Source organism: Peromyscus maniculatus, chromosome 14 (genome assembly GCF_049852395.1).
Source record: "Peromyscus maniculatus bairdii isolate BWxNUB_F1_BW_parent chromosome 14, HU_Pman_BW_mat_3.1, whole genome shotgun sequence".
Lineage (NCBI taxonomy): Eukaryota > Metazoa > Chordata > Mammalia > Rodentia > Cricetidae > Peromyscus > Peromyscus maniculatus.
Genome location: NC_134865.1, coordinates 14,302,845 through 14,374,933, shown reverse-complemented (window position 1 = coordinate 14,374,933; position 72,089 = coordinate 14,302,845). Strand labels below are relative to the sequence as shown.

The 72,089-nt window shown below is 41.6% G+C and overlaps 1 protein-coding gene across 7 annotated transcripts; it reads left to right on the top strand.

Moving 5' to 3' along the window:
- Positions 1-37,333: 37,333 nt before the first annotated feature.
- On the top strand, positions 37,334-61,760 carry LOC107402249 (uncharacterized). Of its 7 annotated transcripts, XR_013044280.1 has the most exons (11): positions 38,499-40,954; positions 42,249-42,323; positions 42,674-42,786; positions 44,405-44,754; positions 44,858-44,931; positions 47,952-48,074; positions 49,068-52,265; positions 54,480-54,607; positions 55,582-55,644; positions 60,720-60,785; positions 61,315-61,760. XR_013044280.1 is itself a non-coding variant. In XM_076550634.1 (7 exons), exons 1-4 carry the CDS (start codon positions 40,836-40,838, stop codon positions 44,427-44,429), a joined length of 321 nt encoding a protein of 106 aa, XP_076406749.1. In that variant the 5' UTR covers positions 38,499-40,835; the 3' UTR covers positions 44,430-44,754; positions 44,858-44,931; positions 47,952-48,074; positions 49,068-49,240. The 7 variants fall into 7 exon arrangements, 1 of the variants encoding a protein (XP_076406749.1); XR_013044281.1 differs by lacking the exon at positions 42,249-42,323; XR_013044279.1 differs by lacking the exon at positions 42,249-42,323 and having other exon boundaries at positions 42,674-42,887.
- The last annotated feature ends 10,329 nt before the right edge of the window (positions 61,761-72,089 follow it).

The following is a 72,089-nucleotide window of genomic DNA, read 5'->3' as shown; positions in this document are numbered from 1 at the left end:
ATGTAGACAGTAATGCCTAATTCTGCTACCAGCTTGAGGTACAGATCTTTTAGATCATTGCTGCAGTAGCTGAGAGGATGAGTTACTGACCTAGGGCTCTATTTCTGTAGACAATCCTTGGAACAAGGTACCCCAATGCTCTATCTCCTCAGGTGCTCTTTTCAGGTCGTCTCCTGTCAAATGCACTTATGTTTTTATATGCTTTAATAGGTAGGATCTTTCCCCGAATACACCTTTCCTGTTGTCCTGGTCTGAAATATTCCCCTTTAGTGGTGCTAATGCCTTTAGTAATTCCAAGCATAGCTTTGTTTTCACCAGCCTTATGTGTACCTTTAATTGGATCATGCTCTTTAGTTAGGAAAAGATCTCTTTTCCTAACCAAACAACATATTTTTCTGCTCTGCTTCCTGTTCTGTTTCACTATAAACCTGTCCAAAAGCAATGAGCAGTAACTATGCTACAGCCCGAATACTATGCTACCTTGAAATTTCTTCTGCCAAATAAGTTAGTCCACTGCATTTTCATTTAGCCTCACTCAAATTTTTAGAACATTTTCAGAACATGCCCAGATGCTTTTTCATAATGTAACATGAATGTCCTCTACTCTAACCAATAGACTTTTTATTACCTTCTCAAGCCTCATGAGCAAAGTCCTTATTGTGTTCCACATTGCTATAAGCATTCTGGGTTTATGCACTTCTACCAGAATGACCCATAAAACTCTGCTTACAGCATTCTAGGACATCTCTGGTCTGCATCTCCACATATTCTTCCTGAAAACCAGTTCCAAAGACCTAAGAACTCCACTCTTGGTACCAATTTCCTATTTCAGTTCTGTTTCTTGTTGCTATACCCAAATACCTGACAGAAGCAATTTAAGGTGAAAAGGGATAAGGAATATATTTTGCTCACGATTTGAGGAAGCACAATTTAGAAAAGGTGTGCTATGTAGCTGCAGCAGAGAGAGTGTGAGGTAGCTGGTTACATATGGTCAGTATTCCAGAAGCAAAGAGTTGAGGATGGGCTATAATCTATGAGACCCACCTCCCCAGAATCCATTTTCTTCAGCAAGGCCCCTGTGGTGGTTGCTTTTAATATCAATTGCCACAAATTAGAGTCACTTGAGTAGGGAGCCTCACCTGAAGAACTGTCCTGATGGCCTTGATTGACGTGGGAAGACCCAGCACCACTGTGGGTGATACCTTGCCATAGCAGCCCTGATGGAAAGAAGGGTATCCCTGCAGGAGTAAGATCTCTTCTTTTGCTCACTTGGCATTCCCTCTTGGCACTGGGTTGATTTTCTCCATTTCATTGTTGCTGCTGCAACCGCTGTTGATTCTTCTCTGACAGCAGAACCAACCAGGGAATAATGATGACTAGAATTTACATAGCTATCTAATGACTCATATGAGAAAATGCTAACTGACCCCATACTGAAAGAGTCCCATGGGTGGGTAATCTTGGATGCCTATCATAAACTAGAGACCAGTGGTTCTCCAGGAACCTGCCAGGCTTCTGGTGCCAAATGAAGAAGAAATGTTTGCCAACAAGAACTACCTAGGTGAGCCTCAGAATTTAAAAGGACAACCATAAACTTCACCAAAGCACTCAAGGTCTTTAAGGAAGACACAAACAGCTTAATTAAAGAGAATAAATAGCCGAGCAAGGCCCAAGAAAACACAAACATAAGGCTGATGAAAATGAGGAAAGTAAACCAGGATTTGCAAAAAGAATTTAATGAGATCGCAGGATTATTGAAGACGATTCAAGCTGAGACAAAGATGAAGTTGAAAAACACAGTAACCCAACTAGAAAACTCACAGGAAAGACTGACAAGTAGATGGAGTCAAGCAGAAGTTCAAATATTAGAAGGTTCTAGATGAACTAAGCAAAATACATGAAAACTATTTGAAGCACGATAAAGGAACATACAGGAAATTTGGGACACCATAAGAAGACCAAACCTTCAAATCATAGGAATAGATGAGAGAGAAGAATCCCAGGTCAATGGTGCAGACCAGAACTTCAGCAAGATTAGAGCAGAAAACTTCCACAAAGTAAGGAAAGACACACCCCATATAAAAACAAGAAGCAACATAACACCAAACAGACAAGACCAGGAAAGAAAATCCCCATGGCCTATCAGAGCTAAAACAAGTATACAAAGCAAAGAAATCTGAGAAAGACAAAATGAAACTTGCAGATAAAGGAAAATCCACAAAAGTAACAGCTGACTTGCCAATGGAAACTTTGAAAGTCAGGAGAGCCTGGAACAGCACATTTCAAGGCCTTATAAAACAAGACTAATATACTCAGCTAAACTATCTGCTGTACACAAAGGAGACAATAATAAAAATCAGAACAGAAATTAATTTAAAAAGAGAATACAAAGAATTAATAAATCTAAAAGCTAGTTCTTTAAGAAGGTCAACAAGATCTTCTTAAAGAGAATCTTGGTTAGTTGAGAACCTTGGCTTGACTAACCAAAAGAGAGGACCAAAAGAAACAGAATCAGAAATGAACAGGTGTGGTGCTTTGAATGAGAATGTCCCCCATAGGCTCATATATTTGAATGCTTAGTCAGTCACCACAGAGTGGAACTGCTTGAGAAGGATTAGAAGGATTAGGAAGTGTGGCCTTGTTGGAGGAAGTGTGTCTATGAGAGTGGGCTTTAAGATTTCAAAAGTCTATGCCAGACCCAGTCTCTCTCTCTTTCTGCCTGCTGCCTCCAGATCAAAATATACAGCTCTCAGCTACTGTTTCAGCACCATGCTTGTGTGCTTCCCACCATGATGGCCATGGACTAGATGGCCTCTAAAACTTTAAGCAAGCCTACAATTAAATGCTTTCTTTTATAAGAGTTTCTTTGGCCATGACGTCTCTTCACAGTAATAGAACAGTAACCAAGATAACAGGGAAACATTACAAGAGACACCAAAGAAATTCAGAATATTATAAAGAAATATTTTTAAAGCTTGTACTCCATTAAGTTGGAAAACCTAAAAGAAATAGATGAAACCATCAAAATTAAACCAAGAATTCAACAACCTACATAGACCCATAACAAATGAGGAAACTGAAATAATGATAAAAAGGCTTCCAACTAAAATTCAGTCCAGGGTCCAATGGATTCAAAGCAGAATTCTACCACACTTAAAAAGATCTATAGCCAATCCTTCTAAAATTATTTTAAAAAATAGAAAGAAAAGGTCCACTTCCAAGCTCTACAAAGCTAGTATTACTCTGATACCCAAACCAGATAAACACACAACATCAAAAAGAAAACTACAGGCCGAATATCCCCGTTGAACACAGACTCAAAAATAATAAAATACTTGCAAACAGAATAAAGACATACATCAAAGAGATTATACACTATGACCAAGTTGGCTTTATCCCAGAAATGCAGGTGTGGTTCAACACAAGCAAGTCAAGAAATGTAATAAACCACATACATGACTATAAAGACAAAAATTACATCATCTTAATAGGTCAGGAAAATCCAACATGTCTTCATGATAAAAGTCCTAGAGAAAGCAGGACCAGAGGAAACATGCTTCAAAATAATATAAGCTATGTATGAGAAACCCATCGTCAACATCATCTTAAATGGAGAAAAGCTTGAAGCAGTTCCCCTGAAATCAGAAACAAGACGGTCATATCCACTATCCCCACTCCTTTTTAATATTTTGCTTGAAGCACTAGCTGAAGCAATAAGGTGAGAGACAGAAACTAAAATGATACAAATAGGAAAAAAAGAAGCCAAACCATATCTGTTTGGCAGATGACATATTATGTATAAAAAGATCCTCAAAATTCGACTAGCAAACTTCTAGAAATTATAAACCATTTCAGCAATGTGGCAGGATACAGAATCAATTCACACAAATCAATGGCTTTTCTATAAACTAACAACACACACGAACATATGCCCATTCCAATAGCCTCAAAGAAAATAAAATAGGAATAAACCTAACTAAGGAAGTGAAGGATCTCTACAATGAAAACTTTAAACCTCTGGAGAAAGAGATAAAGACACTAGAAAATGGAAAGATACTCTATGCTTGTGAATTGGTAGAATTAATATTGTGGAAATGATCATTTTACCAAAAGTTATATTGATTGAATGCAATACCATCAAAATCTCTATATTATTCTTCACAGAAATAGAAAAACTATCCTAAAATTCATATGGAACACAAAAGACTCTGGATAGCCAAATTATCCTGAGCAAAGAGAAGAATGCTGAAGGGATTATGATTCCTATCTCAAGCTATGTTACAGAGCCACGGTAAACAAAATGGCACTGGCACAAACTCAAACATATAGACCAATGGAACAAGATCAAAGACCCAAACATGAATACACATAACTTCATTCATTTAATATTGTAAAGAGTTGACAAAAACACATGCTGGGGAAAAGAAAACATCTTTAACAAACGGTGCTGAGGAAATGGGATGTCCACATCTGGAAGAATGAAATTAGACACCTATCTACCACCTTGTTAAAAACAAAAATGAGAACTAACTTCAAATGGATCAAAGGCCTAAATGTGAAAGCTGGAACAGTGAAACTATTAGAAGAGAACATAGGTTGTGCCCTACATGATACAGGTATAGGAAAGGACTTTCTGGACAGGCCTCTATTTGACCCAAAATTGAAGCCAACACTTGACAAGTGGGACTTCACAAAACTAAAAAGCTTCTACCCAGCTAAAGAAGCAATCAGTATTGTGAAGAGTAAGACCATAGAATGGGAGAACATCTTTGTCAGCCACTGTGAAAGCCTGGACTTGACTTTACAGGCTCTACCTTAGGGAAAGGGCCACCGTCTCAGACCACCTGCTGTACTCAGTTCCTGGAAGGGCCTCAGGAATGTGCTATGACAACTCAAATGGATACAGAGCAGTATCCTCCTGCAGACATCCTGTCTGCAGTTTATGAGCCTTGAAGATATCTACATAATCCTGCTAAGCAGTCCAGATAATCCTGTTCAGCAGGTTGTGGTTCCCCACCAAAAGTCTAACCCAGTGGTTTCAAATGTGGTTTGGTGCCCAAACTCTAGACCAATAGTTTCAAAAAATCACCTTGTCCCATATCCCTTCTACCCAATCCCAAGTTGCCAATTCCTGGCTTGTGGTTTTTTTTTTCCTGTAAAAACTTTCTACACCTGGGCTCATGGTCACTTCCACATTTCCTTCCATCTGCCATGCAGTGGCCCAGGTTGAATCTGAATAAAAGGACTCTTATGTGCTTGCATCAGAAACTGACTCCTCGGTGGTCGCTGGGGGTTTCATGAAATGTGTATCACACTGTATATCTGACATAGAATTAATATCCAGAATATATAAGAACCTGAAAAAAAGAAAGAAAAGAAAATGACCCATTCAAAAACTTGGCTTTGGATTTAAACAGAGAGTTCCCAGAAGAAGAAATAACAATAGCTAAGAATGGTCTCAAAAACTGTTCATCATCCCTTGCAATTAGGGGAGTGCAAATCAAACCAACTTTTGAGATTTCATTATACCCCAGTCAGAATGGCAAAGATCAACAAAACAAATTGTGGAGAAGACGTGGGAAAAGGGCATCCTCATTCACTATTGGTAGGATAGTAAACTGGTTCAACCACTCAGGAAATCAGTGTAGAGAATCCTCAAAAGACTGAAACAATCTGTCATATGACCCAGCTATACCACTCTTCCACATATGCCCAAAGGACTTGACATTGTACTCCACTGATACTTGCTCAGCCATGTTTGTGGCTACTCTATTCGCAATAGTTAGAAAATGGAAACAACCTACACATCCTCCAACAGATGAATGAATAATAAAAGTGTGGTATATACATACTGGCTAGAAAAGATCAAACTGAATGATAGAAACCAGACCCAAAAGGACATGTTCTCTCCTCAGAGGTTACCAGCTCCAAATCTTCAGTTATGAGTATATAGCCTGGAGCAATTGCAGAAACCAGGAAAGTAAAAAAGGACCTTTGTGGTGGTGGTGGTGGTGGTGGGGAGCAGTAAAGAAGTGACAGAGAGGGGAATAGCAGAGTCCAAGTGATCTGAAGGGAGACATGGGAAAAATGAGGGGGACTTTAGTTAGAGAGGGGAGAGACAAACATAGAAAAGGGGGGGAGGAGATTAAATAACTATGAGGATGTCCAAAAAAGTCATAAGGAATCATGTAATTAACTACCTAAAAATACCTATAATATATGTAGGATGGTATAAATATCAACATATATAATGTAATGAAACTTTCTCATGTGAGCTGACATGCACCCCCCCACCAAGAGCCAGAGACGAACAAAACCCCAACATTTAGGCATGAGAGAAGCCCTCTTTTGAGTTGTTGGTCTGGGGTTGTCGAAGAGACTGAAAAAATTATAGGGATTGCTATTGCCCTTGGTTGTCTCCAGAGGTGGAAGGCAATTCCCTATTTCTGAAGACATCATGAACTTTGGACACAGGGCCCAGAGGACCTGAGCTAGATCTGATCTGAAAGCCTCCTCCTTGGGGACCAGCTCCACCAGGCGCTAGGCGAACTTCCAAAGGGAGAAGGAACCAACAGTGTTACCCAGCTATAATTCCCATGCATCGCAACGACGGCCAGCATGGATTGAAGATTCCAAGGATGCAACTGTGGTACACATACTTTGTTGGTAACAGTAGCTCTCTAATTGGACTTCAGAGATGATCAGCATGAGGGAATGTATTCCCGGTACTAGAAACCTGGGCATGTCTTGGAGCTAGTGAAGTCATGGATCTCAGAGGAGAACCTACACCTGCCTCCTTACTAAACCAGCGTAACTCTATTCTAATTATCTGTCCTCATGCCCACTGATGAGGGTGTAGGGTTTTTTTCTCTCTTTGCTCTTTGGGGACCCACCACACAGCTCCCAAATACACAGAGACTTATTCATACTTATGAATGCCCAGCCTTAGCTTAGCTTATTGCTAGCCTTTTTTTTTTTTTAACTTAAATTATCCCATCTACCTTTTGCCTCTGGGCTTTTACCTTTTTTTTCTATTCTATATACTTTTCTTCTTACTCTGTAGTTGGCTGTGTGGATGGGTGGCTGGCCCCTGGTGTCCTCTTCCTTCTCCTTTTCTTGCTCCTACCTTTTCTCTTCTATTTATTCTCTCTGCCTGGCAACCCCATCTATTTCTCGCTCCTGCCTAGCTATTGGCCGTTCAGTTCTTTATTAGATCATCAGATGTTTTAGACAGGCAAAATAACACTGCTTCACATAGTTTAACAAATGCAACATAAAAGAATGCAACACATCTTTGCATCATTGAACAAATATTCCATAGCATGAAAGAATGTAACACATCTTTAACTAATATTCCACAACATGAGGTTAGTCTTCACCCCTCATCAAAGAAACTTCTCCTTGTAACAGATGAAGAGTATTACAGAAAGCCACAACCAATAAAAATGTAGAGTTGTAAGGCCACTACCAACTGATACATCTACAATACAATTCCTACACCTAAGGTTCAGTGATCATTGTGGAAGGTGGTGGTAGTGGGGATGTAAGCACGAGGATCAGAGAATTTGCTGTGAGATTGTGTTTCCTAGAAATGTCAGAGAATCTACACCCGTGAAGTCTTACCAACATGACTTCCTAAACACAACCCAAGCAAGGACTACAATTTTAACATGCTAATGTGGAAGACAGAATGCCAAGGAGGCCCTGACCCTAGACAAAGAACTACAGGCAACCAAGGAATACCAAAAGTGAGAGAAATAGTCTTCCTCAGAGAGAGCACACCAATTAGTTATCCAACACAAAATATGTGAGTCCTGAAAACATACGTATAGCTAGCATTATACAGACCTGGCAGGTTGTATTTGTATGCTTAGGAATATTTTTGTAACAACAATACAGGAAGAAGATGGATTACAGACAGTATTAGAATCCCTGAAAGTGACATGAATGGAATGGTATTGTGAGGAATCTGAAGCAACAATTGCACAGTTCCTATTATTAATGGCAGAACATGCAACTGATACCAACAATCTTCCCAGCAGCAACTTGCACAAATCTAAATGGAAGATAAACATACAGGGTGCATCCTCTGTAGTCAGATGTGATTTGGCATGAAATGTAGATAAGAGAGATGGGTTCACTAAGTGGGTAAGCGATAGGGATATTTCAGTGATCCCACTGCATCCCCCATTCCATTGACCTGAAAGAAGAAGAAGGTGACATCACAGGATGGAACTGTCACAGCTTCTTTCCTGACAGGGTGGCCAATGGTGCCTAGAGGTGAGGGCCATTCAAGGTGGCCAGAAGCTACAGGTTGAATTGTGGATTTATTGGCCTTGTACTAATAGACAGGATATTTGGGCTCTGGTGGATGGTGGTGGAGGGGCCAGGTATTTCTAGGTTAGTGGATGCCTCTAGAGCACCTGGAGCAGTGGGAAGCAGTAGATATAAACAGAGGTGTAGTGGTACAGATTTTAAAAAGGGCTAAGCTTGTCTTAGAGGTGGACAGTTACTCCTGCCTCCATTAGGCTGTATGAATTTCTCCTCTGCTGGGACATACCCTATATATAATCACTGATGAGTTTTTCTCAAGAATGTGAACTGCAGGGTCTATGACTAATTGTTCATGTAGATGGGACCCTTTCAACAGCCAGGTGTGGTCAGTGTAACAGAAAGATGGCTCCCTGAGAATAAATGTGCATTGTAGAGAGCTAAAGAAGGCAGTACCCCCACCCATGATGTTGTACCTAACATCACTCTTTTTCTTAAATATTTATTTTTTGATAATTTTATATCTGTACATAAAACATTTTGATCACACTTCCCATTCTTATCCTCCTCCTACCCCCCAACCTCTCCCCACCTTCTCTCCCATCAAGACCCTGTCCCACTTTTATATATTTTTGTTTAATTCTCTGCGCTCTACTAGGTTATCTGTACAAACACAAGTGTGGGACTATCCACTGGAACATGAGAAACCAGGCACTACCTCACTGAAGACTATTACTTCCTCTCCTCTGTAGCTCCTGACTGATATTAATTCCCCTGGGTCAGGCTTGGCTCCACAAACTCCCACCTGTACCCCCCCCATCTGTAACTGAATGTCTAGGGGTTAAGTCTTGTGTAGACTCTATGCAGGAAACTTTAGTTTTTGTGAGTTGGAGTGCTGTGCTATGCCATGCTGTGCCTTTAAGGAAGCACATTTCCCAGCCCTCCTCAGGGCTCTGATCTTATGTTCTCTCTGACTCTGTTCTGCAATGCGCCCTGAGCCTTGGAGGAGGTGATACATGTGTCCCTTTTAATGTGGGGCACTCAAGAGTCACTTGTTGTCGGTATCTTGATCAGCCATGAGTCTCTGCATTAACCACTGTTTGTTGCACAAGTAAGCTTCTTCGATCAAGGCTGAGGGCAGCACTGGCCTTTGGCTATAAACAGGACAGACAATTGATACAATTGATGGGAACTTCTCACGCTGTATTATTAGACCTAACTTTTATTATCCTCTTATCTGCTGAATCCCAAGACCAATTGGCACTTGATTGGAATGGGCTGCCAGGGATCCTGCCTACCTTTTGTAAAATAGGTTTCTTTATAAAATGCCAGCCTCTGAGTACCTTACAGATTTAGCAAACCACCTAAAAGACAAGTAAAATGAATGAAGACGGGAACTCAACCCATACCAGGTGCAAGTTCCAGGCCCAGCTGTAAAGTATTGGGACTTTCATGTTTGGGTAAGGCAGATGATACCTGGCAAGGTATTTGGAAAAATCCAATGACAGCTTGTGCTTGTAAATATAAAACATCCATTAACCAGTTAAGAGTAGAAGGCAGCCTATGTGGATGGGAAACAGCATGCCTGTAAGATATAGGTTATTGAATGAAAATCTCAATGCTGGGGTGTGTAGCTGGAGTTTTCTCCAGTCCCACTCAGGCCTGCAGCCACTCAGACACAAATAAACACACAGAGACTTATATTATTTATAAACTGTATGGCTGTGGCAGGCTTCTTGCTATCTAGTTTTTATATCTTAAATTAACCTATTTCTATAAAAAAATCTATACCTTGCCATGTGGCTTGTGGCTTACTGGTATATTTACATCTTACTTCTCATAGCAGCAGTGGCTGGCAGTGTCTCCTGACTCAGCCTTCCACTTCCCAGAATTCTCCTCTCTCCTTATCCTGCCTATACTATACTTCCTGCCTGGCTACTGGCCAATCATCATTTTATTTCTCAATCAATCAGAGCAACACATTCACAGCTCACAGAAAGACATCCCCAGCAAGGGTGAATTTACCTCTCTGCTGAGTTGTTGGCCAGGGAGTTTTCTGAAGCTACACATGCATTGTAGGTTATTGCCACTGCCATTGGGTGAATGCTAAAATTCAATGGCAAACCCCTGATGCTGAAAATAGTGTGTGCTCTGGTTTCAAGACACAGAGAAATTAAGCTACGACTAAACTGGAAGCCCCCTCTTTCTTGGCTAAAATCTGTAGGGCCAGAAGGTACTAGGGGCAAGATTAACATTCATGGTCCAGCTATGCTATGGATTCTGTGTGTTGGTACCATCACCATGCCAGGCAATATGTGCTACAATAGAGAAATTGTGGCAAGACTGTTTCTAGGTGCAGCCAATGGCCTTCTAATTGGATTTAAGACTTGCCCCACAGTGGGGAAGGCAAATTTGGCACTCAAAGTCAAGGTAACAACTTGTATCCGCAGGCACCCATAGACCTTGGTTGGGAAGTTCCTGCTATTATCTTGTTAGGTGGATATGATCACCTTTCAAATTGCCTTCTAAATATTTGTGCTTATAACCTTAGATTTCTGTTGCTTTTGTCTATAATAGAAGGAAACATTCATATAGTGGGTGGTGATTCTGAGCAGAAATTCCTAACTGGTCAAACCCTCGGGGATAAATATCTGCTGCTGTAGTCTACATTGATTGTGGTGGTTTGAATGAGAATGGGCCCCATAGGCTTATATATTTAATTGCTTGGTTCTCAGTTAGTGGACTCTTGGGAAGGATTAGGAGGTGTGGTCTTGTTGGAGTAGGGGCGATCTTGTTGGAAGAGGTATGTCACTGGGGGTGGGCTTTGAAGTTTCAAAAGCCCATGCTAGGCCCAGTCTTTCCTCCCTATGGATGAGGATGTAAAGCTCCCAGTCCCTGCTCCATGATCATCATGGACTAACCCTCTAAAACTGTAAGCAAGCTCCCAGTTAAATACTTTGTTTTGAACATTGCCTTGGTTAAGGTGTCTCTTCACAGCAATAGAAAACTGAAACTATATATATCCTTTCAAGGCAGGCTTGGGAAATATCACAGAAGAGGAGGAAGTGAGAATGTAAGAGTCAGATGAAGGAGTGGAATGGATTGAGTATGGCATCACCAAACCATGAGTGTACCCCCATGAGATTGTGCCTATTATCATCCCCTTATAGAAGGGGTCATTAGATCCTGGGTCAAGAGTGTAGTCACCACTCACTGCTGCATGAGCTGCATATAATCCTAACCTAGCTTTGTGTGGCCTTGGGGAAGGATATAGAAGACAGAAGATTTTCTGGGACAAGGGGGTCTAGTAGTGCAGCTCCCATGAGTCACCGCTTATGCAGGGGTAGAGATTTTTAGTACTTCAGATGCCTTAAGTGTCACTCTGCTCCTGGAAGTAGATCCCACACTCACTGGTTTATCAGACTGGATTTTTTGATCAGCTGAAGTCTTATCTTGGGTGAATAGGCATTTCTGTGTTTCTCCCTTGTAAAAGGCAAGAGCAACTCAAACTCTAACATAGTTCCAGCTTCACTAAGCTGAGTGGGTGGGGACACAGGCAGGAGGCTGTTAAGTAACTCCCCTGGACACTCTGATGATTGAGGGTCATTGACTAGCTTTGAGAAATTGGCCTGTTGATAATTTTCCAGTATTTATTATTTCATATCAGTTCTCTCTGTCAACCAGAAATGATCTAATTTATTATAGTGAGTGGTTTAGGCTCATTTCATGTATGTGGTGTGTGTGTGTGTGTGTGTGTGTGTGTGTGTGTGTGTGTGTGTGTGTGTACATGCGCACATACACATTTGCACAAGTGCTTGCACATGCAAGGACATGTGCATTAGGTATCATTCCTCAAAAGCTATCAGCTTTGACTTGGAGATAAGGTTTCTCACTTGGACCTAGGCCTTGTAGATTGTACTAGGTGTCTACAATAAGGATATTATTCTTCCTTAGTCTGGAGTCACAGAGCGAGAAATGGACCCTTCTATTTTCATTAGCACAGTGATGTGTTTCTGAGTTCTGTGTTACATTAATAGTATTCATATATGATTTTATGAGTAAAAAATGGGACTAAGATAGCTTAATAGTGATCAGCAGCAAAAATATTAGAAAATCATAGGCATTTGATTGTTTCTGCACTGGCTGCTGAGAGCAAAGGAGAAGAGGACACCATTGTTATTAACCTCATGTGACAATAATAAAATGGTGTGCACAGGCTGGGGCCAAAGGAAGCACACGAACAATGAATACAATAATGAAATGTTTAATTTATCCTGTTCCTTTCATCAAAAACACTGAGGTATTCATGAGTGACAGCTGGGTCTTGCAGCAGCATCTCTGTATGTTAGGCAGCAAAGAGATCAACTAGCACTGTGTTTTCCCCCAGTGGAGAAATTAAAGACTAGAACATTTAATAAGGATAGGCATAAAAGATAGAACCAAACACAAGAATAGAACTAAGGATGGCCCCAGGGTTCATAACTTTCTCTCACACATTGCAGTTCCCACATCCTGCTTGGCAAATCCAGCCATTCTCAGAACACATCTTGGCTTGCGGAATCCATCAGAAGTTGAGTGCACGGATGGGCTCTTAGATTCAGCTGAACAAAGGTGGGTGATAGCTCTGGTGTGTAGCTGAGAGATGCTGGCAGGGAGCACTCTTTTCTTGAATTATCTAGTCTGAATTTCTTTTTTTTCTTTAAGCAGACTCTGAGTAAAGGGGACTATTAAAGGAGGGCGGAGTGAAAGCCATCCTATTTCAGTTCTCAAGGCTTTACAGAGAAGTATCTTAATTAAACATGAAGCCCAAACTCCCCATTTCTGCCTTGAGTGACTTCTTTCTCTTCCTGTATTAAACATGTGTCTGTCCCACTTGTCTGGCATCATGGGCAAACTGTTCTGTTGAGGGCTGAATGCCATCACAGCTGCCTTTGTTGGGTCTGCAAGCCTATTTCTTGGAGGCTTGTCAGCTCTTGGACATCCATGGACGATCAGAGCTAGAAATCCTGCTGTGAAAAAGTACCCCCAGATATCTGAGAGGAAAACCCCCATTCAGTGTTTGGTTTGGACAGGAAGTAGGAAGTCCGTCGTTAGCTTTGCTATAATTGAGGGTGACTGAGGGATCACTTGCCATGAATATGCAAATTCCACCTGGCAGGTTGTGTAGAACGGACAGTTTAAAGATGGACCTGACTCTCCCATTTGAAAACCTTGGTAGTTCCTTTTGTTAGTAAGGCCTTTAGCTCTTGCTTCTTACATCACCTCCATAATTTTGCTACCTTGACCCTTCTTTCCCTTTCTTGTATCAAATAATATCTTTCTTTTCTTTATTTAAGCAGTCTTTCCAACCAAAGCCCAGGAAACACTACATTAGTCTGTAGTCTTTCCTCTCTCAAGTAGAAACAGGAATGCTGGATTTCCATCTTCATTCTAAAGCCTTCCGAGGCCTCTCTTTCTTCCCTGTTCTTCATTCACCCTCTTGCTCAATATTGAATCTCTCCAGGTCACCTTGACCCCTTTAATATAAAGACATCAGAAAGATCTGCCTCACTTGGCCAAGCCTGGTTTTCAACATCATATATTAAAATTGACTTTAGCATATAGATCACCATATATACAATCAATTAATCTCAAAAGAAAAAAATTAAGGTACACGGCACCTCCTTTAATACCCTCTCATTTTAATTTCAACTCACTGACTATTGGCCATTAACCCTTTTAGAAAGGAACACAACTCAGCACTTCCGTGCTCAATTATCTTTGACTTTCAATCCAAACTGAACCATTTACTGAGCAAGCAGGGAGGGAAACGCTAAAAGCAAAAGCTATTAAAGAATTATAGACTTAAGAAGCTACACAGCACCTGTGAATTTGCTCTGTAGTCAAAGAACTTATAAAATTGTACACACATTAGGAGCAAAGTTCCCGCCCAGCATGCATTGATTTAATGGCCTAACACCCAGTAATGTAAAGTACGGACCTTGGTTCTTAGGGCACATTTGGTTGTTATCCTCTCTTCCTTAATAGGACAGGGTTTAAAAATACGCTACTGTGCATACACAATAGCTGCTTTGCACGTATGCTTTTATCTGTGAAGAAATTATTCTCTTCGGCAAGAGATTAAAATAAATGCATAACAGCTTGTCAGAATCGCTAATCCCAATAAACTCTGAGAAAATTCAGCCTTTGAAAAAGTCATCTCAAACTTTGACCTCAACTATAAACACTAATAAAATTTTATTTACTCCTGAAATGGACAATGAGAAAAAAAAAATGTGGCAGATGTTTTCCTCCCATATACAGGCTGGGATGCCAGGTTGGTGCTGGGAAAAGCCAGTGTATGTATTACTGCTTGATGTGATCCAGATAGGGACGAATTTATATGTGGTTTAAGATGAATCAGGAATGAAATCAGGTTGATGTTTTGAGTCAAGTAGGTAACAGGATGGGAGGGTGAATGGGTACAGGCTGTTTCTACTGGAAAGGGTTTCTGTGAATGTGAAGACTGATATCGGGACCTCCTCTGCACTGTGGCTTTCCGTGAGGTTTTATGGGGTTGAGAGTGAGGAAGAGGAACGAGATTCTTTGTGCCAAGAACTGTGCTAGAACCCTGTTTTGTCACAACCTTGACTACTGCTCTCTCCTCCTCCCCTCCTTCCTCCTCCTCTTCCTCCTCATCTTTTATCTTCTCTTCCCCCACACTCCGAAAGTCTCACAGAATGTGTGAATTTGTCAAATTGTGTTGGAGTCTTCACATTTTTTTTTTCACTTAATTTCTTGCTCCTGTCTACTTGTTCTCTTTGTCTTCGGTTATTGCCTTTGGATTGGGGAGTCCAAAGGAATCTCCAGCCGGGATTTTTCAGGATAAATTAGAGTCCCAGCTGTAAAGCCTGGAGGAAGAACAAGGAATCGCTCCCTAAATGGATCACCAGTCCTTGGCACATGTTTTTCTAATAACTCAGCTAATTCCCCTCGAGTCTTTCCTGAGACTTCAGAATCCCTTGTGATAGCTGGTTTATACCAAAGGAACTTTGTGCATACACATGCGTGTTTGTGAATGTGTGTGTGTGTGTGTGTGTGTGCTTGAGCGCGTGTTGCACACATGCCTGGAGGTCAACATTGAGTGTCTTCCTCTATTGCTTTCCAGCTTATTTCGAGAGACAGGGTTTCTCACTATTTTGGCTAGACTGGCTGGCTAGAGAATTCCAGGGCCTGTCTGCTTCTGCTCCCCTTGTGCTGCTGGGATTACAGACACATGCCATCATGCCTAAGTTGTATGTAGGTGCTAAAGATCCAAAGTCAGTCCTTCATGCTTCATAGCCAGCACGCTAACACTAAGCTACCTCCCCTACCCACACAAAAAGAACCAGATACAAGTCAAGTTTTGATGCCTCCTGGGGAGATAGCGTGCCCTATGTACAATCACAAAATCTGGAGTGAGTATCATCAAGGAAGCGTTTAGATCAATCTCAGAGTAACATGGGATAATAAAACATTTGACTGCTGAATGTGACCTCAGAGAAGCTGTCAAACCAAGGTCTCCATTTGGTCAGAAGCCCAGTAGCTGCTCACTCAGCCTGAGGTTCTTCTACCATCAAATGGATACAAGTTCAAGTGTCAATGACAAACCCCGGTGCCACCTACTTTTACAAAGTTCACATTAACATTTTATCCTGAATGCTGTTCCCATTTTTGTGTAGCTATGAGTACTGGTGTTAAATGTCAGTGATGGAGGTGAGGTAGAGGGTCTCAAGAAGTTTATGCTGACCACAAGTACATATGGAGTCATGTACATGCTGCATTCCATTCTCTTTTAAAACTTGTAATTGTATTATTTTTAAGTGTGTGTGTGTGTGTGTGTGTGTGTGTGTCTGTGTGTGTGTGTGTGTGTGTCTGTGTGTGTGTGTGTGTGTGAGTGTGCCTGGGAATATGCACAGGAGAACAGGTGCCTGCAGAGGCCAGAGGTGTTGAATCCCCTGGAGATGGAATTATAGATGATTATGAAGCATCCAACATGGGTGCTGGGAACCAAACTCTGGTCCTTGGAAGTGCAGCTGAGCCATCTCTCCAGCTCCACTGTTGTGTTTTATAAAACAGTTTTTACCTAAAGTAATTTGTCTGACTGTAGGATCTAAGCCAGCCCATTGCAGTAGCATTCCCTGACTATTCCAGTCCAATCATTGCCAAACTTCAGTGTGCATTGCTAGCCAGAAGGTGGATTCAGCAGGTCTCCTCGTGAGGGGACTGCGAGTTTATTTCCGTAGCAGGCTCTCAGCTGCTGCCTCTGCGGTTGTTACTGATCCATGGCCGTTCTTTGGGATCTACTGTTACCTGAACAACTTCTCTCCAAACTCTCAGCTCGGGAGCAATGTGAGACACTTCTTCGGAATGAGTGGCCATTGACCGGCTCTGACATCTGAGAGGAAGATTAGCCAGTAAGGCAGGAAGAGGGGAATGTAGATGCTGTTAGGAGTAGAAAAGAGAGGAAAGGGAGGAGAGGGAAGACGAGGAGAGGAAGCGGAGAAAACAGGACAAAGGGGGAGAGGAGAAGAGGAAAGGGAAGAAGAGGAAACAAAAGACGAGGAGCAGAACGGACACAGGATAGACGACAGCAGTTTGTTCATAAAGGGTACCAACTCTTTTATGTTTAAACCTCTTAATACTTCTTCTACGTGTATGTAGATTGTGAGTGAGTGTGTGTGTGCTCATGTACATGTGGGTGCATGTGCCCATATGTGCACTTCTGTGGTGGCCAGAGGTTGGTGTCCACTGTCTTTCTCTATTGCTCTTCATCTTAAGATTTTTGAGATAGAGTGGTTCTCCAATTGGCTGCCTGGCTGCAGTAAGCTTCAGGCCTCTACCTGGCTCGCCTCCCCTGCCCACCATGCCTGGCTGTCTGGTGGGTGCTAAGGATCCAAATGCAGGCTCTATGCTTATGCTGTGGGCACCTTCCCGTTGATTTTTCCATTGGATTACACTATCAGTTTCCTTGATATTTTCAGTGTCACTTTTAGGAAGTCTTGTTTTGGTAATCTATAGAGAAAACATTTTCCAAGTGTGGAAACACAATTACAGTGATGTTTTGGCCTCCCCTTCCCTTCTGTATGCGTCTCACAGTATCCGATGATGCTGTATACAAATGAAAATCCCACTACAGGCCTCCACGCCATGAATGAAATAAGCAAACTGAGATGGTGTGGAGGAGAAATCTATCCTCCAGAGGAACAGTATGAAATAAGAGGGGAAACAAACCCAGCTGAAGCCTCCATATGTCCAGAGATGAGTCTGTGACAGACCATGTGGTGGCGAGGATAAGCTCTGGCTGCCAATTTCTACACAGAAAAGCATGAAATTGATTTCAGATAAAGATTGATCCAGGAGTGTAGAAGGTAAGAAATGATGGGCTTAATGCAGAATGCCAGGGTGGTGTGGACTACAAATGCCAGCTGACAGACTCATCGGCAACAAACTGCGAAGGTCAGTGTCTCTGGTGTCCAACAGGAGTTAGTGCAGCAAAGCCCTGCCGCATCCCCTCATTGTTTTCCAGACCGAACTTATCCGAGGAGTTTGTAAGTTGAGGGGGGAGGGGAGTTAAGCCTCTCCAATGTGCTTTCTAAAATGCATGGGACTCTGAGTTATCTTTTCTCTGTTGTTTGCCCTTTTTATTGCAAGGCATCATTCGTTGTGGGCAATAGTGGTGATTTTCAGTGACAGCTAAAAATACACATGGAAAAAAAAGTAAATAGGAAAAGTACTTAATGTTCCTGGTAAATCAATGAAAGCACCACAATTTCATGTCTGTGAAGGGATGAACGCAATTCACTCTAAACTCAGACAAATGAGTTTATCTAAGGAAGATCACAAGCAAACAGCAAAAGCCTGATGCTGTTTATTTCTTTTGGACTGAGCAAATGATTCTCTACAAACAAGTTAAACCTGCTCTTAATAAGAACTGAGGTCACTTAGGCCCATTTCCTCGGCTCAGAGGTCAATGTCAGATGTCATTCTAACTATACCTTGTTGTCACTATCAGCGTCAGAATTGGGGGATAGACCACTCTTTGGGATAAATAATTTTTAAAGGCCTCCTGGATTCTTGGTTTTCTAAATAAGGGAAACCGTGAAGGGAATATAGTCAGATTCAGAAAGAACATATACAATGGCAAACCCCACGGGATTCCCTTTTCCATTCCCATCTGAGGGTGCTGTCAGCAGGGTCCCACCCTAGTTCCTGAAGCTGTAGGCACCACTGCTTGAACCTCTGTTCTGTTTCTTCTGTGATTAGGGACACAGATGTGGACATGTGTCATTACAATGGGTTTTAACATGTTTATCTCAATTCTGGGAATTCCTTCTTTTTTTAAAGATCTGTTTTCTATCTCCCTCAAAATAAGCATGCAACTTTCACAAACATCTTATACAGAACTGGGGTTGATTCACAAATGTGGATGTAGAAGGGCCTTAGTACAGATTCAGGCTATCTGCCATCTACAGGACCACAAATTAAGCATTTTTTTTGTAAGCTACATGAAAAGCGTTCCGAAGGAGCCAGGCGTGAGAGTTCAGGGTTTTCATTCCTTCTAACACTGTGAAGCTCCTCTTCAGTGCAGACTTAATTGCCTCTTCATTTTTAAACTAACCTTGTGGACAGCACATTATTTACTAGAGGAAAAAATGATAATTTTTGGCAGTAAACATCAGCTATTAATGCAGACTCATAAGCCTAGTAAATAGTGTTAACTGTTTTTCTTTTAATCTCAGTTTACCATCTAAATACTTGCCAGGCAGAATGTCATTGTTAGGCTTGGGTATATATATATATATATATTCCTTCGCAAAGTTGATTTATGTTTACCTTTCAAAGATGTATGTGCTGGAAATGCAAAACTGCCAATGAAAGAAATTTGAGGAAATGTGAACAGATGGAAGGCTGTTTTGTGCTCATGGGTTTCTAAAACTTAATGCTTTAAAAAATGCCTGTGCTACCCAAAGTGATCTCTATATTAAAAGCAATCCCTATCAATTTTCCAATGATATGTTTACAATATAAAAAATGATTTTAAAATTTACATGAAGTCACAGAAAACCTCAAATAGCCAAATCAATCTCATAAAGGAAGAATAGGGCTAAAAGCATCACATTTCCTGCTTTCAAAACATATTACAAAACAACAGTGATTAAAACCATAATATCAACATGAAAATACACATATAGACCAATGGAGTCAAGTAAAGAATACAGAGATACAGCCTTACATATAACAAGTAATTTAATAAGGACAAGGAGAACCTATGTGGAGAAAAGTCAATCTCTTCAACCAATCAACCAGTTGCCCCAATTTTCACCAGTAAATAATGAAATTGGACAATTGTATTATAGATAAAAACAATTTAAAACGTTTCAGAGACATAAGCCTAAGACCTTAAGCTGTGAAACTCTTGGAAGAAATGTCTCATGACATTGATGTTGGCAGTAATTTCCTGGTAATCATATTGTAAACAAGACAACAACAGCAAAAATAGGTTAAGTGGGAACAAGTCGAATCTAAAGCTTTCTGTGCAGCAGAAGACGAAGACAAGATAACTGACAGAGTGGAAGGAAACCTTAGCAGACTGTATATCAGATAAGGGGCTACCTGACAAAATACAAGGGGCTGCTTGTAACTCAATAGCAAATATAACCTATTTAACCCAGCATCAAAACAGCAACAACAAAGTCTGATTTAAACTCGGAGCTATGGCTTTGGAGAAACATTTCTACAAATAAGATACAACTGGCCAGCAATACTACGGTTTCCCTTCAGGTTGTTTGGATTGGCTTTTTACAAATGGTTGCAAATATAGAAAAGATGGTCAGTGTCACAAATCAAGGATCGAGAATGCCTCACTTATTAGGATGCTGCTATCAAAACCCCAGAAGACTTGAGTCTTTGTGATTGGAACAAATAGACACTGGAGTTATTATACAATGGGAAAATGTAGCCACTATGAAAACAGCATGAGGGGTCATCAAAAGACTAAAGTAGCAAGCTATTATATGACCTTTCAACTCCACTTCTGAATAGCTATCCAAAAATTTGAATTGGGATCCTAAAGAAGTATTAACACTCCCAAGTTCACTGCAGCGCATGCACGACAGCTAAGCTGTAGACACGGACTCATCTCCTTATTGGCAGATGAATGGATATTTACCTTTAAGAAAAGCAAATTCTATGATACGTGGCAATAGGGATGAATCTGGAGAACAATACACTAGATAAAATGTCAGTCACAGAAAGACAGACATAACATGGGCCGTTTATAGCATGGTCTCTAAAACAGTCCAACTCCCAGAAACAGCAAATGGTAGCAAATGCCAGGAGCCAGGAATTGGGGCATGAGGGAGTTGCTAATCAATAAACATAAAATTTCAGTCATGCAATATGACTAAGCTGTAGAGGTCCACTGTACAGCACTGTGCACAGTCAGCAGGATTGTACTGCACATGAGCAATGTGTTAAGGAGGGACATCTCATGTGAAACATCCTTACCATAATAAAATGTTCCTTTCAAAGTGTGGTGGTATTGTGTTCCCCAAAATGTTGTGTACTCTAATAAATTTATCTGGGGTCAGAGAACAGACAGCCACTAGATACAAAGGCTAGAAAATGGTGGCACTCACACCTTTAATCCTAGCATTCCAGAGATAGAAATCCCTCTGGATCTCTGTGAGTTCAAGGCCACATTGGAAATAGCCAAGCATGGTGACACACACCTTTAATCCCAGAAAGCCAGCCTTTAATCCCAGGGAGTGGTGGTAGAAAGCAGAAAGATATATAAGGCGTGAGAACCAGAAACTAGAAGATTTTGGCTGGTTAAGCATTCGGCTGGTAAGCTTTCAGGCTTTGGAGCAACACAGTACAGCTGAGATTCATTCTGGATGAGGACACAGAAGCTTCCAGTCTGAGGAAACAGGACCAGCTGAGGAACTGGCGAGGTGAGATAGCTGTGGCTTGTTCTGTCTCTCTGATCTACCAGCATTGACCCCAATAACTGGCCTCGGGTTTGATTTTATTAATAAGAACTTTTAAGTTTCCTGCTACATCAAAGCAAAACAACCTGCAAAGTAAGTAGCCTGTATAACTAAACAACATGTTGTCTTGGGTCTCAAGATCCTGAGTAAAATATTGGAAGACAGTACAGGGGCCTACCGCTTAAAAATCTAATAATTCAGTCTAGATTGGAGCCCTAGAATATTAATGAATCCATGTATTTGACACAGAAGGCCTGTGGACTCCTGTGCATAGAAGAGTCCTGTGAAGGACTGGGAGGAAATTGCTATTGTTGGTACTTCTCACAGCAGTAGTGAACACTCGCCAGTTCTGTGCCCCTGACTTGGGATCTGAGTAATGAATCTTACCCCACTTTCCAGACGAGGAAACCAAGATACTGAGAGAATAGTAAACTGTTCATCACAACCAAGTTATCTTGCCTTTCTCCTGTAAATCGGCTTCCAGTAGACTCCAAAAGTACATTGATGCTTCTGAAATGATCTCTAGTGCAGTCATCCACTATTATTGGTTCACAGGTGAAGGTCTTCAGGATTGTGAGCACAGCTGGCATGTGAGGACCCTCGGAGGTACAAACACCTGTCTGCAACATCACATAGAGGATGTGCTTTTTGCCCCCAGTCTTTGATTCATGTATTGATTAAACTGTCAATTAATTCAGGAGGAAGAAAACACATGAGGATGAAAGACTATCATTCCAAGTTTTGATACTAGGGGAGTGTGGAATGTAAGTCCTGCTGAAACAATTATAGGTGAGACATTGGTTGACTGACAAAATTTTCACTTAATTAATAAGACATTTAAGCATTGGGGAAAACAATCATTTTCCCTTAGCATTTAATTATTGCTTTTAGACATGTGGATTAATATGCAAGTATCCAATGAGTCCTTTTCTAGAGTCTGAGGTGTGTAACTGGAATACATATGTTACGGCACCAGCAAGAGAAATGGTTAGCTTAAACATTAACAGACGCATTTTCCTACTTTATTTAGAATTTGCTGTTTAATTAGTATATTTTACAGCAACTAAAAATAAGAATAAATCACATGGGTCACAGAAGAGACTCTTACTTTTGCCGTATTTCTTGATCTATGTTTTTCTCCTCTCTTTTCTCTCTGTGGCTCCTGGCACTTTAATGGAGGAGGCAGGCTCATCCATCTTCTCTCCTAATGAGCTTTGATTGTACAGTGTAAGGAAACCTGTAGTCTGGAGAGGGCATTAAATGTTGGATCCTAAGAGCCCCGGCATTTGTACTTTTGACTCTACAATCTTTTATCACATGACAAAAGACACAAATGAACAGAATGCACTATCCATACAAAATCCCTGTAACTGTTTTGTTAACCCACGGGCTGACCTCTTTACATGTAGTTTCAGGCTTAAAAATCAGATCAAAGGCCGCAGTTGGGGCTCTGTGTACACGGTGACCTCCTCACCACCTCTGAGCTCCCTGAGGGAGAGGACTGGGCATTTTATCATTGTTATCTCGTCCCCAGAAAGCTCCTGACATAGTGTTTGAGGGTGAATCGCCTGACCGGGAGGCCTTGTGAGACGATGTGGGCAGCCACACCGGAGCTAGTGAAGTGATCCTTGGCACCTGTGATGTGCCATTTTTGGAAGAGTTAGGGTGCCTTGCTGGAAAGGATGCTGCACTTGGGGCCAGGACCAGTTTTTTTTTTTTTTTCTTGATGCTGCAACCTCTGGCTGGGCTCCTGCTGCCTTAAGAGGTGAAAGATTCTTTGTAAAGGAAAACAAGCAGGCTAGCGTCCTTCCGTACCATTCATCTTTTAAAAGCATCTTAGAAACTGAGGAAAGTGTACCTAATACTTATTTAATTTTAAAATATTTTCAAATTTACAACCAGGTTTCAAGAACAGTACAAACTAGTCCTGTTAGCTTTTACTTGGGTTCACCAGTTATTAATTTTTTTGTCTGTTTGTCTTGCCACCCTCCTCTTTCTGAAGCATATTTTTTTTCCTGAGACATCTGAGATTAGCTTTTAGTCATGTCTACATGTTTGTCTGTTGCTATACGCTGCAGAATGTATTTACGAATTATGGTGATGTTTTCTTACATAACAACAAATTCAAGAGAGTCAACATTGATTTGATACTCTAGATTAAAGACCGCTTGTTCCAGTGTGTTCTAGATGAGTTTTTCTCCTCTCCCCAAAACTGGCCCAGATCACACACCACATTTACTTATCGTTTCTCTTTCCCTAGCTTCCTTGGGTCTGACACAGTCCCCAGTCTTCCTTCATCTTACACAACATTGACATTTTTGAGAGCTCCAATCTGCTGTGGCTGGCTGCTTCCTCGCGGTCATGTTGAGATCATACTTGTCTGATAGGAATGCTGCATTAAGTGATTCTGTCTTCCCTCTGTGCCTCACATCAGGAGGCATGTAAAAAAATCAGCACGTGATCATTTCACAGGTAGAAATTTTTCCATTTTCATCAGAGATGGGCTTTACCAACAAGACTCTAAGCAAGAGGAAATACCAAATTACCTAGATGCTGGAATTTGATATATTAAACAGATTGCTTATATATTTTAATTTCTACCTAGAAATTTTTACTTGTATGATATAATAACAGCCTAAAATTTAATTTCTCCTGCTCTCAATTAAAGAAATCTCAGCAAGTTTGAAAGTTGTGTGTCTTCATTTGGGAGCTCACGTGACGATGTGAAAGGAGATCGTAATGACCGTCTCCTTATCTTTATACCAGGCACGACGGTGCAGCCTAACCAGAAAACGAGGTCAAACGATGCTGTAACAAGAGCCCAGCCCTTCTCGACTTAGCATAGATCATTTTTCATTACACCACAGCTCATTGCAAGCAAATATAAATTTTTAAATGAAGAAGGAGCTGGCCCATGGCCACTCGTGTATAATGACACATCACAGCGCTTTAAGAACAGCACTGCAGATGCCCCTTACAAAAGGAATCACTTTCGATTCACTGGGCGCTGTAGTGTTAGCATGAAGCAGTAGGTGGCGCTGTGAATATACATTGATTTTTTTTTTTTTTTTTTTTTTTTTATTCTAAAACCTGGAAAGGGGAAGTAGTATTCCTGAGATTTACTCTATGGTCCTTCTAAGTCAGTGGTTCTCAACCTTCCTAATGCTGAGACCCTTTAATATAGATCCTCATGTTGTGGTGACCTCAACCATGGAATTATTTTGTTGCTACTTCATAACTGTAACTTTGCTACTGTTATGAATTGTAATGTAAACATCTGTGTTGTCGGATGGTCTTAGATGACGCCTGTGAAAGGGTCATTCAATCCCAAAGGGTCGTGATCCACAGTCCAAGAGCCACTGTTCTAAGTGAAGGCAGATACTTGCTCGTTGAAGGTCTACTGACGAGAATATTTATCTCCAACTTCTTCACAGCGTTAGCTGTAGATTCGTCTGGGAGCTTTTTTTCTCGCATGCATCATCAGTGCAACTTGGTGAACTTTACCTCTAAGGTTCACTACTTCCTTGGGCATGGGGCAGACATTTCTGCAGCCTTCCAGGGATGCTGGAAAGTCAGGATTTAGGGTCTCTCTGAAAACCATCATATGTTTCTTAGACAAAGAAATGGATTTTGAAGACTCATTTCATATTTCTACTTACTTTTATGATGCTTAAATTAGAAAAAATGCACACACTCAATTTTTCTGAAATTTGACTTAGTTTGAAATACTAGGTGGTTGAATGTTTTACTGATTAGGCAAAAATATCAAAAGGATAAGAGTGGTCTTTATTTCATGTTACTTTTTATGGTTTTGGAATGAATAGACAAGATGTGTCATCACACACAGAGACACACAGACTCTCTCTCTCTCTCTCCCTCTCTCTCTCTCTCTCTCCAAAAACCCTGCAAACAACAGCATCTTCAGAATCCTTAATGAATTCATGCCTTGATTATTTGCATTGAATGCAAACCTTTACTGGCTGATCAGCACCTTGAGACACCTTACTTAAATTATGCAGATAAAATTATATTCTATCTCTTTCTTTTAAAAAAAAAAACCTCAAAGATATCATTAAAACTATGTTTAACCAAATTCTTCAGACGAGAAAGAGCATAACTAATGAAATGGTATTCAAATTTGCTCCTTTAAAAAAATAGTTCTGTTTTCCAAAACGCGGGCCAAGAGAAGTTACACGTTCTAGAACCGTGATATCATATGAAACACTGACATCTGTTACCAACCCTCTCAGCTAGTTGCTGTTCAAATCGTGGTGAAAGTGCACAGAGACTTCCTTTGTTCTCTTATCAGTTGTTTAATGGCGAGTGGCTGGGCATCTGCGTATCGAGGCTTTGATCTAATCCACCCTCGTTGTTGCACCCTTAGTTGTTGGCTCCAGCACAGGAGACTGTGGAGGCCACAGCAGCCTCTGCAGACTCCGGGAAAAGAGGCTGTTGATACATGGTCAATATTTGCATGATCCAATGATAATGCTGTCTTTATGTTAGACTCTGCTTTCACCAAAACGCATAGGAAACTTCCTTTCCAAGGGCGTGCTGTCGTTTTTTTTTTTTTTTTTTTTTTTTTTTTTTTTTTTTTTTTTTTTTTTTTTTAGAAATTCTCTTCCCTTCTCGGGTTCATACATGGAATGTTTTCTTTCATCTTTCTGTTCCCCTTCCTGCGTTCAACATTTTGACCACACATAAACGCAACACAGTGAGTCACACACTGGAGGAGTTCTTACTATTTTTTTTTAAATTTATGTGCAAGGGAATTTGTTGAAGTTATCTTGCTGGTAATTTATCAAAATCTTAAAATCAGAATGTCCTGTTTGGGTTTTTTTGTGCCTTAAACACTATTAAAAGTGGAAGTTTTACTTTTCTATTCTCTGATCTTTAGCTAATTGACTTATAAACTCAAGGCACTCTTTGCCTTTTTCTATAGCTTTGAAATTGACATGTACACATGTTGATGAAATTCAGTGTCATAATTCAGCTCATGCACAGAGCAGGCGATGATGAAGTCTGGGTACTTAACACACCAATCTTCTTAAACACTTAACTATTTCTGTGTTGAGAAATGTTGAACTCCTCTCTTCTAGTCTTTATAAACTATATAGGAATTTGTTGTGGACTGCAGTCCTCTGTTGGGTGGCAGAGCCTTAGAACTTGTATATCATGGTAGTTTTGAACTGACCCTTTGCTCAGTCTCTCTTTCCTCCATCTTCTCTGCTCTTCCTACCTCTACAAAGAGTTAGTGCCTTTAAAAGATTATATATTTTATTTATGTGTGTGTGTGCATGCACACATGTATCCACATGTCATAGTGTGTGTGTGTGTGTGTGTGTATGTGTGTGTGTGTGTGTGTGTGTGTGTGTGTGTGTGTGTAGCTGAGGACAATTCGCAGAAGTTAGTTTTCTTCTACTGTGTGGCTCTCAAGTTCTGAACTCAGGTAATCAGCCTCAAGGACAAGCACCTTTACCCACTCAGCAATCTCAATAGCCCGTCACTGCCATTTTGATTCTACTTTCTATATAGACTTCAGACTAGTATATCTTTTAACATCACTCATAAGAATCATACTAGTTGGACTGGAGAGATGGCTCAGAGGTTAAGAACACTGGCTATTCTTTCAGAGGTCCTGAGCTCAATTCCCAGCACCCATATGGTGGCTCACAACCATCTGTAGTGAGATGTGGCTCCCTCTTCTGACCTGCAGGGATATATGCAAACAGAACACTGTATTAAAATTTTTTTTAAAAGAATCATACTAATATTTGAATGTAAGCAACAGAAAGTTATGTGAAGCTCCCATCAAAAGTTGAAAATTTCTCTTTCATTTTTCTTATTTCACATTTTTTTAGCATTTTGGGCCTTTGCAATGATGATTTATATTCATAGGGTAACCTATCTAGCAACTATTTTCATTCATATATTATGATCTGAGATGGTCTTTCCTTATGCAGTCATTCTTCAACTTACGTTTTTAGTATGTGAATGGAAGTGGATAGTGATAAAAAAAAGCCAGATTGGTATCTCATTTAAAGTCAATCAACACATATGGAAGAGCCTTCCGGGCCAAACATTGTGATACTTACTGGAAGAAATAAAAACAAACAAGACCTAGTTCTTATGCTTTGGGATGTAAGCACTATTCCATCAATAGCAGCACACAGAAACATGGAGACTGTAAGACAAATTCTACTGTGTATTCTGGACAGATGTAAAGGCTCCGTTCTTTGTGCTGGAGTCTCACAGGCTCAGAGGAAGTGGTAGCACAGGAAAGCTTTGTAAGGAACACCTGGGCAAAGAAAACAATGTGAGGAAAAGTGAGGTAGGGGACAACCAGGACGTCAGAAGAAACTCAGGTATTGAAATTTTATTAAGGATTGAAATACAAAATGGAAAGAAAATTGAGACAGAAAAGCCTGCGGAAGCTGGCAGACAACTAGATTATATGGGACCTTACAAATACTTTGAGGGTTTATCTTAAAACAATAACCACTACAGCATACAAAAACAGGAGGGCCAGTCAGAGAAACTCAACTCAAAGCTACATCTCATCCGAGTTGGAATGGCTGTTATCAAAATTTGAAAAATAATAAATGGCAGTAAGGATGTGGGGAAGGGGAACTTTTATATGCAGTTGGTGTGTATGTAAATTAGTGCTGCCACCATAGAAAACAGGATGATGTTCCATCAGAAAACTAAAAATGAACTGGCTATTCATCCAGTAACTGATGGAAGCAGATGCAGAGATCCACAGCCAAGCACCGGGCCGAGCTCCGGGAGTCCAGTCAAAGAGAGGGATGAGGGATTCTATGAGCAAGGGGGGTGATCATGATGGGGAAATCTACAAAGACAACTGAACCAAGCTCGTAAGAACTCACGAGCTTTAGACCAACAACTGTGAAACCTGCATGGGACGAGACTAGGCCCTCTGCATATGGGAGACAGTTGTTAGCTTGGTCTGTTTGAGGGGCCTCTGGCAGTGGGATCAGAATCTGTCCCTGGTACATGAGCTGGCTTTCTGGAGCCCATTACCCATGGTGGGATACCTTGCTCAGCCGTGATGCAGTGGGGAGGGGCTTGGTCCTGCTTCAACTGAATGTACCAGGCTTTGCTGACTCCCCATGGGAGGAGAGGGTAAGGAGTGAGTGGGTGGGGGAAGGCTAAGGGGAGCAGGAGGAGGGATGAGAGAAGGATCTGTGGTTGGTATATAAAATGAATAAAAAAAATTTCTTTAAAAAAACCAGTGATCTGGCTAGCCTCTTCTGAGCATACAGCCAATAGGAATAAAATCAGTTTATGGGTGAGGTAAATGCACCCTTCTCTTTATTGCAGCACTATTCACAATAACTGAGATACAGAATCAACTCACCCATCAACAGATGAATGGATAAAGAAAACTTAGTATATACACACAATGGGGTATTATTCAGCCACAAAGCAATGCAGAATCGTCTCATTTGCAGGAACGTAGATTGAGCAGAAGGGCATCATGGTAAACAAAATAAGCCAAATATAGGAAGACAAATGTCATGTGTTCCTTCTTATGTGAACACTTTAGAATAAGTTAGCCTCAAAGCTAAAGAAGGATTCCTGGAGAAGTAGGGTACGAGCATGGAGGTCAAATAAAAAGATTAATTGACACGATTAATGTATAATGTATGAGTATATAGGAATAATACAGTGAACACAACTGACGTGTACAATTGATTCGCATCATGCAAGTAAGACAGGACGGCTGTGACTAGATCTGTCCTGCGGATGAGCATTGTGGCAGCAGAATGGAGGACAGGGCAGAAGAGTGAGACTAGACTGGGGGACTGTAACAATTAGACAAAGCTAATTGTTCTCACCCTTTTGAAATTCATACTGCTTCTACACATAAATTCCTTACATGTAGCATCAGATGATTCACGGGTCTCTCAGAGGTCACCTCTGGTTTCATGAGGGTGTAGGTGTCAGTACCTCAACAACAGGCACTGGGGATATGAATAATGCCTTGGCGGCGGGGACAGAGTAATTATCCAGGAGAGTAGGTCTGAGAGGTTTTCAGAAATAAAATATGAGGCTGGGGCGATAGCTCAGGCGATAGCCTTGTGAGCATGAGGACCAGAGATCAACCCCCCGAATCCACAGTTCTAAAAAGCCAGATGTGGTGGGAAGTGTCTGCAATCCCAGCACTAAGGAAGCAGAGACCAAGCTGACACTTGGGGCTTGGCTGGCTCGCCAGACCATCCGACGTGGTGAGTTACAGGTCAGTAAGAGACCCCTTGTCAAAACAGGCTGACAATCCCCAGAAGACACAGCCCATTTTATCTTTTGACCTCCACACGTACCCGTACTCACATGTGCACCCACATGCATAAACAACACACATACAAAATAAAGAAGAAAGAAAAACCAGGACTTGGAAGATTTCAATATGAGAAGTGAGGTATGGCAGGAAGCCTGGCTCAATCTATATTTTGTCCCTGTGACTAATACCTGGGGAAATCAACTTAAAGGACAAAAAAAATTATTTTGGCCCAGTTTCTGTCCTCTGTAGTTGTAGTTGTCTCTGTTGTTGTTGGGCAAGAAGCAAGACAGAGCATCATGACTGGAAGTATATAACAGAGCAAAACTAATAACTCACCTTGACTGGGAACCAATGAGAGAGAGAGGAGCGCCAGCGACCTGATTTCCTCTAAAGGTCCTTTCTGTTGACCTAACTTCTTTGCACTGGGCTCCACCTCCTGAAGGTACCACCACATTGAAATAACACCACAGGCTGTGGACCAAGGAGGCTTCAGCACATGGACCCGTGGGGGGTATTTCATCTAAATCATGATCAACTCCTAGATGAGTGCTAGGGTTTTGGACGTGGTGATGAGACAAGGAACTTTCACCAAGACAAAGAATCCAGAGGCAATGATATGTGGCTGAGAATGTCAGGATACCAGTCGAGTTTCCTGGCAAAGATGTCAGAAACGAACTGTAAGAATCCAGTCAGTCAAGGTATCAATGCTGAAAACATTGCTTGTTTTAGAATTTGAGCCTGTAAGGAGAAAGTCATTGGTTGAGTTTACCCAGTGGGGTCATACAGAATGAGGAGGAAGCAGAGGGGGAAAACCAGCTTTGAAGGGCCAGAGAAAAGGGAGGAAGCAAAGGAGACTGAGAGTTAGGAGATGGGGAAAGGAAGTGGAGAATCTTAGAACCCAAAGGAAGAGTGAATGTTAAGAAAGGCATGGTCCCCAGTGCCAAGAACAAATAAGACATGCTCTTAAGAGATTTCACTACCCAAGACAATTAGGCTGTTGTTAAAGACTCCTATCAGAAGATTTCATTGGAATTTGGGTGGGGTGGATGTACTGAGAACACTATTGAAAGTCAAGGACTAAGTGGGAGATGAGAAAGCAGTTTTAGATTATTCTTCTGACATTGATTGTAATGATGAGTAACAGCTGAAAGAAAAAAAAATGTAATATTGGAGTATCAAATTGCATTATATATTTTCAGTATGGATAGAGGTATACGGTTCTTCCAGTGGATAGTTCAACTTAAAATTTTTCTGCTTTACAGTGCTGAAAGAGCCATGCCAATTCACTAGAAGCCTTCCAGTTTTGAGTTTTGACTTTTCCTGGGATAACAATAAATGGTAGGCTATTGTCTCAGTTACTGTTCTGTTGCTGTGAAGAGACACCATAACCAAGGAAACTCTTATGAAAGAAATAATTGAATTGGGGGGCTTGCTTACAGTTTCCCACGGTTAGTTCATTATTATTATGATGCAGAGCATGGCAGCATACGTGGTACTGTGGCGGAGATCTACATCCTGATCCATAGGCAGAGAAAGAGGGGGACTCTGAGTCTGGCATGGGTTTCTTAAACTCAAAGAGTGACACTTGTCCTCCAACAAGGCCACACCTCTTAATCCTTCTGATCCTCAGATAGTTCCACTCTGGTGACTAAGCATTCAAATACTTGAGCCTGGGGGTCCATTTTCCTTCAATCCACCACAGATACCTTACATTGGGTGGGCAGCTCTCTGTCCCACCATCAGCAAGTGAACAACCAATACCCTACAGTATACTGTGTTGCTAAGCTAAGATGTTCAATATGTGAGGTGTATTAAATATGTGTTTGGTGTTTAATATTTTCAGTTTAAAATGAGTTGTAGTCAAGTTGTGGTCCTTCCCTTTCCTTGGTTCTCCATCAATACCATCTCCTTTCATCTGCTTCCTAGACCTTTTTTCCCCAGAGGCTTTTAAAGTAGCTGTCTTTCTGAAGGTTGGGACCAGGAATGAAAGCACGTTTTATGTCTGCTGTCTTGATCTCTGGTTTCCTAAAGGGATTTTGATACAATGGTTTATAGGTAATTTACATACAGCCAGAGTTATATTCAGAGAGCAGGCAGGCATATAGCCATGTGGTAACTCAGTGGTAAGTTGCCACACTTTACTCTCAAAATATCTTAATGATGACAATGCTGTCTGTTTGGTGTATAGTTGTGTATTTTATAGGGTTTACTAAAAAAGAATGTTGGTATTCTACAACGCCAGTTCAGTTTCCCCCTGCCGCTGTCTCTCCCTCTGCTATACACATAAAACCATGGTTGGTCTGTCTGTCTGTACTATTTACTTACTCCATCTTGGGGACAATTTTTTTTTTAATTTGAGTAATTTCTAATCATAATGTTTTGCTAGGTTGATTATTCAATAACATTAATGCCTAGAAATCATAAGAGAGATTCAATTTTCTGAATTTTGTTTTTCTTTTCTTTCAAGCAGAGAAAGGTAGTATAAATAGTTTTTCTTGTCTTCTGAAATGAATGTTTTATTAAAGAAGTCATAATGTGGCCGTATTGGACTTATTTTCCTATCCAGCTCACCCTAAGGAGAGACCATGCCAACATGAAAGCCCTGAAAGTCATCTAATGTCTCGACTGATGTATTTCACTGAAAGCTTAATACCAACTTGTTTGCCAACACTGTGGACTGTGGACTACAGACTCCACGACACTTCCACCATTCCTGGACTGTCTTGCGGGCTCTAGTTTCTCAGCCTCAGAAGTTTGGTGCTGATCAAATGAAAGTGCTACAAAAATTGTTGCAAATGAGGTGAACATCCAAAAGTTCTAAGCAAATCGCCATGTTCTGAAATTGGCAAAATGGCATCTATAACGCCAATTTGCCTCCCAGTGTTGTATAGGACTGCGAAGGCTTACCAGAATGGAATGGCTTCTTAGTTCCTTATTTGCTCCTTTCTCCTGGAAGTGCAGTAGAATTCCAGCTTCCGATACACAGTGACGAGGCAACGAATCACGGTGAAATCAGTCCATACCACGAGGTACCTCATCCCTTAGTAAAACATACTTCAAATAATAGCAGTGCTTGACTCTTGGTTTCAGGAATATTTAGAAGCATGCTATCTTACTTAGAAATGTTTTATGCTAGCTTTCTGTTCCCCTTTCTTCCTTTTGACCCCCATAATGCTTCTGAGCATTTCCCTCAGAGGAAGAAGGGGTGTTACATAAATAGGTGTCAGTGAATTCATTTTTAGCCCAGTTTGTAAGCTAAGAAAGTTTGCAGGAGAACAAGTTGGACTGTCTGATAAATGTTTTTTTATGTTATTCAAGGAGAAGCAATTTCACGCGCAGCTTTCTCCCCAGTCATAGCATCTTTGATTGTGGTTCTTGTGTTTGCTATCGAGAGTTAACATGCTTACAACTAGGTGTCACAATTTCTGAGAGAATGGCAAAGTCTGGGGACAAACATGCCTGCAGGGCCAGAAATGTTGTTTAGAATTTCATTTTTAAAAGAAAACCTACCTCGGTGTTTGTCTTTACTTTGATTTAAATCAACGGTAATTTGTTAAGGCTTTGGAATGCAATTTAATCCTGTCCAGTTTCCAAAAAAGGCTGAGCATACAATGAAATGAATTAGCAAGGCAGCCATCATCAAACACTGCACAGAGCTGGGCAGACCCAGCAAATGCCGAGGGTACTGCAAACAGATCAGACTTTGCCTGGGAAATGAGATGCTGTATGGGGGGGAGGAGGAGCCCCAGAGGTCTGTGCATGAATGGGATTTCCCCAAAGGCATTACCAAATTGATAACTCTATTTTTTGGGACTTGAGTAAACAATGGGAACTATTCTGAAGAACGCTATTCTGAACCCATGTCTTGGCTCAAGGTCTGCTTGAGGATAACTTACCCATCTAATAAAAAGATGTGGAATCTGGGACAATCCCATGTCTTTCTCAGCTCCAGTTAAGAAATTCTCCCTTGAAGGGGTGGCAGTGCCCTATAAGAACACAGGGACAGAAACTGCTTCTGACTGTGGCCTTGGGAGAGTCACTGAACTTTGTTTTTCCTTATCTGTGAGGATAAAAACATCATGGTATTGATGTTAGAATGAAGTGAGGTGATGGGAGCAGAGTGTAGAGCGTACTGCCTGGCACACTGTAGATGCTCAATAAACAGTGGCAGTTATTAATATTACCGTTATTATTTTTAGATGGTGTTTCATTAGCTCAAGATAGCATTGAACTTGCTCTGTAGCTAAGGCTGGCCAGAATTTTTGATCCTCCTGCCTCCACCTTCAGAGTGGTCAGTTTGTAGTCATTTTCCACAATCACCCAACAAATACCCACTGTGTGTTTAATATACGCCAAACTGACCAAGTTCTAGAGATAAAAAATAAATAAAAGCCTTGTTTGGTAACCAAGATCAGAACTATCTTGTTTGCTAATGACTGCGGGTTCTGTTTCCTGACTTTAATTTTTTTGTTGTTGGGAGCAGGTTTATTGGTTTGTTTTCATTTTTGTGTATTGCTTTTGTTTATATTTGAAAGTGGAAAGCATCTTCAATGTGCCTTGGTAGTTGCTAGTCTCCTCATCCCCTGTTGGAGCTGACGGTCTTATCCCGAAAACCTGGGTACCAAGAGGAAGCAGTGAGGCAGGAACTGTGGCCCTGAGACTCACTCAGCATGAATCTCTCTGAGTACCTCATCTTCCAGGGAAATATACCCCGTATACATCACACCCTATGTGAAGCCCTTCATGAAATGTCACAGATGTCTTCTCATGTGATGCACACAACCATTCATGAGGATGTTGGTCTTATGCCCATTTCATGGATGCTGACAGGACCACACAAGAGAAACTGCAAGATAAGGAGAATGGTGCCTGTTCCAGGCTTGTAGTAAAGAATACAGGTTAAATACTTAATGTGCTGAAGAGGGAATGTAACACAAAGATTCAATCCTTTAGATTCAGATTCCAGTTTTCCTCTTTGTTGACTGAATGGCCTTAGATGAGTTACTCCACTTCTCTGGACTAAGGGTTTCTTTGTGTATCCTTGGTCGTTCTAGAACTCACTCTATAGACCAGGCTGGCCTCAAACTCACAGAGATCTGTCTGCCTCTGCCTTCTGAGAGCTAGGATTCAAGGTGTGTACCACCCCCCCCCCTTGACTTTAATTCTTTAAAGACAAAATTTTACAGTGTATCACTCAGGTAGGCAGACCAGCTGATTGCCACATTTTTTAAAAATCAAAGGCTGGTATATTTCAGCTACATTTGGTGGAGAGCTCCGGCATTTGACTGTTATGCAGGAATCAGGATTGTGAATAGGGCCAGTATTTAAAACACTGCTGCTACAATGCTTTCTCGTGGATTATTTTGTTACCTCGGATGAACGCCGAGGGCGTGGTTCTGCCTCTGCCCAGCGTGGGGTCCCTCTTACAGTTCTGTTTACTGCTGCACCTCTGGCAGCTTTGGGGTCTGAGCATGCACACCCACGTCTACCTTCTTGCAAAACGCTCTTTGAAGCGGGGTAGACTGTGGGCTAGGGAATTGTCTAGGCTTTCTATTAATCTCTGAAGATGAGAGGTAATCCCTTCACAAATATGGGGATGGGGGTTTCTCTGCGGACGGCAAATAATAAACAATGAGGTTTGTTTTTTTATTAAATCCCGGTTCTTTCAGCCTTCCTGTCTGTAGCCCTCAGCAACAACTTAGCCCTGTCTTCCTCTCTGAAGGATTTAAATGGAATGACCTTAATTCTTGTTTTGTTTGCACTCTATCTTCTAAGGGGCTGCAATGAAGACCAAGACAAACAGTAGATTAACAGTGGTACCTTTTATAGGGATGATTAGTTTCTAAAATATGCTGAAAGGAAACAAAACCAAGAGCGGGGAGAGAGATGTGGAGTAGGAAATAAGGCCGAAGCTTTTGTTGGGGAGTTTGAAACAGCCCATTCCTTTCCATGTTCACAGGCATCAAGCTTCTGGTACAGCGTTTTCTTTGTGTGAAGGCTTCGCCAGGCTAGAATTTATGGTATTAAGCAGGGGACTGGTAACTGTTGCTAAACAAATATTATTTCACTGCCTAATTTGGGGCTAAGGAGAGAGTTATACTGCGGATGTATTCAGAAAACATTTGATCATGGCTCATCTGCCACTTCGTACAGTAGAGTCTATCAAGTGGCTGACGGTCTCCAAATCAGAATTCCAAGGATGCTGTCGTGTGGAGTCATTAAGAGGGGCACTGCTTCTTAGAATCTCCTTCAGCCCCTCTGGATTTAAAGGAATTTGCAGGGAAACTTCCAAGACACCTTAGCTATATCCAAATGAAAGCCAAAGCATTATAGTTTGACAGGACTGAACGCCTGTCTCTGAAAGGGGAAAAAAATGCATGAAGCTACAGAGAAAAATGTCTGGGCATTAGCTTCTATTTCCTTTAGGGGACAGGAGAGTGCGTCTGAGACTGTTCCGTTCGATTTAGAGTTAAATACAAATGTGAAAGGCTGGGATACGTTAATAAGATGATCCACCTGCTTGTAATAATAGGATAATTCCCATCCCCATTGTCGGAGCGGTAAGGCTCCTGACCAGGTCAGTCATTAAACTCAATGTGTTTCATTCTTCGGTGCCATTTCACTTAGGTCCTCAGCGCCGCTTGTCTGCCTTCTTTTCCACTGTGCACCTATATCTTGCAAATTTAGTTCCATTAGATAGATACTTGCATCATTACGAAGCCCGATTCCATCATTTTCAAAGTGCCAAGCCATTTACATACGACACAGCCCTTGGTCATATTTAGTCCAAACATTTACACACATCTGAGCTCATTCTTATCTTTTTAAATAGGATGCAGGGCTTATTTTTAAATTACCTCCTCATCCATGCTCCATGAAAGCATCAAGAGACACCATCCATGGGATTTAAATTCTGGTCCTCAGGTGCTGTTTCCAGTTCCTGGCATTGCCATTAAATCCTAACTTGAGCGTAATTCTCGGCTTGACAGTCTCATGTCAAGACCAAAAAGATAAGGCAGAAACAGGCATCTTTATCTCTCCAAGAGTGATACTACACGGCAGTGCACGGTGGCTCTTGCTTTCTCTGTGTAGACTTAACTCAAGGTGCTTTTAGGTAAGGGCCCACAGCAAAGTAACATCCATGAAAAGTCGAGGTGTTTGAAATGAGCCCAGTGCTTACCAAATTCTGAGGCAAGAGTGATGTCTTCCCTGGTGCCAATTAGATATGCCTTTATTTGGGGAGGCATCAGTTAACATACTGAGTCTGGCTGTGACTTGGGTATTGTGCCTCATCCTAGAGCATTCCATCAATTCAGGAGAGCCTAGGGTTTCCTCAGACCCTTGGCATGCCTGCTCTGCAGACTCCTTTCACTTTCTATAAGCACACTTTTCTATTAGATCTCTAGTCCCAGCCATTCGTTTGCATCATAGGACAAAGTTCCCGGAAGACACCAGTGTCTGAACCCATTTGCTACCCCTCCTGTGCATAGGCTGGCACCATGGACTCTCCCTCATCAATTTTAAAGGATGTGGATCAAATTGCTTCTTAGGCTTTTTTACTTAATTAAGCAGACACCCACTCTCCTCTTGGCCTAAGCCTGCCTTGTCTCACTGTGTACAGGGAAAAGAAAGAGAGAAAAAAAAAAGAAAAAGAAAAAGCCGATGCAGTAGGGCCTGCAGCTGAGTGTGTGTGTAGAATCCCCAAATGATCACAACCGTGTGATTGTCCTGGGTCCACTTCTTTGATAGGCTGCCATTTGTCCCCACTCACCTAGAGAGCTTGTGGATAGCCTGAGAGGTTTGTGTGCGTGTGTGCGTCTTAACAAATTTTCAAAAGTTGCCATGGGGAGAGAATAGCGAGAAAGCTCTTCAAAAAAGAAAATTATTTTCACAGCATCATCACAAGAAAAACACCCGTGCAAGAGATACCTCTGAAGGTCGACTGCAATCTGAGCTAATTGGGAGGGAAGGGGCGAGCTCTCCGTTTGCTCACCTCCTGTAATGGGCCTTGGAGAAGTGATCTGTAGCCAAACACTTCCTGCCATGAGTGCTTTGGACACTCTCTAAGCAAAAGGGAAGACTTCTCCAAGCAGCCTCTTGCTCATGTCCGTGAGGGGGTCACCACCTGCCTTCTCCCACTCGCCGCTTCTGATCACTGGGCGGATTCTGTTCCAAAAGGTATCTTTTGTCTGGAGGACACTGCTCTCCCCCACCCGCGGTGTTAAGAAGAAGAAAGGAGCTGGAGGCAAGAAGCTGATCTTGAGTCCTCAAGATCACAGCCAAGGAACATTATAGTCTGTGACTGGGAATCAACGCCAATCTGGGTGAAGGTACTACATTAAGCCAACAACAGACAACAAGCTTGGGAATGTTTTGTATGATGATGAAATTGGCCGCAGCCCCTCTGCTGCCGAAGGAGGAAGGGAGCATGATCCGGGGAGTGCTGGCATTGCTCTTTGAAGTGTGTCTGTTGTGATTGCTAGCTGCTTTCCACAGATCCTTGCTGAATATTATGCCATTAAACAGTGTGAGAGAAAATCAAAATATATGTTTACCGGGTACTAAATAGTAAGTGCCTTTCAAATGCTCTTTAATGGACAGACTTTAAAGTCATTGTAGAGCACCCTAACAATCCAAGAGCAGCATGTGCCTCTCTGGAAACCACCTCGAGGGGCTGAAGGAGTACTGGCTGTGAATTGCAAACGCCCTGCAACTCTGGTCCCTGAAAAGCATCTGTAGAGAGTGCAAATGCTTTCAGCCAGGCCTATCAGTCTATAGTTTTAATAGAAAAATCGGTGATCTCTCAGCCGTATTTTCTCAGAAGCTGGGTGACACTCAATGTGTAGTTGAACACAGTAGACAGACATACTTCCTTAGGGAATCAGGGAGGGAATGTATGTTCACAGAGGGGACTTGCGGTCTAGAATCCAGAAATGACCAAAATATATTTATACATGAAGTGCGGTTTCGGAACTTCTCTGACCACACTGCGCTAAAGGGGGCTATGACTCTCGGCAGCTCTAACTCACAGGAAGAACAGGACTAAAGCGAAACCATGTGGCCGTCAACATCTGACAGAAGGAAGATCACAAATCAGTAGCAGAAAAAAATAGTTATGTCATAGTTGGAATAATGGGATGAGTCGGTAACTATCTAGGGAAACCTAAAATTGAGTCCATTTCTCCTATCTTCTTTGGGGAAAAGCTCAAGTGCTAATAGTACAACTTTAAAGAAACCATCAAATAGAAAAATGCATGGGAATATCCTCTGTGTTTTTGGTGTAAAAAGGGGAGACAAAAGCCACAAAACATAAAACACTGCTTTGACTATATTAAAGTCAGACTTTAGCCTAGAAGGAACTCAAGATACTCAAAAGACAGATGACAAATTGGGGAAACATAACACAATCAAATGTATAATTTCTAAAATATAAAAATTACACCCCTCAAGAAATAAGAACAAAATATCTATAAAAATGATTAACATAAAAAATTGATTCTATAGGACAGAAAGTGATGTTTGACATCACTAACAAAAGAACTTAAAATGATGACACAATATCGTTCTTGCCGTCAGATCAGCAAAATTTCAAGGGTTTAATTTATCCTTTGTTGGCAAGGAATGAGAAAACAGGTATTTTCTCCACCGTTGATGGGAGTGTGAATTGGAATGAATCTCCACAGAAGGGAATTTAACAATTTTCATCAAAATTACAAATGCAAATATACTCTTTAACCTAGAAATTTCAGTTCCGGGATTTTATCTTTCACATATTTTTGCATATATAAAACACAAAAATTACACGTGTTTATTTAAAAAGGAAAATATGGAGAACAGCTCAAATGTCCATCAAGAGGGATTAACTAAATAAATTACAGTGCACCCAGACAGTGGAATACTATGCTGTTGTAAAAAGAAATGAAAGCCAAAAGAGCAGTGTATTCTGGGACAAAAGAGCAATCAAATACGATGTTATGGAGAAGCACGCTGCTATGTGAATGGTATGATGCCAAGTGCATGCAAAAAGTAAAGTAAGAGTCTCTTTAGCATTTTCAAATCTTGCATAAGGAAACTCTGGAAAACTACAAAAACAACAAACAAACAAAAATCCCTAGAGCAATAGCTGTACACGGAGAAGTAAGAGAAAGCTAGATGGACAGGTTTCAGACATGGGAAGAAATACTTTCACAGGAAACCTTTTTATCCTTTTCATTTTCAAATAATATTTTTACTAAATGGTATCTACTTAAAACTTTGCAGCATTTAGTTAATTAAATGAAATAGCTAAATAAAAATATATCATTCTAAATTTTAGGAAAAAATGTTTATAGTGAAAAATTATACTATTACTAATGCAAGTCATTACTGATTAGGAAGGGTGTGTGTCTAATGAAGCTGTGATGGGAATATGATTTAGTGCAGTGTTTACAGGAGCCATTATTAATTATCCTAAGGTATGCACTCATCATCTATGGATGTTACATACTTCCATTTCCTAATTCTAAAAATCAGGTAAATAGAGATGGGATGTACTTATATTACTTACCTTCAAAAAAAGACTTTTTTATCATTTGAATAGAAATCCTTTGTAGTTAGCTCTCAAATTTGAAAAGAAAAAATCTCTACTTTCCCAAAGTAGAATTTGACCATAAGACTATGTAACCACCCAAGGACAATTCACCCAGCACCTAATTTTGGTTCAGTCTTGATGTCTAACATGGTATGTTTCAGATTGAACACAACGTAAGGTTAAAGTAGTGCAGCCTCCCGAGCCCAAAAGCCTATGTGACAATTGTCTGGTTAAAAACCATACTTGCTCTAAATTGCAAAATGGTGGGTATTGTATGTAATATTTAAGTCACGGTGATTGTTCTAGTAATAAATGTAATATCCAGCAGCATTTTTCATAGGCTACTGAGTTCATCATTAATGCCATTTTGCCTCTTTATAATAATGTGCACTTCCCTTTAGAAACAGCTTGGTTATTTCTTTGGCTGGGCCTATTTGCTCCTTTTTTATGTGAGATTTTTTTTTTTCAATACTATGAAATGATGCGGAGTAAAAAAAAAAAAGGTCCATCCACTTCACTTGTGTTGCCTCCTGCGTTACCTAAACCACAACAGAACAATGACAGACAACAGAGCCTTTCTCCTCGCTAACAATCCAGTCACCATGACAACCAGCAGGAGAACGTGGGGCCAGAAAAAAAGCACCGAGCTTGAGGGACTAGACTAATCAAAAAATGAAATAACATGGCAACAATTACACTGATGAGTGAGAGGGAGGCTACGGATGCATTGAGACACCTATGGCACCGCAGACTCCACGCATTCAGCATTCCGTGTTTAGTGTCTTGTGTTTTTGAGAGCAGGTAAATAGATAAGATCGAATTGTGTAACAGAATGTCAGCGCTCTAGTTAAATAGAAAATTCCTTTCCTTTGGCGGTGCTACTTCAAGCGCATTGAAGAGGGTTTAGGGGAGATGAGGTTTTGAAGTGAAATGTGTAATAGATACAATATGAGTGCCACAAGGCAACGTTATTTAGTTTTAAAAAAGTAAACTTGGGGTATGCGCCCCTCCCCCCCCTTTTCAAATATATAGGCACAAATAAAAGGAAAAGGCAGCAGGTTAGTGGCTGACCTGCTCTTAAAATCCAGCTTCATGTCAGAAATATATGGGATTCACATCCCTCGGCACGTTCCCCGGGGTCTATTGATTTCTGCAGACAAAAGCAGGCATTACCATCTTACCCAGGGTAATTCTAATGTCTGGAGAAAGTTAATCGGACAGGGTCGTGATGGATTGTTTGGTGCCCAGATAACATGAGTGCATTTTTTATCACTTCCCACCTCACCTCCGTGGCTGCCTCAGTTTACCCCCTTCAGAATTCTCTCCTCACTTTTGAGGGCTTCGGGATGATGGACATGTCTGCTTCTTTTAAGTGGCGTTTCTGTTGGTAACTTCTTGACTACAGATGGAGGTAGCTGAGCCGTGTGAGTAGGTTTCACTGACTTCTGCCTCCCGTTGTCTTCTTTTTCTCTTACTTGTGCCTTACATTGTATCCACTTAGTGTACATGAATGTGTGTGCATCTGTAAGTGTGTGGGTGTGCACATCCCACAGCAGGCGGGTATCTCCCCTTCCTCCACGTGGCCCCAGGCATTAAACATGGGACCTTAGGCTTGGCAACAGGCTCCTTTTCTCACTTCTTTATATGTTGTGTTTCATTAATTGGTGGACGTTTCACATTATCTGGTTTTAGTAACAGGCCTTTCAAAGGCAAATTTTTCTTTCTGTCCCTTTGACAGAAATTTTTAGTTAAAATTGTTTTATTAATTTGTGAATGGAACTGATGACCTCCTTTCAAAAAAAAAAAAAAAAGAAGGAGAAGAGCATGAAGGAATGGCGTACAATCATCTCATCCTCACTGGAGCTGAGAAGAAATGAGACCCAACCCTGTCCATTGCCCAGTTATGACCTTCTGTGTTCAGATAGAGCTGTGAGCCTCCCATCTGCAGGCTGTGAGCTGGTCCTACCCCACCCCTCAGCTGTCATCACTTATTACTGACTCTGTCACAGCTTATTCTCTTATTCTAGGTAGTTGTTACTTCCTGTGACTCGGTTTATAAAATGGGATGCTTTTTTACTTTATGTTGTTATTTAAGAAATGCAGATGGGTGCCAGGAAGAAGAGGCAACAGAGCGAGGTGACTTGGGCCCCACTGGAAAGGTTTGTTGATGGTGAGACTTCTCTATGGATGAGTGGATGGTTTTCTTTGTTTTGCTCTTGGTCTAAGACCAAAGGCTTTAGGCTAGAAATCTCTTATCAGGACAGTGACTCTAAGGCATCGGTTGTCATTGTCTGGGTTGTGACCCCTTTGGGGGTCGAATATCAGAGATCCTGCATATCAGATATTTACATGACGATTTACAACAGCAGCAAAATTACAGTTTTGAAGTAGCAACAAAATACTTTTATGATTGGGAGGGGGAGGGTCTCCACAGCATGAGGAACTGTATTAAAGGTCTCAGCATTAGGAAGGTTGAGAGCCACTGGTCTAAACTGTTTTTCCTGGATTAACTTTCCTTAGGTGATGAACAGCATGATAAAGGATGGTGATAGCCACTTTTCAAATGTGGAGCTATCCGCCCACAGCTCCTCAGCTTCTCAAAACAAGTCTGTGCCAAGTTGTACAAGATGGAGGTAAATAAAACAAACTCATCAGGACAAACTAAAAGACGGGGGGTTGGGGGAAGCCATGAAATGGTCAGTGAAGAAAACATTACCAAGAAATCCTGAGGAAGGTGAGCCAGAGGGTTCAGCATGTAAAGGCATCTGCTGCCCACTTGGCCACTTGAGTCATATTTTTGGACTCATTTGTGGAAGCAGAGAACAACATCCCACTAGCGAGTCAGCTCTCTACATATATACTGTGGTGTATGTGCGCGCACGCACGCGCGCGCACACATACACACATGCATACACGCACAATAAATGAGTAAATTTTAAAACTATTTTAGCTTTTAAAACACACACACGCATTCATGCATGTATGCACGCACATGCGCACATGCACATGCACACACACACAAGAAATCCTGACAAGAATGTCTAACTCTGAGTTCCAGAGACTGAGCAGAGAGACCCTATGGATAACATAGCCTTCTTTGACTTCAAAGAAGTCATGCTGGCTATCTTTTCCTGGCTCTTTGCTCCTTCATGGGGGTGCCTGGCCCTAGGAAGTGGGGTGTGGGAAGCGGCCAAAGCGAAGCCACAGGAAGCTGACTTTGCAAGGTTGAAGACAGCCCTCCTTGTGAGACATGTCCTCTTGCCTTTGGATGACGCCCATTCTGAGCCATGAGGGGGAGGATGGAGATGAGGGAAAGGGAGAAGTTTGTGTTCTCCAGAGCACACAAAGGAGATCTAAGTTCTTGAAAGGATACCACGGCTTCTTTGGAAATCACCATTACGAACAGGGCTTGAATCTGCCCCGAATACTTGTTCATCCTAAAGACTTTCTTGCTTGCATGGCAGAGAGCTGGTAACTGGACCAGGAAAAGGTTCCTTGGTGCAGTCCACCTCCCTCCCTGAAGAATGCAGGGGAGTTGCTGCCAGGAGCTTTTATCCAAAATACAAATGAAAAACAAGAGAGTTCTATGAGATCTTTGTTCAAGGGAGAGAAAACAGCTAAATGAGCTTCGGAGGAGATCAACAGTGATAGCTTGGGTAGACCTACACTTTGCAAAAGCCATGCCCTTTTATTTTTAGATAACATAAGCACGGCCATTCTCTGATATTTTATTTGACTGAGAAGAAAAGCTGCTTATCAGTTTTACTCCCTCCTCTGGGTTGCCAGATGAAAGGCCACAGAAACGGGAAGAAATGTGTCTTTTAAATATTTCTATTATGATCAGTGACAGTGTCGTCACCACTAAGGACTCCTCTAGTATGTATCTTTTTTTTTTTCCATATGGATGAAGTGGGAATCAAAAAGGACTTTTCCCTCTGCCTCGGGAGAACAGTGCAGGCATGCAAACACAGAGCCTGGCATCGCCTTGAGCTCTGAAAGTGCTTCGGGGAGCTGGCGGCTCCGTGCACACGCATCAAGGCAAGAGTCATTACATTCCAGGAAATTCACTGCAGGATGGCAATTTGTACGAGGCTCCCAAACTGAGTTCATTCCTCCCGAGTTCTCCCTCTTTTATTTCCCCGAAGTGGTCCCACACATTCTAGAATATGTCTGGAGGAAGGGAACTCACTGGGAACTCAGACAGGGGAGGAAAAATGAGTTACGCTTCCCCCATCTGCTCCTCCACTGTAGGATGAATGACAAGACCATCCAGTGACAAGTGTCTTCACTGTGCAAGCAACAGCTCCTGTCATTGGACTCATGTAATCATCCATCTATCCATCCATCATTCATTCATTCATTCAGCACAATATCGGTGAGTGTGTGCTGTGGGCTGGCAGTCACCTAAAGATGTTGATAACTATATGGCTCCTCTACAGAATATGAGAAACGTAGCAGTGAAGGTGTTAAAAAGCCCTGAGAAAAGTAAGTTGGGAGAGAGAGAAGGCATCTGAAGTTCTGGCTACCTCTGCCACACTGCTACATCTCTTGGCCACAGCTCACCTGTAATTTGTGCGCTTACCGTGGTCTAGAGGCATAAGGTATAGTTGGCCACCTTTTGGCTGGGTAATCATAGATGTGTTATTTAATCTCCGCAGCCTCAACACTTCATCTGTATAATAGCACTTTATCTCGTTCTAACAGCGAGTTCTGAACTATGCTGTGAAGCTTACACGAGACCGCCTGTGGGAAGCTTTTAACACACTGCCTGGCCCATGGTGAGTGTCCAGTTAACAGGAAGTGTTATTGTCTTCACTGCGGCTTTCTCCCATCCTCGGGGGCCTCAGGGGCTCTTTGCTTTCATCCAACATTGGCGTCTCTTTACTTCTTTCGCTGGCTTGTTGGGCTCCTGGGACTATGAGAAGTTTGTTTTGCTCTGACATGAGTTGTCCACATCTCCAGGAACAGGATGAGGCACCGACCTATGCAGAAGCGCATGCACGACCCCCCCTCCCCTAATATCCAGTGACAGAATGGACTTTTATACATCGAAAGAGGCCTGCTTCCGTAATTAACAAGCAGATATGAATAGGGGTTTGAGGAAAATTATGTTTCCCATCCTCTCCTCCAGCCATTGCCCGAGGCTTTTGCCTGCACCTGCCATGGCAGAGAGCGGTGGTGATGGGTGAGTTGAGAAGGGGGGCCTCAGAGGAGGAGTTGAGAGCTAGCACCTCTGGCCCCCAAGGCTGTCCTGAAAAATTCCCACCTCTGTGGGGACATCTGCCTCTTCTGTTAGACTAGAGAGCATATGGAGGACACGGCATGGCTTTGCTCACCCCGTGACCTCAGTGTCTACCCTAGTACATAGTAAGTGTTCACCCACTATCATGCAGTGGCTGAGTTAACACAAGGGACACCAACATTTTCGTTTTGTTCCTTCAGAATTGATGTGACGTTTCAAAAGGTCAGGTGAAACGTGTCAAATGTAACGTAGCATCATGTGCTTTCTGGATAGTCTTACAGATTTACGTATAATAATAACATAACACCCCTGGTTTTCATCAAGAAAGCTTTGACTTCACTTGTAGGGTGGAGGGCACTATCTTTTCTAGACTGAGGAGTGCCGTGTGTGTGCTGCAACTTTAGAAAATTCAGCATGGCTATGGTGGGGTGCAGCCTTGCCTTTATCCTCTTTTGTTCAAGCAGGGAAAAGAGTATAGGTAATATGCTCTTGCATTTCACATTCTTTCACAAAGGTGCCAGTACTTGGAGACCTTATTCAGTCTTCCCAGTAGGGGCTGGCACAACCAATTCCAATGGATACAGAATCAAAGGTGCCGTCTTCAACCCAAGTGTGAGGACTTACACTCTGCTTTCAGTTAAACTAAACTCCCCCCCCCCTCGACTCAGAGTAACTGATCCCACGTTTTTTAGACATGAGCTAAATGCTTGCTGATACAATCGATATGAGCCAACTGCCTTGTCTTGAGTTTCCAGGCAATGCCGTTCTCATTGGCCTAAGAGGGTTTCAGTCTTCACTTTCCCAGACTATAACACCATAGCCATTGTTCAGCAGTGACCTATATGCTCCCATCTTTATGATTTTATTAGAATCTCTGAGCTATGTTCCTTCCTCCTCAAGGGTCTTTGATGTTCTTAGAAACATGAATCACAGAAGAGCATATTCAAGCCAATTGGTTCTTTTGAGATACCACAGCTGAATATCATGATACATCATGGTACCATCTTTTGGCTCCACAGAAAAAGGTGAACATTGCCTCCTGGCACATGTTTAATAGCAGGCAGGTTGGTGACTTATTTTCTTTGTCATCACAGGCACACTTATCCTCCTCCAGGCCACCAGAAGCCTTTCTCTGATCGTATGTAATTCTCCCAATACAGCATTCTGGAACACTAGGCAGAATTGGTTGTACAGGCTGATGAATTTATAAGCTGAGTTAGTCTTGACTAGACTTTATATCTCATTTAAACATTAATGATAGCATGGACTAGATTTCCCCAAACAGATGGGTTCTTATTTAGTAGCAGATTAGGTTATTTGGGGAGATTAGTTTAGAGTCGAGGTCCTCATTGTTTTAGACATCTGTTTAATACATTCTGGTAAATCAGATTTTTTTTTTTTTTACCCATCTCTTACATAAAAGTAACTGGGCTTGCTTACCATATGAGCAGTTATGAGGTTTTGAATGGCTGGATGTTGGCCAGGAGGTATATCCATCCAGAACCTCAGGATGTCATCCGACTTTGAATAAAGGTTTTGTAGATTTAACTAATGGACAGACGTCCAGAAGAACTCAGGCTGGATTTCCCAGGTAGGATATAAGTCCAGTGACAGTTGCCATTTGTGGGAGACAGAGAAGAAGACATAGGAGAGAGAGAAAGACAGAGACAAAGACAGACAAGAAGACATAGGAGAGACAGAGAGACAGAGATAGAGACAGAGAGAGATGTGCGGCAGGGGAAGAACACTATAAACCCAGAACTGAGGACTCTCTAGAGCTACTAGTATCTAGACAAAGAACAGGTTTTCCCCTAACTTTGGATCCAGTACAGTCTTGCTCACATCTTATGTTGGACTGTAACCTGGAACTGTGAAATCACACATTGTCTAGTGATTTAACCTGTGTGGATTGTGGTGACTTATCACAGAAGCTGGAAAACCAACACAAACATGTTCCTTGGAGGTCTTGGCTCACAATGGCAATGTGAGGGATTTTTTTTTTTTTTTTTTTTTTTGCAGGGTCTCGGTGGGTTACCTTTCACCTGTTTTCTGAGAGGTCGGAAATGAGTTAGCTTGCCTGGTTATATTTATTATTTTCTAAAATCCAATGAGGCATCGAGGAATTTTAAGGCTCAATCATAAAAAATCTGACAGCTAGTGGGTTTTGGTCAGAGGCAGATAATGAACGCAGTGCATTCATTATGCAATTTTTGAAAAAGTTAACCATCTTCCCCAAGACCCTTTTCCCTGGGAGTTCACTTTCTTGAAGAACCTGAAATGAAGAACACCAAAGGTGTGAGCAATAATTAACTTCTGATTGTAATGCGGGGCCAAAATGGCTCGTTTCGTTATCAGTGCTCCAAATCTCTGAGAGATTAAACATTTGATCAAGCATATTTCAGCAGCAGAAACTGTTGAAATGGCCTTTGAACTATTTCAGTCACGTAGCTGGATATTTGCCTTCTCCCTAATGAGACAGTATCCTGTACTCGGCTTATTTATTTACGTGCTTGAAGGAACTAGGTCTCCACATCTATTCCCTCTGCTTTCTCTTAGGAACTATTGGGCCAGTGCCTACTGTGTGCTCTGAGCACCGAGTTGAGGGAACTAGTGGAAAGGAGAGAGTCCAGCTGCTTCCAGCCAGTCAAGGAGGCTGTCCAAGTAATGTGTATGAGGAAGGTGACTGGCAGTACCCAAGAGAGACACCTAGTTACTGCTGATTTCCTTCTTTCTCTGGCTGCAACTTTGCCCTCTGTACTCTGCTTCCTTTACCATGCATCATGTGGGAGAGTCCCACAAAACTCAGATGTCTTCTCCCTTTACTTCTCTCCCTAGACAAAATCCATGCCCCTAGTAAAATCCTCAAATGCTCATCCTCTGCCTCAGCAGTTCTCTGAGTCCTGGACTGCTGCATAGTAGTACTTGATATCTTTTGGATGTCCTATGGGCACCTCAGACCCAACAAGCATAAACAGAACTCTTTGCATCTTGCATAATGTCTGGCCATCTTTAGTGTTCTATTTCCAAAAAACAGCAAAGACAGAAATGGAGGAATTATCTTTGACATTTCCTCCCCCCACGCCATTAGCTTTAAACACACCCAAAGTTGTATCAACCTTAGCTTATTTTTCTCAATCTGTTTCTCTCTATCACTTTCACCAGCTATTTGTTCTACTGAGCATATGCAGTTGGATCATGGCTGTGAGTTCACCTCACCATTGTTCTGTTAACTAGAAATAAGCCATGGGCCCTTGCTCTACCCAAAGAAGATATCACACAGATACAAAGCCAAAGCGCCAGGCTCAGGGGCCCACCTTAGAATCCTGTCTACCAGAGATCTCAAATCGAGTTTACTTCCTCAAAGAAACATTCCCCAAACTTAAGAACTGGTTCTAATTTCATTCTCCAGGTTCATACAATACCACATACTTCTTCCTATCACTTACCATAGTTATAATTTTTAATTAGTTATTTGACAATCTGGTTATAATATACCTTAAGAGCCTTTTGCAGTAGCATGAGGACTGGGACATTGCAGTGGTTCAAGACTACTTTATGAATAAACTGACAGAAAGACCATAAAATTATACAGCATTACTTGGCCTGCATTTTGTTCTTGATCTGTCTTCTACAAATCAGAAAACGATCCCAATTTTTTCATGCATACTGCAGGAATGCTGCCCAGCACAACCAGTGTTGCAGGGGAGCGAAGCTGTTATCCACCATCATGGAAACAAGCAAATCATGGCTTCCAAAGTCCTAAAGAAATTTGCATTCCAAATCAACCACAAGGTATCAGTGCTAGAATGGTAACCTGAACCACCAATGAAAGGTAAAGAAACTGAGTGTTTTTTGTCTTGTTTTCTGAATCAGTAATGATACATTCTGAGAACCTATGTTAAGTTTCTGACAGAGGCCATTGATCTGACTCCATCTCAGAGGGGAGTTATGTCCAGACTTGTGTTTCAGCAACTTAGGAAAGAAGCGTTGCTTGGCTTTCTTGTAGGCTACCTCCAAGAGTTTCCACTGTTTTGAAAACAGGGTGTTCCATTTGGTAGCCCAGTGGGATGGAACCTTCCTGATCTACTTTGAGGGGCTTGTTTGGAGCTTCTAGCAGAGGAGCACAGTTACTCATGTACCCTTGACTAAAGATCAATCCTACTCCATGGAGAAGATCAAACTCTTCCGCAAAAGTGCAATTCTGGGAAGGACATATGTGGAGCAGCAGGAGAAAGGCCACAGCCACCTAGACAGTCAGATCAGCTGATTGAATCCTGGTGATGATGAAGTGATGGATGTCACACCAGATTATCTAATTTACATCCCTAATATGCTTAGTGGAGGAGATCACACTACCACCTCCATTACCAAATTCCTGTCAATTATGGAACACTTGGTTTGTTCCCAGCCTACACTAGTATATGGGTGACACCTCCTTGACTTGTAAGTATCTAACAACTACCCTACAACAGTGGTTCTCCAATCTTAACAAATGTTAGATTCACCTGAGGGGTGTTAAGGCAGAGTATTGGTCCCTACCCTCTGAGTTTTTGATTCAGTCAGTCTGGTACGGAGATTGAGATCCTGGGAGCCATGCTGCTCAGCTGAGGGACAGCTCATTAAGAGCCTGCTCTAAAAAGTCAGCCCTTGTATGCCTCCTATCTCAGAGACAGAGAAGCAAGAGTTAGGATTATGTGAAGTCACATGGCCATTGAAAATTCAGGGTTAAGTCCAAGTCAGTTGACCCAAAGCCAACAAAAAGAAGCATTTTTTTCCACATGATTCTTCATAACCAGAAATATGCTCAAGATTTTCCAAGGCCGACCCCTTGCATCACATCTCACCACCCTCGCTTTTTGCTATTTATAAATGAAATTTTTGCTCCAATAACTTAACTTTCCCTCTTTCCTTCCTATTCATCTTTTACTATCACTTTCTATTGTTAAATTCAATCCAAAATCTCCTTCTCTGGGCAATTTTTTTAATTGACTTTGTTCTAGTTCTAGGATTGCTCATTGGCATTTCTAGGCTGGTGCTAAATGGGTTTACATGTCTTGAGAAGCTGTTTTCAGAATATTCTTTACATATCCAAGTGTTTTCTGACTCTCCAAATAGACTAAAAGTCCTTTGGGAGCAGAGATTGCTGTTGTCAAGTCCCCACTGGTTCTCACTGCTCCATTAACTTGAGGCTCATCGATTACTTTCTGAGCTTGGCGGTGGGCTCACCCTATTGCTGACAACAAGAAGTCTGGTTGCTTTCATCAACCCTACATTTCACAGGACCTTCTAATTCTGAGATTGAACTGGGACTGGGGCATTTCATTTATTTGCTGGGAAAGTCTAAAATACAAGAAATCAAGGTTTTCTGTGTTGGCGAGAGTGGGTGGAGATGGTGAGGTTAAGAAGACTGGCTGAGGATATATAATTAAAATTGAACTCTGATTGCAACATTTTCTGCCAGGAATCTCTTTGAAAAACATTAATGAAAGATAAGAGTTCATTTCCAACAGTTTTTCCTGAAATAAAAGAAGAACGATTGTCCTTTCAAAAGACAGAGACTGGGTAACTGAGATCAAAGAGAGTCTTTCTGAATTTATCCAACTTGGGTGTTTGATGACTGAGTGGTATCATTGTTCCCATTGGTGCATTAATTAACCTGTTAACCAATTTAAAAATTGAAAGTAAGTTCCTTGAACAATCATAACATTGTATATACAGACATCCATAATGTATATTGTAGTGTCTATTCAGAATGGTTACAAAGGCAATGATTCGTAGCTCAATTAGCAATTGGTTACATTCATTAGAACTGGTAAGCATGTTAAGCTATGATGTTGAAGATGGATGTGCAATGGAGGTCTATAGGTTTCTTTCTTTAGGCAATGATTCCACTAACCACAGAGGGATACCATCCAGAATTACAGTGCTGTGTGATGCTAGACTGCTTCAGCTCCGTTGTTTACCTTTCTGCTCTCTGGCTGGAACGGTGAGACAACTCTACACCCTGACGGTAGTGAGAAAAGCCAGAGTTCCTGGGTCTTGGTGAGTGTGCTGTATCCAGGGAACAAACCCAAAGGTCACTGTGGAATGTCCAAGCAGTTCTCAACATGCAGGGACTGAAAAGAAGCTGCCAGAAGATAACAGTGTAAGACAACAAAGACACTCTCTTTAAAAGTGTCTTCACTCTTTATTGTTACCTTTATGCTCCTTTCTCTCCACTGGTGTTTTTCTAGTCCAAACCCACATCAAGACACACATGTATGGTGATATTTTATTTGTGCTGAAATGTGATTTTATTTGTATGTTAATAAAGTTGCCTCGAGATCAGAAGTCACAGAGAGCCATAAGCAGGAGTAAGGCGGTGCTAGCATGTCCTTAATCCAATCACATGGCAGGCAGAGTATCTGTGGTCAAGGACACATCCACAGCAAGGTGACCTGAACTTTTAATCCCAGTACCAACCATAGAAGCCTAGATGTCTGTATAAACAAGCAGTGACGAGGAAATCATAGAGCCAATGAGAAGGCAGAACAGAAAGGCAATAAAAAGGACACAGAAAGAAGGTCTCTCTGTCTCTCAGGGGAAGGACAGCAGTGGGTAGTAAGATAAGGTGGTCTTAGCTCTTGGCTACTGCTCTGATCTCTGGGCTTTTAACTCTGCATTTGGCTCTGTGTTTCTTATTTAATAAGACCATTTAGAATTTCAACTACACACATGCCTCCTTCCCCATTCTGTTTCAACTATAGGAGTGTTCTTGTCGCTAACGCATCCTTTTCCTAGGACCCACCATACCACCATACCCGAGTGAAAGGCAGTTCTTGGGGTTATTATCCTCCATTTCCAGCACTGAGATTAGACGGCAAAAGCCTAGTGAGGAAAGAGGTGGGAAGACCCCCTTAGAGAGAAATGGGCTGAGGAGTATAGACAATTACCTTTTCTCATCAGAGTCCCCAAGACATGGGAGATGAGACTGAATAAGGTTTCTTGTATGACTTTGACTTATATCATTTGTATAAATGTAAATACATATACAGAGAGAGAAAATAAATGAATAATATTTTGAGGTAGGGTGAGAAGAGGAAATGGGGAAATGTGTAGCTAAAGAAACAAAGTAGAAGATATACAGATGAACAAATCCAGAGACCTAATAGACAGTAGGAGTATAGTACCAAATAGTAGTGTGTTGTAGCAAGGAGTTTTTCTGAATGTACACACACACACACACACACACACACACACACACACACACACACACAAACACACACACACACTACAAATTGGAAGATGATGAATATGTTTACTCACTTCTCTATAGTAATCATTTTATTGTCTCTATGTATTATGTAACTTCATGCTGTAGATGCTAAATGATAGTCTATGAAGTTTATTTTTTAGAATTTAGTTTTACAAACAAAAGTCTATAAGCAAAGTATGATATGTGAATGATGTGTTTCCTTTGGTAATCTTGCAAAGACTGTCATTAACATCCAAGTATGGGGGCTCACTCCTGTAACACCCGAATTTGGGTGCAGACAAGAGGGTTGCCATAAGTTCCAGGGCAGCTTGGGAGCTAGAAAGTGAAACTCTGTGTCAGACAGACAGACACAGAGAGAAAGGGAGAGAATGGGGGAGAAAGAAGGAAAGACAGGGAGACTGAGAATTTGTTAACCATAAAGGTAGCCTTATTCTTCCTTAGCAGACATCATTGATAAGTGTAAAGCAAAATTTAATCTAGTTGGATGAATTTCAAGCACATCATATCTTATTTTACAGAATCTGGGCACTTAGTAAGGAGAAGTGATTATAGTAAAGTAAGGGAGTTATACTGAAGTTTTTTTTAAAAAAACTGATAGGGAATGGGAAGAGATTAACTGTGATGATGGAACTTGTTGGCTAATGTTTCCTATTATGGAACTCAGGCTATGCAAGTGTGTGCATTTTTCAGAACTTAGTGTACTTGTCTATGCATTCATTGTGTGCAAATGTCACTTTAAAAATGGAACATTTAAAAATTGAGCTACAATTAATGATGCTCTTATTGTACTAATAGCCATAGTTAACTATTTGAAAGGCTTCAAAAGATAAACATGGAGAGAAATAGATAATAAATTTGTGTGTTGTAAGAAAAGTATAGTAATTATGTGATAGTAAAATCTAGATGTGGGTAAATGGATGTCGATTGTAAATCCCTTAAGCTTTGTATTTGAACTTTTTCATAATGAAATAAGATCATTGTTGAGATGTTTAACATCATTCATCAGCTAATTACTATGATTTTTGAGTATCCTAATTATTCTAGTGACTGAACAAAACTGATGCTTTAATAAATCTCATGATAGCCTCTAATGTTGTGTTTAAGAAACATCACCTGGCTTTGCGTATTCCCTGTAGAAAGCAATTCTTTATGGAAACGATGCCCATCTTCCAACCACACAGAATGCTGGTTTTGAGGGGGAGGGAGCAGCCTTGGATGTCCTCAGAGACTGGCACATGCTTGTCTACATTTGCTGCTACATTAATCTTAGCCTCATTTTTATCTGTTTAAGATAGTTCTGTGACTTTTCTCCTATTTTTATTGTGTGAAAAACTCCACAGTGGTGACATTTGAATTGGATGTGAAGTATGAGTAGCAATTCACCAAGAAAGAGCTGGGTGTGATTGTCCAGCCTCGAGATCCCAGCACTCCAGCACTTATGAAAACAGGCAGGAAAATAGTTGAGTTTGAGGCCAGTCTGTGCTGAACTTTGAGACTCTGTCTCAATGAAACAAACAAACAAAACAAAGCAAAAAAGAACAAGAGTGGAGGAGAATGTGCCATTTCTCCTCTTGGCTATTTTGACTTTTAGGGGTGCTGTTTAACTCATGAATTCAACATCAGAGTGAAGGAGCACAGGAATTGCAATTTTCTATTTCAAACACATGCCATGGTGGACCACTCTCAACATCAATCTAGCATGTGCACAGACCTTATAGAGGACCTGCCTCAGGAACTCGGCCTGGACACAGACTGAGTACTCAACAAAAGAATTAGATGACGTGATGCATGCAAGAGACCTGGTATCATACTTAGCTTCTATTTCTTAGACTAGATGGCAGTTCTATTGGTATCATCACCATCATCATCGCTGTTGATGTTGCGAGCAGCAGAAGCAAGAGCTTCTCCATCTTCAGCCCCTTGGTACTCATTATCGCTGTACAGATGACTTCCGAGTGTAGCTAGAGGGCTTCTCTCCAGGTTCCCCAAGCCCCGCAGTCCCACAATCCACTTATAAAATAATCACTCAGACGCTTATATCACTTATAAACTGTATGGCCATGGCAGGCTTCTTGCTAACTGTTCTTATATCTTAAATTAACCCATTTTTATAAATCTATACCTTGCCACGTGGCTGGTGGCCTACCAGCGTCTTCACATGATGTTCGTCCTGGCGGTGGCTGCAGTGTCTCTCCCCTCAGCCTTCCGCTTCCCAGAATTCTCCTCTCTCCTTGTCCCACCTACTTCCTGCCTGGCAACTGGCCATCAGTGTTTTATTTATATAGCGTGATATCCACAGCATCCGAGGGCAAGTATCTGGAACTCTTTGCTGACAGCTTCCTTTGGAGGCTATTATTCTGGGTGCATGTGTACAGTAGGACAAATGTCGAGGAATTGTCACACTTTAATTCAGCCCAAGGAACAGCCCTTAGCCAATGCTGGCTGAAGAAGCTGGTTGGAACAGCCGGTACCCCTTCTGCCCTTGGCCGGGATAAATCCAGGGCATCCTTAGACTTCATCCCAGCACTATGTAAGAGGACTGCACTCCTCTTGGTCTCAGTTGTGAGAGGCCACGTTTCCCCCTTCTTTTCCCTGTCTGTCTTCCTCACTCCTCTGCAAAGCACTCTGACATCGCTGCCCACACTTTCATCCATGGAGCTCGCAGGACTATGCACCTAGCTGAGCGAATGCTAGATTTATCCAAGTTGCAGAAGCTCAAAGGTTCGGTTCTAGAATGTGTGAGAAATGTATCGACTTGATTAGAAGTAAACTCTTCTTTTGCTTGGTGATAAAAATTTCAGTGTAAGAAATTTTGAGATAACCTGGATGTTTGCTAGCATGTGTCACCCTGCGGAAGAGGGAGATCACGGATGAGGATGGAGGTGGTTTGGTTTCATGTTTAACTTCTTTGTTTTCTTTGTTTTGTACCAGGGATCAAGCCAGGCACTTTTGGAATGACAGTCAAAGCCTACATTTTTACTATCTTTGGGGAAGGTAGATTTGATTTCTTTTTAAAAAACTTATTTAGTAGGGGGGTGTTACAGATGGAGGTTAGAGGTCTACTTGGAATCAGTTTTCACCCTCCACCTTGTTGGAATAGGATCACCCTTGTTCTCTGCGGCTGTTCCACACACTCCAGGCTAACTGGGAGCTTCTGGGGTCTCAGCATCCAATCTACAGAGCGAGATCCAGGACAGGCACCAAAACTACACAGAGAAACCTTGTCTGGGGCAGGGGGTGCCACCATTACAGATGCACACCACTATGTACAGTAGCTTTTTACCTAGAGTTTCATGTATCAAAGTCACGTGGTTAGCCTTTTATGGCTCATGCCTTTACCTCCCATCTCCCCAGCTCTACATTTGCTTTTCCTAAGCAAGAATTTCACACAGAAGCCAATTTTGTCGAGTGGGACTAGTTTTGAAAAGGGGTACAACTGAAAACTGACCCCGATGGTCTTGATAATATAAATTTAGTCTCAGCATGAAGAGGAGCCGGCTAGAGAGAGGAGTTTGAGAACTTTAAACAGCCGGGCCAGCAATTCACGCAATAAGCCGGAGAGAAATCCAGCTGGCACTGACCTGGACACGTTCTCTCTGCTGGCGGGCTTTCCCAGTGCTGGGAGAACTTCTGCAGCTGCAGGGGGAGAAGATTCATCGGTGGATTCCCCCGATGGTGGACCCTGCATCCCACAGCACCAGCCTGTCAGGAAAGAGATACCTACTAGTGCCATGTGGTGTGTTGGTGTGAGCTAACGAATTGCCTTCTGATTGGGTTTGAGGCCCGCTGCACAGGAGGGAATTCATGCTTAGTACTATAAATCTGGTCAGGAGCCCATGGCTCGGAGGCTGGAGGGGAATGTACAACTGTTGTTTTGCTAAATGCCAAACTGCCCTTTAAATATTATGTTTATACTCACAGATTAGTGATGCTCTCGACCTTAGTCAGAGGTGATTGTTTTTACGGGGAGGCGGGGGTAGCAGTCAATGGAGAGGCTCATAACTGATTGAAGTATTAATAAGTAACTATTGAGTGCTCAGCCTTAAATAGGCCAGCTATAGCTACCCCCACCCCAAGGCTCATGGACTATCCCAGAAGAGGAGGCAGAAAGAATATAAAAAGCCAAGGGATAGGAAAGAGTGCATGAATTGCCATCTGCTGGGCATGACAGGGTTGTTGTGCTCATGAACTCATGGTCGCTGTGGAGACCAAGCCAAGCAATCTTCCATTGTGATGGGGAGGGCTCCTGAGACTCTAACCTAAGCCGAGGAACTGTTGGCAATTAATTGATGGCTGCTGGAGGGTGGGGAGTCATTTTTCTTCGGGTTGTGCCTATACTCTTGTGGGTGGCCAACATCTATGTGCTTGGGGGCAGAGTTCAGTGAGTTGTTTAAAGACACAGAGGGCATGTGATGGGAGACAGAAGTATTGGAGCCTTGAGAGGCAGTGGGAGGGGTGATGAGGGTGATTGAGTCAGATATGATCAAGAAATAGTGTATGCAAGTCTCAAAGAATAAACAGAAAACCTAAGATGAGTAAATTTGCTCCCAAAATTCCAAGAAATGAATTTCAAAAATATCGTTAATGTAAGTTTGTGTCACACACACACACACACACACACACAGAGAGAGAGAGAGAGAGAGAGAGAGAGAGAGAGAGAGAGAGAGAGAGAGAGAGAGAGAGAGTTTCTGAGGTTAGTAATTGGAAGGACAAAGCTTGGATAAAAATATACATATGGGCAAAATAACTGAACAGACAGTATCCAGTGCAGAAATACAAATGGAAAAAAAATACAAATGGCAAAAATGTACATGAAAAACATTTAGCATCTTTAGCCTTCCTGGAAGTGAAAATTAAATCTACATTAAGATTTTATATGAACCCATCAAGAAAACAAAAAACAATAAATAGTGAGGGACTTTTTACACACTCTTGTGGTAGGGTTAATTAGTTTAGCCACTGTAGAACTCAGTGAGGAAACTCCTCAAAGAATGAAAAACAACTAAAATATAATCCAGCTACCACTTCTGTGTAAATACCCACAAGCATCAAGGTACCACATGAGAGACATACCTAAACCCTTGTTGATGCTGACCTGTTCACATTAGTTCAGGTCCTAGGATTAGCCTTGGTGCCCACTAGTGGGTGAATGGATAAAGAACTTTGTGATACACATTTATACATACAATGGAATTTTGTCCACCTAATTACAGAAAAAACAAAATTTGTCATTGACAAGATAATGGATGGAATAGGAGACCATGTTAAGCAAAATAAAGCAAATTCATAAAGATAAATGTCATGGGGGTTTCTTTCTAATGTGGAAGCTTAAGAAAGAAAACCATTCAGTAAAGTTGAGGGACTAGGAAGAGGGCATGTGGGGGTGGGGAGAGAAAGAGAAACGTGTGTGGGTAATGGGAAGCAAATACAGTCTGTTTATCCTCTGTCTTGAAAATGTCACTGCTTGATATTTTGAGGAACAGAGAGATGGCTCAGTCAGTGAAATGGGCTGCTGCACAAACATGGGGACCTGAGTTTGGATGCCCAGCACCCACATGAAAAGCCAAGTGAGAGACAGGCAGATCCCTGGAGCTCACCGACCAACCAGTCTAGTCAACTGGTGAGCACAGGGTTCAGTGGGAGACCTTATCTCAAAGAAAAAGTGGAAGGTGATTTGGTCACCTGGTCTATACGTACAAATGCACCAACATGCACACCGACTCATGAACATGTGTCTACATATACTCTACATGCACACAAATACACAAATCATGCTTGATAAGTTTTAAAGTTACTTCACTTTTAACACACAGGGAAAAAGAGAGAGAAAGAGGAGAAATTGTGTGTCATTCACATCTAGAAGACTAGACATATATGGTGATATTTTATTTGTATTAAAATGTTATTTGTATGTTAATAAATAAAGTTGCCCGGGGGTCAGAGCTATTAGCAAGCCATAGGAAAGCAGGGCAGTGGTGGCATACGCTTGTAATCCCAGCATTTGGTAGGCAGAGCTAGGTAAGTCTCTGTGTGTTCAGGGATACAGCCAGTATTGGATACACATGCCTTTAATCTCAATAACAATCATAGAAAACCTGGAGGTCTATACAGACAGGCCGTGATGAGGTGGTCATGTGGTTGGGTTTACAACCAATGAGAAGGCAGAACAGAAACACTATAAAAAGACAGACACACAGGAAGTAGCTCTGGTTCGGAGAGGTAGGACCACCGCAGGAGGAAGGGTAAGGTTTTAGCTCTTAGCTCTGACCTCTTGGCTTTCTTCTTTGCATTGGTTCTGTGTTTCTTATTTAATAAGACGGTTGGTTACATCTACAGACATAGCCTCTGATAACTGAGATGGGCTTACAGAGGAACAATGGGGCCTACACTTACTAGTCTTTTGTCTTCTGCAAAACACTGGCTTCCGGAGGTGGTGGCTTTGGCTTCCATGCATTCCCTGTTTCCACAAAAGCAGTTCCTGAAATGTGGCTATTTCACATTTGACCTTGCGCAAAAGCAAGGCAGGCAGGCAAGCTGTGCCCTGTGGGAATGCCAGAAACTCCCCAGAATAGAGCGAGAAAGAGAGAGCCATCATTCACTCGGCGGCCCTTGGATTCACGCAGATCCAGCTGCTGCAGAATCGCGGGCAGGAGACGGCCCTCGGGTGGGGAAAGATAATGTGGAAAGTGGAAACAGCCTGAATCACGCTGCTAAGCTGAATCCTGAACTAGTGGCGAGCGTGTATTGTGTAGGAAGGCTTGAAAGCAAGATGAGGTGTGGGCTGAGTCACGGTCAGCACCTTCAAATGCAAGACGGTGTGAGACAGTGTGGGGGGGAGTCAGCAGAACCTGTTCCCTGGGTGACAGATAGGGTAACACAAGAGGAGGAGGGACTCGGGGTCTTCGGCATCCTCTTCTGCTGTCTAAGACTCTCCTACTGTTGTGAAACGTGTTTGGGGATCTCATTGCTTTGAGTTTGGGTATTTGTGTTAATTTCAGCTTTAGGTTCATTTGAGTTTACCTTCCTGCCTCAGTGAATGCTTCCTGTTGGACTCTTCAGACACAGCAATTATTTGGTGCCTTCCATTAAATGACATATTGTCATAGTCTATACTGTTTTCCAGACAAAGATCATGGCAAGCCAGGTGTTTTGAAATACCACCCCCACCTTTCATAAACCACCACACTCTCTGATTTTAAAGTTTGTGAAAGGCTCAAACTGGTTTCTTTGCAGGATCAGCACTTAAAGTGATCACACACAGCAGCATTTTAGTGGATGAAACTCCAAAATAAATCATCTCACCCAGGCCATCCTGTGCCATAGAATTCCCTCCCTCATCTATTCCTTCTTCCATTGATGTGAATGTCCCTTGCTCAGAGACTGGCACTCAGTAAGTGCTCAGTACAAGTCAGTAAGGGACAAATACAAACACCACTACTTGATAACATGAATCTGTCTGAGATGGCTCTATCCTCCACACTTTCTACAATCGTATAAATCCCTTTAGGGGCCAGGGAAGTGGCTTGGGACATAACACTTGCTTTGTATGTTCAAGGAACTGGCCTTGAAAGATCTCAAAGAAACAGCTAAAGACACCAGACAGGAACAGTACACATATATCAAGGTGCATATGTGTGTGTGTGTATAGTTATATATATGACTACATATATGTGTATATAGAGAGAGACTTTACATGTATTAATGGAATTTGGGGGCACTTTGTGATAAAGTTAACCTATTTGGTATACTTTGGGATTTATTAAGAGTTCCTTTTTAATATTCCACACTCCTGGGAAAGGTCTTAACCTAAATCCACCTCAGTTATTGGCTCACACAAGGAACAAGAGCATGAAATTTCATAAATACATGAGAATTCAGTAATAACTTTGAAAGAAAGTATTTTTTTAAAAAAACCCATCAGCCAGAAAAAATAGTTGATTTCACAATTATGGGTTTCCAAAAAAAATTTGGAACTAATATTTTAAAACTCAGTTGTATTTTTATTTGTAATTGTGATTGGCATCTCCCACAGGTAAACAACATAATTTTCCTTTCTGTTTCTCTAATAGAATATTATAGCTGACCAGTTGGTGGAGCAAGCACATTTCCATGGCTCTTGACGGCTATCTGTGCAGGTACTAGCAACACAGTCAGACTCTAGAAAGAGCTTCCATATCCTAAGGAATAACCAAGCTGATGACAACTTTTAGCAAAACAAAACAAAACAAAACAAAACAAAAAAACAACACAGACAGAATCACTTTATTATCGAGCTCACTGTGATTAAATTAAAGTGGTAATTCCACTTGCAGGGGAGTCCCCTCTTAGCTCATGTCAAAGATGCAGACCCCCCCTCAGCAAAGCCACACTTGGGTAGGGGGAAATAAAAGATGGGGAACGGTCATCCCCAGGGCTCTAAGTCCTGGATACATGAAGCTAATGTACTTGTACTGTGGGATCACAGTACAAGTGTGATTGTAATTATTAGTCTTAGGCTTAAAGAAGTTGTCCTAGAGAGGCATTCTTTGGAAAAAAAAACAAAACAAAACATGGTTGACTTAGTGTTTGTCAATTATTTCATTGTTTGTCAATATGTCTTTAAATCCCACCCCCCACCCCCACCCCACACCAAATCTTTGTGGCTACTTATATGTAATGAAAAAGAGCCTTCATCCAGTGACTCATAGAAGCAGATACAGAGATCCACGGCCAGGCACCAGGCTGAGCTCTGGGAATCCTATTGATGAGAGAGAGGAGAGACACTACAGGCGAGGGACGTCGAGATCATGATGGGAGAACGTGCAGAGATGACTGGCCACACTAGCGGAAGCCCATGAACTGTGGACTGGTGGCTGTGGAGCCCCCATGGGACTGGACTAGGCCCTCTGGATTTGGAAGATGATTGTTTGGCTCAAAATGTTTGGGGGGCACCCAGACAGGGGGATCAGGATCTGTCCCTGGTCTATGGGCAGGCTTCTGGAACCCGGTGCCTGTGGTGTGATACCTTGCACAGCCTTGGTGCAGTGGGAAGGGGCTTGGACCTACCTAGGCTCAGTGTGCTGGGCTCTGCTGACTCCCCATGGGAGACCTCAATTTGGGGGATATGAGGATGCGGGGTGGCTTGGGAAAGAGGGCTGGGGGGTGGGAGGAGGGAGGAGGAAGGAGGGAGGAGGAGGAATCTGTGGATAGTATGTGGAGTGAGTAGAAAATTTCTTAATAAAGAAAAAAAGAATAATCATCAAAATGAAAAAAAGCATAACTTTCATCTATGATATTTTAAATGCAAAGTGTAGGAAACAGTATAGTTATGATTATACTAAAATGTCACTCATCTTCCACTGCAAACCTTTTTATTACTTCTTTGGGAATTGCAGACAATGTAATTTCATGATAGACAAAAGATGACCAAGAATTATAAGCTACTGATACTTTCTTTTCTTAATGTTTTTATTTTTAAAAAATGAAACTTTATTTTTTAAAGAAATGTTTGTAACTAGAGAACAATGTTAGGGATGTAGATCAGGTTTTGCATGTGTGTAGCATGGGTGAGTCTATAAGCTTAATCCCTAACACTTAAAACACACACAAACACACACAGAAACATACATAAGCAAACACTTAACACATTATTCAGAAAAGAGGAAATTAATGAACTTAATGCACACATACACATAATAGTACTACCTTATTTCCTGAGCCATAAGGCCATAACAATTTCAGCAATGCCTTTACATGAATTCATATTTTATGAATTATAACAAGCGACTAATATTATGGATAGGCTATTGCTCAATCCAAATAAGCAGTGCATGAGAAATGTGAATAAAGTACCTTGAAGTAATGGGGACTATGTTTAGCCAAGATCCCCAAGTCCTGACTGTGGCTCCTCTCTTCTGTCTGTGTGCATTAGATGGTACTGCCTTACAGCTGCCTAAGCCCATCCTTCTCCCAAATACTGAGCAGTGCAGAGCCCAGGCACCTGCTCTTGGCTGAAATCAAGAACTGCTCTGCACACACTGATGAGTTTGTGTTGTCAAACTGAAGAGATGGTGGGCTGGCCAACACAGGGTAGAGGAAGTTAGCAGGCTTCATTTTCTTGCAGATTCCTTCAGACACATTTTTAATGGATTACATTTGTTCGTTGATAATTTTATACTATATTGTACATTGTTTACATCCATCTGCTGCTGTTTTATCTCTTTCCCAGCCTTACTACCTGTCCACTTCCTTCAGCTCTCTTCCCTACATTTATACATTTTGATTTGTTCTGTGATCCACTGAATATGTCTCTCTAAAGCTAGCTTTGAAAAAAAAAAAAAACTATGTACCATGCACTTTCCTAAACAATGAACTTTAAAAGGTAGGCAAAATAGATTCTGAAGGACTTTGATTCAGACTTTTAAAATGTCCTCTATTCTGGCCTCACAGGTTTCCTGCCTAGGACTGTGCAATGCTAATAAATTTTCCTGTGTCTCTTTCCAAGCACAGGTCAAGGATTTCCTTTCCACCTGCATCAGACAGTTAGACAAATATAACTAATACAAATATCACTGATGGAGTCGTTCAGATAGGTTCACTAAGGTATTCCAGCTGCCATAGTCAATGTCCCCATCAGTCATTGCCCTAATTCCATAGTGTCACTTAGGGTTACCTCTTCACTGGGAGGATGAGGAGAACAGGAGGTAGAAACTGCCTAGGCAGTTTAGGGTTCAGGGAGAAAAAAAGAAAACAGTCAGTTTTTTTTCTAAAAGCCAGAAATATCCCTGGGACCCTTGGCAGCCTCATCCTTGCCTGAAGCCAGGGATGACCAAAGCATCTGGGGGCTCTGTTTGATGATCTGGTTCCTAAATGATTTTAGAGCCACCTCTTGGGGGTGATATGAGAGTTTCAATAAAGGCCCAACAAGGGAAAACTCTTGGTCTAAGCCACAGAAACTCTGGCCCAACATCCTAGTTAGGCCTAACATCCTAGGTGCACAGATCAATCACCTGGTCAGTGGAGGTGACCCTCAAGGAGGAGGTAGCACCCCTAGGAAGGTGGATTCACCTTGTACCCATGCCGAAGAAACAAGAGAAAGAATTATTCCTTAAATAAGATACTGCCATTTTTCTTCCCAGAATTCCCACTCCATTATCATACTACAAGCCACTCTATCATGAACCTTGTTCAGTCTGACGAGCTCTCTGAGAAAGATGCAACTTTTCCTTTTTTCTTCTTTTGACGTTTTCTTTCAGATGCTGGCCAGAACCTAGATATGCTTTTTCTGATATCCTGGACTTCCTAGCCTTTTTCTAAATCTCCACACGCACTCAGCTGCCTGCTGCTCTGGGGTGGAGCTGCACACTGTTAGCTCAAATGACATCTTTCCCTTCTCTTCTCCATTTTCCTCTGAGTAGCTGTCAAAGGCTGAAGCTCACTTGCCCTGGGAATTTCCCTTTTTAAACACTAATAAGGTTGCCCTCAAGGAAAAGAAAGAAGAAAGAAATTTTTAAAAAAAATATTTGAGCATTAAAAACAATCACCACAAGAGACCAAGGGGGCTGGGGCCATCTCTGAGTGTGAAAGCACAAACCTAGCATGTATAAGGTCCTGGGTGTGAGAGAGCAGAGAAAAAGGAGGAGACAGTGAAGAAGAAGAAAACTATGATACAACAATGTCAACTTTGAACGCTACTGACCATTTGTGGTTATTTTAAACATATGGGTGCTGACTCTGAGAAACCCACTTGGAAGCAGACCCCACTCAAGCCTTACATGACTTAGAGCTGACCTCTTCATTACTACCCTGTGGGAAACCTGAACTCAAACCACTCAACCAGCCTGCTCCTCAGGACTAGAGCTAGTACATGTTTGCTAGTTAGTCATTCTACATCTCATGTTGCCGCATCTTATGATGAATTTATACACAGCAATATTCAAGGAATACCCTTTATTCTAGAAGATGCTAGTCAATCAACACCAAGTTGGTTAGGAGATTCATAAGGTGAATTATGACAGAAATAAAAGAGACAAAATGTTTTTGAAGACTTCATGAGCACAGTAATGAAAATGTGTTAGGGAGCAAAAATCTTTAAGAAGGTGTAAGGGTATTGTACTAATCTTGGGACTAGTAAAAACAGTATCAAAATATTTGAATACTGAAGCAATGGAAGTGATGTCATGAGATCTACTGATGCACAATGATAGGCACTTTCACCCCTGGGTACTGTAAATGTAAAATGGTAGAACTACTTTGAATGAAGTTTGATTGCTTCTTAAAAATATATACCTACCTATTTTAGACCTAGGAGTTCTGTCCTGAGGCATTATCTTAAAGAAATAAGCTTTCTGTTCACAAATGACTTGCATAAGAATGTTCACAGCAGCTTTTTTTCAAAGTACTCAAAAACTGTTCATCTGTAGGGAAGTGGATGCATTGGTGCATTATAAATCACAATAGAAACTAGCAGTAAGAAGGAGCCAGCAATACACAAGTGAAATGGCATACCCCAAAAACATCATGCTAAAAGAAAGAAGCCTTACACAGAGCTGTGCACCTGTGTGACCCAGGATGGGAAGTTCAAGGCCAGGCAGGACTGCTCTGTTGGAAAGTGACACTGGTACATTCTGGGGTCGATGATGCTAATGTTCTAATCTTGGCAGGAGTTCGCAAGAATTTCACAGTTCATTATATGCAAATCTTGCCTGGAAAGCAAATGTTAATATTGAACTCCAGTAAAAAATAATGAATGCTCAAATATTTAGACTGAAGTGTAAGTGGCGTTTGCACTTTGAAATGCATGAAAGAGAAACTTAATTAATATATGGCTGATGGGAGAACTGACAAGTCACACTGAAGTTTGCAAACACAGCCAGGCAGTGACCTACAGTAGGATCTAGGCAATGTATACATGGCTGCTGACCATAACCTTCAACATTATTGTAGGTTACAAGGTTTTAAAAATAATACATTTGGGCCAGGCGGTGGTGGCGCATGCCTTTAATCCCATGACTCAGGAAGCAGAGCCAGGTAGATCTCCAAGAGTTCGAGGCCAGCCTGGTTTACAAGGTGAGTTCCAGTACAACCAGGACTACACACAGGGAAACCCTGTCTTGAAAAACCAATAATAATAATAATGATAATAATAATGATAGTAACAATACATTTAGGAAGCTGTTTTTTTGTTTTGTTTTGTTTTTTGTTTTTTGAGACAGGGTTTCTCTGTGTAGCTTTGTGCCTTTCTTATGTAGACCAGGCTGGCCTCGAACTTATAAAGATCCACCTGCCTCTGCCTCCCAAGTGCTGGAATTAAAGGCATGTGCCACCACCGCCCAGCTAGGAAGCTGTTTTTAAAAGAAATTCATTCATATTTTGTTTTGTTTTTGTTTTTCGAGACAGAGTTTTTCTGCGTAGCTTTGTGCCTTTCCTGGAGCTCACTTGGTAGCCCAGGCTGGCCTCGAACTCACAGAGATCCGCCTGGCTCTGCCTCCCAAGTGCTGGGATTAAAGATGTGCGTCGCTGCGGCCTCCGCCGCTGCCGCCTCCGCCGCCGCCGCAGCCTCCGCCGCCGCCGCCACCACCACCACTACCACCACCACCACCACCCGGCAATTCATATTTCTTTACAACATCTTTAAAAGTGAGGATAGGCTGGGCAGCGGTGGCACATGCCTTTAATCCCAGCACTCGGGAGGCAGAACCAGGTGGATCTCTGTGAGTCTGAGGCCAGCCTGATCTACAGAGCGAGATCCAGGACAGGCACCGAAGCTACACAGAGAAACCCTGTCTTGAAAAATCAAAAACCAAAAATGAAAAAAAAAAGTGAAGATAGAATGTTGAATATTTAATATAATGTAGTTTGCAGACAGTGTGAGAAAGAACATGAACAAAGAATCCCAAATTATCTTGGAGTGTTATTGTGATGTGTAAAGTTTTGTAAGCTTTCTCCAATAAATGTGAATGGATATTATCATTATAAAAATATACTTTGTCTTACAAGATTTTAAAGGTAATTTCGGGGAGGCATATTTTAACTTGGATCAGAGATGGAATAAGCATCCTAAAGAGCAGGAATGTTTCCACCAAATACCTCTTCTCAAACTCAAAGACCACAGGGAGGAAGATTATAAATCAGGTACCGGAGGTTTTATAGTAGGCTCAAATTTGGAGACTCGGTATGTGACAAGAAGAATGGAACGATCTCTTGTGTTTTAAAATCTACTCCAAATTCCAAAGCGCTCCATGAATATATGCTAACCCCAGATTTCCTGCACCAGCATATGCACAGCCTGAGTCAATGTGCAACGGCAAAGTCATTCTTGACACCAACTCCATTTCTTCACCATCTTGCTGTGTTGTAAGGCTTGAGGGACAAGAACTGTGAAAATTCAGCATTTTAGGAAGCTCAGTGCCTCAATGTTGATTATCTCACCAAATTCTCTGACAGCTGGAGACATAGAGGGGTTGACATGGGCTTTTCTAGACACCACAGAGGCAAAGGCAGCAAGGTTGGTCAGGACTGTGTGTTCCTTCTCCCAAGTGCGATAGTTCAAGTGCATCTTTCCTGGCTGCTACCTGGAAAGAGTGTCAGTGTCAGAAGCAGAGCCCATGACGACGCCTGAGGCAACAGAAAAATTGCTGCTCTATGAGAGTCTCTCATGCATGACTACAGTACTCTGTATGTGAGTATGAGTGTGTGTGTGTGTGTGTGTGTGTGTGTGTGTGTGTGTGTGTGTGTGTGTGTGATCAGCTTTCTTCCTGCCAATTAGGAATTTATCTTCAGTGATACACATTAGTCCTACTGCCTCTGTTTCTGTCTTAATTTTACTTATAATGGAGGAGGAAACTGGAGTTTGGAGAGATTAGGTAGGAAAACAAGAGTTAGAATTGCTGAGACCAGCACTTTTGGTATAACACTTGTGAGAACAAAAATTTCCAGATTGCTACTCAAATATGTTCCAGTCAGACCCATAAAGCTGGTATCTATATGTAAGCAAATCTAATTAGCATGCTGAATGTATTTAAAGCTTTTAAAAGTATCAGATGCTGTACACTTCCTGGGCAGCCTGAACGTTATCTCCTCTGATGGCAGAACATACATTGATTTCCTTCTCCCAGTGACAGCTTGAAGAAAGAACTTGTGATCCGGCATTTGAGATTGATGCCACATTTGTCTGGGGCTTAGGTTTAAGACATTCTGGTATCTGTACCACTCACAAAGGGGCTTGACACAATTTTGTGCAAAATAAGCCAACCATGAGGGCTTAGAGTGATTATTCAAATCAGATAATAGTTCGATGAACACATCACATTTTTTTGCAATCTCCTAATGAAGAAATCTGCAATAGGATGGAGACATTAATACATTTCGATAGTCTCAGGAATTTAACAAAACATTTCAAAACTGGCACCAATACAGATGAGGGTTTATTGTTTTTTTTTTTCTTCACGTCTTTGAAGGTACAAAGATTCAGTCTAATATAGCTCCACTAAGGGGAGAAATTCCTACATTTCTTCAATCAATGCTTCAGCCCTGAATTAAGAGGCCAAGTTCACTGGGGATTCTCTAACTATAGCAATTTGAATATTCACTGCTTCTGCGAATTTTCAGGTTACTGTAGCCTTGCTAAGTACTGCCAAGGAAAACCTTCAGGGGCGTCATTACCATCCCCATTTCTTCCAATACTGAAGTGTATAGGTCACTTAAACTTTTGCATTTCCAGGCTGTCTCCAGAACTCTGCATGCAACCCTTGACTGACATCAGGTGAAGGTTAGCTGCTGAATGTGGGATTCACCAAGAAGAGGACTCCCCCAGTCCAGAATGCTAGGGTTCAGAAACCTTCCCGACCCTTTGAATTCACTTCCCTTAAATTCTTCCCAGCCCTGGAGATGCCTGAAATCATTCAGATAGAGGATTACTTCTTGAGCTTCTTCTGTGTTAAAATGAAACACCACTGGTGGCTCTAAAAGCAATGCCTAACTCAGCATAAGGATGTCTTCCAGAATCCTTTATGAGGAAGATTGTGACTGAGCAGAACACTTAGCGTCGCTCTGGGACAGCAGTAAGGGGAAAAACAAAAACAAAAACAGATTTCCCCAAGCTAGAAATGTGACACCTTTGGGATCCAGCATTCTCTCAGTCCAGCCTTGATCTGAAGCACTAAAATACTCTCCATACCTATCACGAAATCTTACCCAGTTATCTGATAAACTTTTCTGATCAAAAGCTCCATCACATTTGTGTGTGCCCAACTTTCCCCTATCTTGACCAAATACAGGAAATGAATCACTTTGCACACAGAGACCAGCCAAAGCAATCCGGTTGCATAACTCTCCTCAGCTCTTGGCTTTATGTATTCAGCAAGGACTTGAAGAGTAGCCTGAATCCTGCTCTCCTTTTCAAATACACACCCCCGATTTTTTTTTCTTTTTTGGTAGACTTAGGGCCTTTGATTTTGCAACCTCCTGTTTTGAGACACGCAGAAAAGACTAGCATTTTGTTTTGTTCTGTGTTTTTTTTTTCTCATGACATAGTGAGACCAACTTTTAACTGGGGAAGTATAGAGAATTCCTTTTTTCTTGTCTACGCACATGCACGTGCATATAAAAACCATTTGATCTTCAGTTGGTGGCCCAGGTAATCCTATTTTTAGCATGGGGTTCAAAAAATAAAAACCTTAAAAGATAGGAGAAATCTGAACTTCGTCAATCCAATCACTCAGCAAGCTATTCCCCACACAGAGAGCTAGTCTCCTGTTTCAAATACTCCATCTCATTCTTGTTTACTGCGTTGTACCAACTGTGGAGACTCACTGTACTTTCTATTTCTGAAGCTGTTTTAAAAGCAGCTAAAGTAAGCAGGTATATTATTTTTGCTAAGAGATGATCTGATGTTCTCTCTAACTATACTTATCACTGAATTCAAGTAGAGGATCTTTATGAAGTCTCTGTGCCATTTCCAAACTTAACTTCAAAAGCATACGAGGTAGACATGATAGTAAACTGTAAATGGAATTTAAAGGCAAATTCAATTTTCTTCTTAGAGCTGTCGTGAACTTCAATTCTGCTGGCCATATTTCATTTGTCCCAGGATCTGAAATGAGTACATATTGTGTGCAATTGTGTAATGTAGTTGTCTTAAAATTTAATACATTTACTTTTGAGTGCCATTTACAGATTATTTCTCTAACACGCACACCCCGAGTTATTAAAGTTTAAAAGTGCACGAGGCCCTCACAAAGACTGTTCAGCGCTCAAGTACAGAGCACAGGAATTCTGGCTAAATGACCTCCTTTTGCCGACAGCCTATTCTCTTCCATTTCAGACGGGCTAAAAAATCAAGAGACCCGGATGCTGCTACTCATCAAAGAGGAAAAATTCTTAAACTCTAGGACTGAGTGAGTAACTGGCGCAGAAAAGGGTCCGACTAAGTTTAAAGGGACTGCATGTTAAGGATACATAGATAATAGCAAGATCTAATTGTTAATGACAAAAAGCACTGCAGAAAAAGAGAAAACCGGGTGATTAGAAGGCTAGTCATCCTAGATAAGGTGCCGTTTAGCACCCAACAGTTTAGAGTCTCTGGTGTCGTCGAGGTCTGTGAAGGCACACGTCATATTTCCCGAAGACTCCTGGCTCACAGAACTAGACACTCATTTGGCTTTAGAAAGTAAATCTTGGGTACTGTCCTACTGGCTCTTAGGAGACCCGTCCTGGGACTGAACTACAAAATACTATTTGCTGGTATAGAGGGAGTCAGCCAGCGGAGAGCTCATCACCAACTTCTCCCGGCAATTCTGATTTGAAAGCAGATATCAGGCTCTGGCTGTGTTAACGTCTTCTGTCTCCAGCCTATGGGTGATGCTTGGCTGGACTGCCCATTAAACGTTTTGCTTTAAGCCGGGCGGTGGTGGCGCACGCCTTTAATCCCAGCACTCGGGAGGCAGAGCCAGGCGGATCTCTGTGAGTTCGAGGCCAGCCTGGGCTACCAAGTGAGTTCCAGGAAAGGCGCAAAGCTACACAGAGAAACCCTGTCTCGAAAAACCAAAAAAAAAAAAAAAAAAAAAAACGTTTTGCTTTAAGTTTTTTATTGATAGTAGAGATCACTGACGGAATTCACATTAGCTTATTGATAAACAAGGTTCTGGGCATGTAACATACTGTAATGTGTAATTTTGGATGTTACAAGTCAAGTAGTACCAGAAATACTGGTTTAAAATTTTATTTTGTTTTTTTATATGATGGATGTTTGTATGTATGTCTGTGCACCCCATGAAAAACTACTGTGCATTTATATATCTCCATATGTATACTTCTTTGACTCTAATAATTCTACTTTTATGAACATATATAAAATAATCTTAGTCATATATGAATAACTTTGGAGTTGTTTCTAACAGTAAAAATTTGGAGATAATCTATATGTCTAATACTAGGGGAGTAATTAAAGGCTAATATTTCCATAAAATGAAATACCATGGAGCCATTAAAATAGTATCATAGACAAATATCTTAAATCAGATGATATAAGAAAAGTAGAAAAGATATCAAAACAAATATTAAATTTAAATTTTTTAAATACAATATGGGTATTTATATACAGAAGTACACGCAGTAAAATATTAGTGTTATTATCTCTGGTTGGTGAGATTATGGGTGGTTTTATCTTCCCCCTGAATACCTCTGGCTTTCTATATATTTCACAAGACACACTAATTACTTTTATAATCAGATAAATAAAAAAAATGACTTTGAAATAATAGAAAGCTGCCCAGTTTCTGTGTCACTGGGATGGTTTGTAGCAACATTTGCTGTCATCATGTGTGTGGACAGACGGTTTTGGGGCTGGCCTAGGAGGTCCACTCCTGTCACCTTGCTGTGCCGTTCTGAAGGCGGTCTTTTCATTCACACACAGGTGCCCTTGTGGTCAAGATGGCTGCTCTCTCACCTTCACATTCAAGGCAGGAGGAAGGGAGGGGGGGCTGCACTAACATGTCTGAACAGAAAGTCTTTCTCCGTTAAAGAAAGCACCTGGGAACAGTTGTAGTACGAGGCAGTTGGAAGTGTTGATCCCGGGAGTCGGGGCTTCTTTTCTTTGTTGAGATATATTACAAGCTCCTCACTATTTTTCTCCTTAGAGCTTCCTTTAGTCTTGGAATTCATAAAAAACAGTTCCTCCGATATACTGGCAATGAACTGTGAGTTTTAGTTGGTTCAAGGTGTTTCCCCCCCCCCCCCACTGTCTCTGGGAGAGTTGGGAGTGGATAATCAGAGTATGGGTGCTTAAGACATTAGATATGGAGTTATCTGAGTTTGTAAACACCCACAACCTTTATAGTGAAACTATCCTGCAGATGTCATAGATGATGAGATTGGTAGCTATAGAGACTAAATGGGAAGGAGGACAGACTGTCATAAGTCGGGGCACACAGAAGATGCTCATGGATGTCTAACAATGAGTA

Coding starts and splice junctions, on each gene's coding strand:
- LOC107402249 (XM_076550634.1), top strand. CDS start 40,836: ATGGCAACAATTACACTGATGAGTGAGAGGGAGGCTACGGATGCATTG. Junction 40,955..42,248: donor TCTTGTGTTTTTGAGAGCAG/GTAAATAGATAA, acceptor TTGTTATTTAAG/AAATGCAGATGGGTGCCAGG. Junction 42,313..42,673: donor ACTTGGGCCCCACTGGAAAG/GTTTGTTGATGG, acceptor AACTTTCCTTAG/GTGATGAACAGCATGATAAA.